The following is a 72,089-nucleotide window of genomic DNA, read 5'->3' as shown; positions in this document are numbered from 1 at the left end:
TGAATAATCGAGAAAGCTTTATCAGCCAATTTTGCCCTTAACATCTGAATAATTTTCCCCTCAGACCAACCTGATCCTTCTACTATACTTTCAAAAGATTCTAACCAGGAGTCAAAACGCACCAGGGGATTTCCAGAAAAAGAAGGAAGTAGCTGTAAACGGGAAAAAGTGTGTTGATTATTTTGTAAATCGTTCAAATCATCGACCGTGGCCGCTCTTGATGGAGAACAAGATTCCGCCATGTTTGGATCAAATCTTAAAAAATTCAACGTTCTTCCCTGTGATTCTGAGGGTGTTCTGAAATGTCGTTCGTAATTGCCTTAAATTCCCCTGCGTTGTATTCGATTGGCTGGGTGGGCGGGCTCGAGGACAGGGTAGAGGGTACGTAGGACAGTGTAGGGTTTGTGACTGATTGAAATGATAGTTTCTTCTGCGCGACCGTTTCCTCTTTGGAATGCTTCCCGACAGCGGCGATGTTTGTTGGATTGGCGTGCTTTGTTGCTGCGTTGGTATCGTTTGTATGAACGTCAGCGATTGTCTCAATTTTTTTTCCGTTTGCGTGATTATTGGCTTGATGTCGCTCGCCTGCTGTGCGAAGAACGGGTTGTTGGCTTCCGGAAAATTGTTCAGTTTGTCCAAAAGGAATACGATTTCCGGCTGTAGTACCTCCAAATTGTTGATGAGTTGTAGTTTCTCTAGGTATGCCGCTAGGTTGGCTACTTCCTTCAGGAACGTTCGTTGGGACGCCAGCAAGATCTCTTCCAGATGAAGGGATGTGTCGCTCACTTTGGTGATGATTTCCACGTATCTCCCGTCCTCGTCTCTGTCGGTGATGTCCCGTCTTGGAACGAAGCCGAATAGTTCTCGCTTTGTTGTTGGTGTGACCACTTGAAGTTCTATTATGTTGTAAATTTGTCCGTCTAGGCAAGTCAGAACCTGTCTCGCGTGTCGTGTGAAAATTTCCTTGAGCTCCGTCACAATTTCCTCCGTCTGCTTCTTCGTCTTCTTCGTGATCGGTACACTGGCTTTCACCTCCAGAATGGATGTCAGATACTTCAGAAGTGTCTTCGGTTGTTTCCAATCCGTCAGTGTTAATTTTTCGGCGTCGTAATTCCTCTGAATGTCGCGCATCAACGCAACAAGATGATCCCAGATTTTCGGGTCGCTCGATTGGAAGTCTTTCTCCCTCTCCTTAAGGCTCTTGATGGCTAGCAGTAGGAACGGTAGCTGGCTGTTCGGTAGTTGGAAGATGCTGTCCCCTTTCTTCTTGATCTCTTGGAACAGGTGCTGGAGGTTGACGTTGAGCTGGTCTTCCAATGGTTGTCTTCTTTTTTGCAAAAAAACCCGAGACTTGTTCAAAAAAAGCGTTTGTTGGGGAAGTGTTTGTGGAAACGGTTTTCTTGGGTGAAAGACGGTTTACTAGTTGGGCTATGAAGGAAGGAGAATTTCTTACGGTCGAGGTATCAGCTTTACTTTGGGCTCGTGTTTTGCGAACGTTTGAAAGGTCTACTGGCTTTACCAACTCATACGCAGAGTTCGATCTTAACTTTCTTAGCTGGGGATTATTTGGAATTGCACTAGGCTTCAAAACAGGAGAGGCAGATTTCCTAATAGTTTCTGTTGCTTTTCTCGAAGTTTTATTACCCGTAAACTTATCAGATCCAGCAAGATTTGAAGTGGAAGTTTTATCAAAATTAAGAGTTCTGGCTACACCTTCATCAATTTGAATAACTGGCTCGATAGGACTTTTAGTAGCGGATACAGGTGTGCGAGAAAGTTTATGCCTACTAGAAAAAATATTATCCGTCATTGTGGGTGAGTTCGATAGATCGCTGCCACCATTATGTAAAGCATTCTTTTAGTAATAAAAAGAATGGCTTTACGTTATTTAAGACAAATTGTAATTTAGAAAATGAACTCGGGAAGGCCTTACCACAATGCCGAATATATTTTATTATAATAGGCCAAAGATAATAAAAGAATTACACAGATATGGGGTATAAATAGGAAACAGAAATACAAAAATGGAGTCATACGAATTTAGTCTTACCGTCACCGTCGTGGCGAAGATGAAATAAAGATGTTATTTGGAACTTAAACGTTGGAAGCGAAAAGATAAGGGAAACCGGGCTTGTCGGTCGCACAAGAAGCGATGAAAAGCACTCACAATAATTATTGAATAAGAACGAATTAAACTCACTATATTTGAAGAATTAAACAACACTGGTAGCACTAAAGATGAAAACTAGAACTGGAACTAGAACTGGAGCAGGAGAGAATTGAAGAACTGTAAAAGTGTAGAACTAACTTTTGGGAACAAAAAGGGCATCCTTTTATACGTTTTACATGTTTGAGGGAAACATAGCATTTCCGACAGATGAGCTCCGGATATAAGTTATTGAATATCTCACGTCGCAACATTTCATATTCATGGAAATGTATGGCGCGATGTTCTACGCATGAGGCTCATCCAATCAGCAATCAGCAGGATGTAAAGTATAATATAAAAATAGAATTCAGCAATAAGCAGGATGTAAAGTATAATATAAATATAGAATTCAGGGAAATGCCAATGACACTTGAATTACTATATTTATAATGTATACTTTAAATATAATGCATAACAGACATAGTATATAATTTTAATATAAAGAAAACAAACAATGAAGATAAAATATAATTAAATGTTGGATTTTTATGACTTCGTTACACTATAAACTAAGTGGGTTGGTGTCAGTTTCAGTTGGTTCGAGGCAAATCTCTGCATAACCTAAATAACCGAGCAGCAGGGTTGGACTATCGCGATATCAAAAAGTATCGCGATACTACCGGTATCAGTACGATACTCTTAACATAAAGCGCCATCTAGGAGCAAAAATATTACTACAATTTCTGCAACAGCTGGCTCTACGATAGCCCTAGAATGTTCTAGTCTTGGTAGGAAACATTTTCCGCGCAACGCGGAATCGTCTTTCCGATACAAATTTTGAAAAAATGTTAAAAGAAAAAAAAAACAATAAAACAAATGCGAAGGTTAACTTTTGCTATATTTATTGTTGGTAAACTGATAAAACAATGTCCCAATAAACTGTAACGTCTAAAATTTAGATTAACGCCATCTATTGAAATTTTTTTAGCAATAAATTTTACTCCTTAATGGCGTTTGTAAATTATAAGTATCGGTATCTGTAACGCGTGCAATACTTGAAAATAGTATCGCGATATATTTTTCGAAAAATGAAGTATCGGTACCGTGATACCGATACTTCTTCAAGTTATCGCTTCTAACCCTGCCGAGCAGTATAACAAGAACACGATACGCAAATTTGTCAAGTTTTAACATAGCATTTAGCATTCGGGAAACACTCTAGGGTAAAAGAGCGAATTGGGACAGCGTTTGGGCTAACAGCCTTTCTTATGGAGAATGTGTGTGTAAAGCCGATCTGCTAATTTCGGACAAAAACCCTAATTCATTGGACATTTCTGCTAATTCTGGACAGTCTTATTTTTCAAAAATAATTTATTCATTCGATTCAGTTTTTAATTCTGAATCGAATAGCTTAAGACACCGAAGGGGGTGCAATAGAAAAATATTGCGAAATTTATGTTTTCAACAACCAAAACAATGAGCTGTCAAAACGAGACTTCATTTTTCAGGCCTGGTAACTTGCGATTGAAACTCACCCCAAAAACATAAAATATAGATTTTTAAAATTGTATTAAACACTTCGCTCTTTAAGTAGCCAATAGGTTATAGGTTCCACTGTAAAAACGAAAAAAAATGTGATTGAAATTTTCGAGAAAAAAGCAAAAGCACTTCCCGTAAACACGCCGTAATGTCCGAAATTTTAAACCGAAAAAAATATTTTTTAACTTGCCCTATCCTACCCAATATCGCCGTAAGAATGCTTCGTCGACTGTTTCGTAACAATGCGTTAAAATTTGTTACTAGCGTAGACATGTAATATTCATTTAATTGCTGACGGATTTTAGCCTATTTTCCTATCTATTTTCCCCCAATTTTTTATCTTATTTTGTGAGATTTTATACAATCGCCGAAGACACTTTAAACAAACGCAATATCAACAAATCTTCGTATTAATAGATTCATTTAAATGTTCTCCACAGGGCTGTTAAATATTTTATGAAAATCATATGGCAATATTCATCTAACCAATGATTTAAATCTCATGTTTTTAACATAAGCCCCCGTGACGCTAATTTGGGACAGCAGACTACATACAAGAAGACATGTTATGCTTTTCAATAATTTTACACTCACCATGGCATAATCGTAAGATGTTGAATAGCCAACCAAAAGTCTAATGGTTCTATACCGTATGGATACTAAATACTTGTAAATCCTTATTTTTGAATTTTTTCGTATTTGATGAAATATTTTAAAATCACTAAGAACTTAAACTAAAGCAATATCATCAATACTGGTATAAATAGATTCGTTTAAGTTTTCTCTACATGACTGTTAAATATTTTAGGAAAATCATATGAAAATATTTATCTAATGGGTGATCGTCATTCTTATATTTTTTACATAAGCTCCCGTGACGCTAATTTGGGACAGCAGACTACATAAAAAAAAGACATGTTATGCTTTTTAATAATTTTCTGTGAACCATGGCATAGTCGTAAGACGTTCTAAGTCGATTGCCATTCTAAAGGTTAGTGTATCTATACTGTCAAGGCACTAAAGGCGTTAAGTTTCGTTTTCCTCATTTTCTTATTTTTCCCTTTCTTATGAGATATTTTAAAAATTACTAAAGATATTTCACACTACTACAATATCAATAATATTAGGATCAATAGATACGTTAAATTTTTCTCTTCAGGGCTGTTGAATATTTTATGAAAATCATGTGAAAATATGCATCTAATCGGTAATTGCAATTTTTATGTGTTTCACATAAGCCCCCATGACGCTAATTTGGGTTGCTGACACAAAGGGTTATGGATCTATACCGCATTGACACAACATTCAATTTTACTTATCCTAATTTTTGAAATTTTCCTATTTGGTGAGATATTTTTGAAATCACTAAGAACACCTTAAACTAAAGCAATATCAACAATATTGGTAACAATAGATTTGTTTAAGTTTTCTCTATATGGCTGATGAATATTTTGTGAAAATCATATCACAATATTTATCTAATCAGTGATCGCAATTCTTATGTTTTTTCCATAAGCTACCATGACACTAATTTGGGACAGCAGACTACGTACTAAGACACATGTTATACTTTTCAACATCTTTTTATTCAGCATGGCATAATCGTACGATGTTGGATTGCCAACTTAAAGGCTGACGGATGTATACTCTATGGAAACTACATAAAAATTTCATCTTTCCTTATTTTTGAATTTTTCGCCATTTGGTCAGATATTTTGAAATCACTAAGAGCACCTAAAGCACTAACCACTAAAGCAATATCATCAATATTGGTATCAATAGATTCGTTTAAGTTTCCTTTAGATTGCTGTTAAATATTTTATGAAAATCATGTGAGAATATTTATCTAATGGCTGATTGTAATTCTTATGTATTTTTTATAAGTTCCCGTGACGCTAATTTGGGACAGCAGACTACCTACAGAAAGACATGTTATGCTTTTGAACTTCTTTGCATGAACCATGGCATAGTCGTAAGACGTTCGATTGCCAAACCAAAAGGTTAATGGTTCAATACTGCCAAGTCACTATTTTTTATTTTTTGGATCCTCCTATCCTCGTTTTCCCCCTTTTTGTGAGATATTTTAAAATCACTTAAGATACTTTACACCACTACAATATCAACAATATTGGGATCGATAGATTCGTTTAAGTTTCCTCTACATGGCTATTGAATGTTATATGAAAATCATGTGAAAATATGCATCTAATCGATGATTGCAATTCTTATGTGTTTTACATAAGCTCCCGTGACGCTAATTTGGGACAGCAGACTACATACTAGATGACATATTGTGCTTTTGAATAATTTTTTGTTCAAGATGGCATAGTCGTAAGATGTTGGATTGCCAACGTACAGGACGGTGGTTCTATACTGTCCAGGCACTATAATTTCATTTTTCAAATTTTTGAATTTCCCCTTTTTTTGTGAGATATTTTTAAATCACTCAAGATACCTTACACTAACCCAATATAAAAAATATTAGGATCAATGGATTCGTCGAAGTTTTCTCTACATGGTTGTCGAATATTTTGTGAAAATCATGTTATAATATTCATCTAATCGGTGATTGCAAGTCTTGAATTTTTTGCATAAGCTCCCATGACGCTAATTTGGGACAGCACACTACATACTGAATGACCTATTATAGTTTTCTGCTGCAATATGTCAAGGGTGGGATAGTCGTAAGACGTTGGATTCCCAACCTGAAAAATCATGGTTCAACTCTAGTTGTAGAAAATATTTTTTGTCAAAATTTTTCACTTTTTATCACATTTTGTGAGATTCTTTTAAATCTTTAATGGCGCTTGAGCTAACGCAGTATCAACAAATACTGGTATCAATAGAATCGATAAACTTTCCTCTACATGGTTGTTGAATTTGTCATGAAAATCTTGTGATAATATTGTAATGCGCGCTTGGACGCAAGCCCACAATACGCCGGGGATCTTTTTCTTTCTTTGTAACGGGATTGAAGCGTGTTTTAGGCCACCGGATAGAATCAATGGTTATTCTTCGGTCTGAAATTAATTTAATACAGATCCGAAGTCTAACACGTCAGGCCACCGGGCCTCTACACTATCGAAAACAAAAGAATCACTACACACTAACACTCAAACTCACAAAAAACCAACACTGTCCAAACAAGCACAAATTGTCACTCCACGAAAAAACTAAAAACTAAAATCGATTCCTACTCTCGCTGTATCTCTCTAACTTCTCTCTCTAAAACCAACACCGCCCGCACAAACACCGACCATCACCAAAACTAGCGTTGCACCGACCGACCAACTCAAACCCGAATCCCCCTTTTAACTTCTCGTCCTACCATTTTATAAGACTCACTTCCATCAACGCGAAACCCACGATCCACTGATGCAAGATCGACGACAATCTTGCATCATTCCCGGAACCCATTTCCATTTCCGGATATTCGTCTATAATCCAACTACTCCAAAGGGCTTAGGGCAACCTTCAAATGACTTTTTATTTCTAGTTTTACTTTTTATTTCCTAGTTAACCAAACTAATACTTTTAATTTCGTTACAATATTAATCTCATAGGTCATTGCAATCCTTATGTTTTTTACATAAGCCCCCGTGACGCTAATTTGGGACAGCAGACTACATACTAAGTGACATATTATGCTTTTCAAAAATTACTTATTAACTATGGCCTAGTGGTATAACGTTGGATTACTAACACCAAATGGTATGGTTCTATACCGACAGTGCACAACATGTAAAGTTGAATTAACTCGATTTGCAATTTTTCACTATTTGTGAGATATTTGGAAATCACTTCAACTAACGCAATATCAACAAATATTGCGATTAATAGATTCGTATAAATTTTCCCTACATGGCTGTTGTTGTTTTACGTTGTTGTTTTACATCATTCTTGATTGTTTCACATTTCGTGCGATATTGTTGAATCGCAGTTTGTAAGAAAAACTGCAGAAAAAAGAAAACTCATTGTGGATTTTTTACTTCGTCACTATTTGTTTACTGCTGTATGGTAGTTTTCTAGCGTTCTGCAAAATAACTTTTCAGTTTTAACTTCTACCTGGGATTGAACTGCAGTCCTTAATATCATGAGGCTAATGCTTTACCTCTGAGCTACCAAATTTTTAATGAACAAATTCTATTTATAAATACTATTTAAATGTTACCCCAAAATGCAAACAAAAATATTACTTTTTGGGGATTTTATTAGACATGATAGGCAGACATCGTCTATCGTACCTAAATACATCTAATGTATTAACTAAACACAAGATTATATTTGAGATGCTGAGAACTGAACCTCAGACCTCCGTCTCACCATCCAGGCATTCATCCACTTTGCCAACTCGTAAGTTATAGGAAAATTACCGCCACCCCATGCGCTTCGAAAACAGTGTCCAGAATTAGCGCTTTCGCTTAAAGCACAGTCAAATGGGGCTATGACGAGTACAACAAAACAGTTTTTTTTTTAATTTTTACTTAAAAACAATGACTTATTAACAAATTTCTTCTACGACAAGTAAAAGGAACATGAAAAGCGTGAAAAACAACTGAAATTTCTGAAAAAAAACTACAAATAAACTTGTGTCCCAATAAGGGACAACAGATTCCGAAAAATTTCTCGTTTAGTAACTGGTAAAATGAAATAGAAAACACGAAATTACCTTTACAAATATAAAAAGTTTATTGGATTTGAAGTTACGAAAAAAAAGTGAAAGGATGTAAATTAATTTTTTTTTTAAAAGCTGCGTGGATGAACCCAGACTAGATTCTAGGTCCCTAAAGTATTTTTGCGTTATTTCTATGAAAATTATGGAAAAAACGTATAAATATCCTACATCAATCGATTTATTTTTGAATTCTGCGTCGATTGATGTAAAAATATTGGAAAAAAAAATTGGTTTTGTTTTTTTCGAAAATATCTGTGTCCTAAATTAGCGTCGGCTGTCCCAAATTAGCAGGAATGGGGGTTTTTCTGGTTTGTAATATTGGAGTAATACTAGCATTTAATGGGACAGACTTGTACTTAATTTGTAGAACTTAACTTGCTCTACTGTTTGATATAATTATTTAATGGGTTTCTTCTATTTTACCTTAGAAATTTCCTGTGCCGTCCAGGTGTCAGCTAACAAATCGTACGCTGTTTAGGTTTTTCGCCCGCAAGCAAAACGTATAGATTTCAATTACCGTTTTCTCGGATATTGTTATGTTTTAAATTTTGTCCTTTTGATAAATTGCGTAACCCCTCTTTTAGTTTATAATACGCCTATAAGATGTTCCAATAGAACCCCTATCAGTATACCATTCGTGAAGCGACGAAATGTATGTTTTTTGTCCCAAATTAGCAGGAACCGGGCCTGTGTCCCAATTCGCTCTTTTACCCTACATAATATACAAACCTGAAGAAAGCAACCAATTAAATGCTCACTTTCGTCTCAAAAACGATGACCAACTTCCACAAGGATCAGAATTCGAATACATCGTTGACCAACCAATCCGAGTACAGAACAGCGATTTATGTATAACAGAAGGAGAAGCAGGCCGACTGATTGTAGCCAAATGTTCGGAATATTCAACAAGATGGATCCTAGATCAACAAAATTATCAATTAATTTCACAAGAATCATAACTCTGTATTACACTAGGATCACCCCAAGCTATCATACTAACAGCGTGCAGAGAGGACAAAAACAGCGTAATACAAGAATGGATCTTCGAAACTGTAAACACCAATCCTGACATCCTAGAAAATTTCCCGGACACAACATTAGCAGAAATGCAGGAAATTCAGCAAGAACAACGAAAGGAAATCACAACAACGATTAATTCGCCATATTCGGAGGAATTTTAAAAACTAATCACGGTAGCGGAAATACAATCTGGGGCACATTCGAGCACACAGGACAGCTCATGGCAACAGATAGAACTGACTTACATTCACCCTAATCAGACAGAAAGTGCCTAACACAGAGAGTGGGAAGAGTGAGCATGGGGCATTGTCACAGCTCCAGCCAGAAACAACATTTTAGCTTCGAATATCGGAACCCACACCAGCCAAAAACGCTTTCAGCGGCAGCCATCATTGCACTACACACTCAACAGCCATTGGACGGGAAAACACTCCCATCCATTCCGCCACTAATGAAAAGGGAAGTCAACAACCAATCAGAAAGAAATGAAACATTGACTCCGCCCCCTACCACGCCCACAACAGAAAAATCCACAACAACGACAAGCGCTACAACAACTACGAAGCCCACAATAAAAACAACATTGGGAACAACGACAACAACAACGGTAAAAACTACGACTACAATTAGGCCAGTTATAAACACAGCAGCAAACAAACCCACAACAACGCATAAAATTACAACTAAGCCCAGTATGACGTCAACTTCAACAAAACCCCCAGCAACTACAAAGCCAATGATCACGTCAACAAGCACTAAACCTACCACTACTACTAGGACTACGACAACTGTTAAAATAACTTCGACTTCAACAACCACTACAACTACTAGGCGTACGTCAACGAAAACAACGCCCACTCCGACGAGCTTCACAACAACAGCTTCAACAACAACGCACCAACCAAGCACAACTACGCAAAGTACGATGACAGTGAAAGAGAGTCCAATGACCCCAAAATCGTCAACACAGACAGCCAGAATGACCCCATTAACTACAACAGAAAAAACGTCTACAGCAGAAGAAAATCAAATTCAGGCCATCGAGGAGAACAATATTCAAAATTTACCGCCAGCAGAGTCCCTGTTAATGGAGTCATTAATTAATGAAAATTTGGAAAGCGATCTACCTAAAAACATCGAAGAATTCAACGACAAGGTTAAATATGAAATAAATAAGATGCACGACCAATATAAAATCAGCATTGAAACGGAACACGAGAACAAACTCGCAAAAGAAATTCGAAATGTTTATTGTCAACTATCGGCAATCAAAAGAACGCAGGCTGTTATATTAGCTCAAACCAACGGAATTTTGGCCGCAGCAGCAGTAGGTTTACCTCTCTGCACGAGACTACAAGGCTTCGGTCAAGCAATGACACTTCAACAATGCGAAGCAAAAAGAATTTTTATATCAGAAAATGAAACAAAATGTGGATTTCAACCGTTCTTTACTTACGAAGGAAAGAACTGTACGATCGGAACAGATGGATGGTCCATTCGTCCATTTTAAGATTGTTTTTGGAAAACACCGTTAGTGAATTTGAATGGAAATCCACACATCTGGGAACACAACTCTACAAGAGGAGATTGGATACGCCAGAAACCTAGCATTCACATGCCTAATCTAGACCTCATTACAGAATTTGAAGAACTCCACCTTAATGATTTCGACTTCTCGCTGAAAAGTCACCCAGCACACGAGACAATGGAGATGGAACAATTAAATATCCTGAATGACCTAGTAGGCAGAATGCAAGAAGGAAATTCCAATTCTGTTGGAGATATTGTGATGTCAGAACAACAAGATAATCAAATAGGCCACATGTTCTCATGGTTGGACAAATTGAAAATAATTGGTCTATCAGCGTTGGATTTGTGCTATTCCTCGTATGGTTACGGATCTTCTTCATTTGCAACCCCGTCTCGAAGATTAAAGAACATATCTACAGAAACCGGAAATTTACAAGAAGATAAGACGATGGCATAGAGGAAGAACACGAACTCGCATCAATGATACCGGGACGAGAAACAAATTACCATTCAGACATAGCCATCGAACAACCGGTCAAATGCGCCCTCCCCGACCAAGTGCACCAAATTCATTAATCTACCCATTTATCAAAGAAACTGACACACGCAAACGATGTACAGGAAAACACACCATGTGTACTTACGTCGTCGGGTATGGCATGGTTTGGGAAGACCTATGTCGTTGCATGTCAGAAACAGACAGCAGTAATTCAGCCAAAAAGTAAAATTCCCAAGGTCATTGAAATTAAAAGTAGCCACTAAACGTAGCCCTTGACAAGTTAGTTAATTTTATACTAAATTAGCAGCCCGCAGTAAATAACGCACTTACCAGCATTTAAAAGCTCAACAATTAAGTTAATTATTTTTTTGAATCCACCAAATCGAAAAAAAAAATAAATTGTTTACAAAACCAGATACTTTTCCCCATTCCAGCAACTAACTCACTTACCATTATCCACTACTTGAAACTTTAAAGTAAAAACAGATAAAGAAACAAACTCAAATAACAATATTGTATTCCGAACTAACACCTTATCTACAAAATAAAAAAAAAAATCAATAATAAAAAAAGTAATAACACAAACACCGGAAAATAAAATCATCCATCCGTGGAATCACATTTGGGAACAAGAACGCCATAAATAAGATAGTTGTAGATTTGCGACGCACTTGTGATAGCCAGGCGATCGTCACTCTCTTCTTGAAGACGCTCTCGCATAAAACGAGAAGATGTTGGGGTGGGATGATAAATATCATTACCCGACTCTAGCCACGAAAGTAAACGGGCGAATTTCAGTGGGTAAACGTCGCGATAGAGCGCATACCCTAAATGATTCCTCCCCGTTTGTACCCGAAATCCCGCGGCGCCAAACCCGACATATTAAAGGTCAGCTGAAACAAACCGAAGAAGAGGCTCCGATCTTGTTCACGGAATCTCCAGAAAAGGATTGTAGGAGTAGAAAAAATCGCGTCACCAAGCCCAGACAATGCCATATCGATCTGATGATCGATAATGAAAAATGTAAACATAGTCGAACACCTCCATGAAAGACGAAATAACAAACAGAACAACGGAACAAGCAGTGTATTCGACAAAGGAACGAAGAAAACTAACTCACGAATAAGAATAAAAAAAACACAAGACCCCCATAAGAAAATAACAATGACTAAAAAGGAATAAAAAAAGTTCGAAAACAAACAGGATATTCGTCAATTCGCCCTGCGGTAAATCCAAATGTCAGCGCAACACAAGACGTGGACAACAATTTCACCCAAAAAAGAGTATAAAACAGAAAATGGAACATAATAAATGCAAGACAAACCTGTTATCAAATTAAGTACAGAGAAACAAGAACATGTGAGAAAAGAAAAAGCAACATGAAGATCTTTGAATAAGCAAGATTTTGCAAAATGCGAAAACTAAACTCTTCCCATTGTCTAAACGGCATAACTCCAACAAAGTTTCGCAAAGCAAAGTGCGCATTACAAACCAACGATTCATCTCAAAATGGCCTATAACAACAACGCTCAGGATAACAAAATGGAAGTAACCATCATCCATCAGGAGACGAAGAGGGTATACGAGCTAATCAATATTAGCGATACCGAAAGTGAGGATAGTCAACAGGACTTCAGAGCAAAAGAAAGTGCGAAAAGTGCGGATGGAAACACGCAATTAGTGCTATACATGGGATGGAACGGAATAGAAACAGAGAAGAACGATTTTTTCGGAAATGAGGAAAAACTGAAAGACAGGAGTGAATCAAGTGATGGTGAAAACGAGGGATTAACGGCGTATAGTGGAATAGCACCCGATATGGAAAGTGACTACAGAGTTGATTTTATATTAGGATATGACAGTGACACCTATCTTCAGTGTGAACCTCCCCAAAAACGGAACAAGCCGGACGACCAACAGAGGGAAACAGAAGCATGTAAAAACTGTCGGATGAAAACGATAACATCCATATCAGCAGCCCGAGCAGAAAAAATCCAACTACGAAGACAAGCCATGATAGACTTAGAAAACGGTAACTTTCATTAACGATGATGGGAGCCCCAATGCAGGTAATAAGAAGGTGCATCCAAAATAAGTTCAAAACGCAACAGGGTTGGCCAAGACAGAAGATGGCCACATTCCTCAATGAAAGATTCGAAGAGGAACAGACGCTACTCCATACAAGCGTACGAATATGTAGATACGACATTACCGCTCTTTTACTATCCTTCGGAGCGGACCCAGAGATACTCTATCACGGAAAAACAATTGGCCATATCGCAGCAGCCGAAAATGATCTACTGTTACAACGAATCCTGAAGCATAACAACTGCGAATTTACAGCTCGCAACTACAACGGAGAAACTCCCTTAATGTTGACAATCTCGCACGAAAACCAAGAATGAGCGAAGTTAATATGGACACCAACTAACATCAACATTACAAGACCAGATGGAACAACCGTTTTGCACTATCTAGCCGAATATGGCCTGGAAGATCTTGCCATCCAAATTTCTGCAAAAAGAATCATCAACATCAACCAACAAGACGACTCAGGTGAAACCGCCTTACACGTAGCAGCCGGATTCAACAGAATCGACATGATCGAAATATTACTGCTACACGGAGCAGACGCAAAGATAAAAGACTCCCATGGACGCACGGCTGATTCAAAAACATGCAGTAATAGAGTGCGAGCAATATTCCAAAAATGGGAACAAAAACATAACAGTAATTCCCTGACCAAGACTGGAAGAAGAGAACAACTTCAATACCGCCGCGAGAAAAACGAAAAAGCCATAATTAACAAAGCTGAAATACCGGGTCGAAAGAAAAGCAAGAATAAAAGACGAAAAGAAAGAAGACAATACACCAGCAACTTTATTCAACAAATGTAGTTGGTGACGGAAAATGCAAATTGGAGGACCAATTCTTCTTATCGAAGAGGGGAAGGAATGTAACGAGCCCAAAGGCTATCCAAAGGAAGCCACACCTTCTTCATCCCTCAAGCGTTTCACAAGTTAAAGTGAACGAATCTCCTCCCACTTTACCTTCAATATTTGTGTTCTGTAGTATTATACATACCGCATGTTTTGTACCTTGTAATTCGGAATTGTTCCGGCAATCCACTGACAATACACGAGGTTCGAAACATTACACAGGTATACTTGGCAGACGTTTCCTGTCCTTTTCAATACCACAGAAGCAAATGCACATCGACAGTTCAACAGACTATTTCCCATTAAAAATGTGGTTGCTAAGGCACCGATGGTGATAAAGTTGTTATTGGTTGAAGGTTCAAAGAAAACCAAGGCGTCTCGTGCTGTTAGGAAAAATGATTTCCTAATATTTGGCATCGATGCTTTCGTCCTAGCGTGCTATTTATGCATTTTAGTAACACAACAGTTTCAAATGCTACGTAAGCCATAACTGGGACTCCGTAATACAGCGATCAGTTAATTTAAGCAGAGTGGCGCAGGGGAAGCGTGCTGAGCCCATAACCCAGAGGTCCGTAGATCGAAACTACGCTGTGCTATATAATGAATATTTATTAAGTTATATGTAACACAATAACGCAAACAAAAATATTGTTTATTCCGTAGGCATATAAATAGGCATTTTAATTTATCTTTAATGTATGCAATTGATAAAAGAAGAATTATATAAACAGCATCGATGGTTCAGTGGTTATGACAAAATTTTATTTTTCTTACTGGAACAACCGTATATGGCACATGTAACGTAAGAAGGGCATAAACTGACATAAAGAATATTGCACATAAAACAGATATCCAAGTAGATCATAAGATTACATACATGAAAACGCTATGAAATGTAAAATATAAAAAGTATAAAGTATACAAAATAGAAAATAGAACACAGAATACAATACACTTCAGAGTATCGTTTTCTTTACTATTTACAGAGCGTGTTAAACGGAGATAGCGTGTTATATTTGTGTGTCGGGATCACTTATTGCAGCCAGGTGTTCTTTTACCATCTCCATGGATCCTTTAATCGCCGCCAATCTGGATTTTCTCCTGAATGACGACCAGCTGCGTTGGTCAATACCTAGAGGAGATCGGATGTCGTCGTTCCGTGGATACCAAGAACCCAGGGAGCCAAGCCCTAGTGGTAGCACTTGTCCAATGGTTGCCTTCCAAGCAGTCGATCCGAGTTCGATTCTCGGCCATCGCAGAAAATTAAACATTTGGTTGGTGAATTTCTTTAGGGCGTTGTCATTATGAAATGGATTTGTGACACTTGTTGACACTGATACACAAAGGTGGAAACAGAAAATCACTTAGTAATTGGAGACTAATCACTCTTTTATGCTGTGACTATAAAATTTTAGCAAAAATTTTTACAAGTAGACTAAAAAATATTTTACCGCAACTAGTAAGTCATGAACAAACCGGTAGAATAAACAATAGAAATATAACCCAGAATCTAACAACATACAGAAATATAATTGAATGGTTTTCAGATGAAAATACCAGTAGAAAAAACACAAAACTGGTTGTAAGTAAACATAAGCCAAGTGCAGCAGCAATAGTAAGTGTGGACTTTGAGAAGGCTTACGATATGGTAGACAGAACATTTTTATATGAAGCTATGAAGAATATGGGTTTTCAAGATTTATTTATTAAATATATACAAATTTTATACGAAAATTCAATAAGCATAGCATTTGTAAATGGGAAATTTGGAGAAAAAATTGAACTAAAAAGAGGAGTAAGGCAGGGATGTCCTTTATCAATGCATTTGTACATAATTTTTATTGAACTTTTTTTAAATTATCTCAAAGCTAACGTAAAACCTGTTTATATTGCAAAATCTAGTCATCAAATAAACGCTTTCGTAGATGATGTATCGATTTTTATTAACCAGTATGATGAACTGAAAGAACTAGAAGAATGTGTTACGGAATTTGAGGACGCAACCAATTCTAAAATAAATAAAAATAAGTCGAATATGTTAGAATTAGGAGCATGGGGGAAGAATGGGGAAAAACCAGTAACATGGATAAAAGCTGCAGAATCGATAAAAATGTTAGGAAGCCCTTGGTACCGAGACATTGAAACAACAATAATACAGAACTGTAAATTTATATTAGGGGAAATAAAACAAAGCTTACATAACACTTTTAATAGGCTTTTAACTATACAACAAAAAAGCAATCTTTTTTTAACACTTTTATTTCTCCAAAATCCTTTCACCTGGCAAATATTTTACCTATACCTAGAGACACACGGAGAAGATCCAGCAAATAGGACTAAATTCTATTTGGCAGCACAAATTTGAAAGATTAGCAAACGACGAGCTTTACCTTGCAACCGATGAAGGATTATTAAACATAAGCAATGTTCAAATGAAATATCCTTCCCTCTTTTTAGAAAACCTGATTGTTCACTTAATGAAAAATCCCAAAAGCGAAAATGGGAAAATGCTTAGTTACTGGTTAGGATTTAAACTGATAAAAATTCTAGACATTACACCTGGACCAAGCTGTCATAACCTCCTTTATTTTTAAAAAATGTTGTGGAAGATATTCACAAAATAGGACAAAAAACAATATTAACCCAGGAAATTAAGACCAAAGAAATATACCTTATACTAATCAATGAAGTTAAAAAAAACCCAAAGATAATTACAAAAAATCCAACTACTAATTTTAGACCAGGTTTTAAAGCACTAACACAAAATTTTTATCACCTTTGCAAAAATAACATCTTTTTATGCAAATCCATAATGTACTCCCAACCAAAGATAGATTAATTAAATGTAACCAAATAACATCATCTACCTGTGACCGATGTGAAGAAATAGAAACAATACATCACTTATTTCAATGTAAAGTAACTAAACCAACAGTTAAATACATTCAAAGATGCATTTCAAGAATATACGAAAACAAATTTTGCCCAAATTTAAAACAACTATATTTATTAGATTTCCCCAAAACTACAAAACAAAAGCAAAATAAAGCAATTTTTTATCAGCAAACATAAGCATTATCTTGTGGGAAAAAAGGAAAAAGGAAAATTTTATGAATGAATTTATTACCTCTTTAAAATTAGAAGAAAAACAAATAGAAAATAATCCAAATTTTAATTTATGGTTTTAAAGATAATTAAGAAATACAAACAAACAAGGTAATATAAAAAAAGGGCCAGATGACATAAGCTTTTTAGCGTTTAGTTAAGCCACAGAACAATTGAAGTAAAGTATAGCCATCTATTGGCTGAAGAAAAAAAGTACGTAGATGGGTGACCGCTTGGGAATACGGGATGCAGTTGGCACCAAAAATTAAAAAAAATTTAACCCGGGCCTTCTGGGTGAGAGCCAGGTATCCTAACCACTAGACAATATGGGACTTGACGTCCTGAGCAGACGTGTTTTTTCTGAGCACCTGGGTTTTACATCTGTTTACATTAGACCCCGATAATATATTTACATTTATCCGACATAATCCGGGTTATTTCATCAAGAATTCCTATTTTATCCTATTTTATTCATTCCTGGATTTTTCCATCTGCATTTACATTTATTTTGGGGTTTTTTCTTAGTAGTATTGGGTTTTTTCTGGATTTTAAAGTATCTCTTTTATGTAACTGGTCACTGGGGTAGTAATCAATGGCAGAGGATGGAGCATCTAGTAGTAGAAATGCTACTAGAGTAAGACTCCATGGAACCAAAATAAAAATTCCTGTTCCTCTGCCAAACATTTTACGATGTGGGGAGCCTACATGCCGAGGTGAGAGGGGAAACGGGCCCTGGTCAGTGGAACGTAGGAAACAATTGGTGGAGAAACACATCAAAGAACGCCATTCCAGAAATGGGGTTCAGTTCGCGACCCAGTATGTCTGCATTGGCTGCAAGAAGGAATTTAATTCCTTTATTTCAGTCGGCAGGCATGCCAGACCATGCACTGAGTCTCTCTCTGCCAGTATTCTCCGCCAATCACTCGAACTCACCGTTTCCTCTGAAATTGGTGGTTCGCAGTTGTCTCCAAACTCCCGTGACACTCATCTCCCCACTTTTCCCCCTTGCAGAATAGAGGGGGATAAAATTATTTTAAAATACCCCGGGAGAACAACTAAATGTCCTGGGGTTGAATGGACTAGCCTGGCAACAAACACCCGCGCCATGGCTAGTATCCATCGACACCTAGAGACAGCCCACACACTCCGACTTGAAAAGTATTGGGAATGCGGGGTGTGTGGATTTGCTGGAGATGGCACCACCCTTAAAGGACATTACCAAAGGCTACATTCTGATACCCAACCATCACCCTCAGTCCGATTTGCAGGGATTTCCAACTTGGATACCTCTAGCCGTGATTCTTCTGATGCAGAGATTTCCCCAGAGGAGGTCGCTGCATTGGAAGAGGAACGTGATGAGCTATCCGTGATCGAGGTCCCAGTAATCGAGGAAGTGGTCCCTGGTAATGTCCTAACTCCGGCAAATTTTAGCACCAGCCCCATTTTAGATATTGAGAGGGAGTTCTCAACATCTTTTAATACACAAAATTTTAGCTGGATTTATGAACTCCCTCCTCAAGAAATTGGCAACCCACTCATTTTATCACCGAAAATTTTACTCCCCCTACCTGACCCTGAATCCTCAACCATCACCTCCAGTCAGCTAAACAATCGAGGACGCAGTCAAAATAGCTCAGAAGTGCAGAGCCAAAGAGTCTGCGATTTTGTTAGTCTCTGGGTTCCTGCCTTCTCGAGCTGTGAGACTCTTCAAGACCTAGAAGAAGTCCTCGGACGTTGCACAGCTGACTGCTTACCTAAAGCACAGATTTTACAAGACCCTAGCCCCGAAAAACCCCGAGGAAACCCTAATAAAAGAAATCGAAATCAAAACCGAAAAATTCCTTTGCCGACCTATGAACCGGCTGATAGCGATATCGCTTTCAACGCCAATGATTATCGTTTGATCTCTAAGGTCGCCTTCGGCATCATAGTGTTCTGATACCTATTCTTTCTCTTGCGATAGAACGCTATGTGACCATGTCTGAGAACAAACGGAAAATATATTAAAAGCGCTTCGAAAGCACACACTACAAGTATATAAAAAAGAGCTAAAACACGACAACATTACCAAAGGGGACTATATACGTATTAAATATCAAATACCAGAAAATCACGTAATACGTTAGATAAAACCAAAACTAGAATTCGGAAATAAGAACGACATATTCACGTTCGTTTGTTGTGTTTAATCTGTAGGGTCAGTAGGGTGTTTCCTTGCCATTTCAGTCTACACGTGGATCACTGCCTATTTTGATTCGCTCCTGAATGTAGACCAACTACAGTGGTCAATGACTAGCAGTTGGTACTCGACAAGTGTTCGCTTTATGCTGCTTGGAGATAATGCGAGGGATTGGTGATAACTCATCACGTCCTCGGTAGTATAGTGGTCAGTATCCCCGCCTGTCACGCGGGAGACCGGGGTTCAATTCCCCGTCGGGGAGAGGATGGGTTGCGGTGCTCAATTGCCAACGATTTTGTTTCAGACACCTTTAAAATTAAGAGAGGGAAACCAAGCACGCTTTTCTCCTACATGCAGTTTTAATGGTCGTGCTCTCGTGGAAACAACTATACACGATTGAGCATTGGTTTCTTAAATTTCGACAATTACACACGTTCTTCTCGCCCACGAAACATAAGATTTTCACTCGTCGAATCTTGTATGACGCGCCACCTGCTGTTTGCTTCTTGAATCCTGCGGTGCAGATGATTGATATAGAGCCTAGCCTACGCCATCTGCTATTTCTTTCGCTGACTATATAGGACATTTGACTTAAAAATTCCTTCGCCGACCTATGAACCGGCTGATAGCGATATCGCTTTCAACGCCAATGATTATCGTTTGATCTCTAAGGTCGCCTTCGGCATCATAGTGTTCTGATACCTATTCTTTCTCTTGCGATAGAACGCTATGTGACCATGTCTGAGAACAAACGGAAAATATATTAAAAGCGCTTCGAAAGCACACACTACAAGTATATAAAAAAGAGCTAAAACACGACAACATTACCAAAGGGGACTATATACGTATAAAATATCAAATACCAGAAAATCACGTAATACGTTAGATAAAACCAAAACTAGAATTCGGAAATAAGAACGACATATTCACGTTCGTTTGTTGTGTTTAATCTGTAGGGTCAGTAGGGTGTTTCCTTGCCATTTCAGTCTACACGTGGATCACTGCCTATTTTGATTCGCTCCTGAATGTAGACCAACTACAGTGGTCAATGACTAGCAGTTGGTACTCGACAAGTGTTCGCTTTATGCTGCTTGGAGATAATGCGAGGGATTGGTGATAACTCATCACGTCCTCGGTAGTATAGTGGTCAGTATCCCCGCCTGTCACGCGGGAGACCGGGGTTCAATTCCCCGCCGGGGAGAGGATGGGTTGCGGTGCTCAATTGCCAACGATTTTGTTTCAGACACCTTTAAAATTAAGAGAGGGAAACCAAGCACGCTTTTCTCCTACATGCAGTTTTAATGGTCGTGCTCTCGTGGAAACAACTATACACGATTGAGCATTGGTTTCTTAAATTTCGACAATTACACACGTTCTTCTCGCCCACGAAACATAAGATTTTCACTCGTCGAATCTTGTATGACGCGCCACCTGCTGTTTGCTTCTTGAATCCTGCGGTGCAGATGATTGATATAGAGCCTAGCCTACGCCATCTGCTATTTCTTTCGCTGACTATATAGGACATTTGACTTAAAAATTCCTTCGCCGACCTATGAACCGGCTGATAGCGATATCGCTTTCAACGCCAATGATTATCGTTTGATCTCTAAGGTCGCCTTCGGCATCATAGTGTTCTGATACCTATTCTTTCTCTTGCGATAGAACGCTATGTGACCATGTCTGAGAACAAACGGAAAATATATTAAAAGCGCTTCGAAAGCACACACTACAAGTATATAAAAAAGAGCTAAAACACGACAACATTACCAAAGGGGACTATATACGTATAAAATATCAAATACCAGAAAATCACGTAATACGTTAGATAAAACCAAAACTAGAATTCGGAAATAAGAACGACATATTCACGTTCGTTTGTTGTGTTTAATCTGTAGGGTCAGTAGGGTGTTTCCTTGCCATTTCAGTCTACACGTGGATCACTGCCTATTTTGATTCGCTCCTGAATGTAGACCAACTACAGTGGTCAATGACTAGCAGTTGGTACTCGACAAGTGTTCGCTTTATGCTGCTTGGAGATAATGCGAGGGATTGGTGATAACTCATCACGTCCTCGGTAGTATAGTGGTCAGTATCCCCGCCTGTCACGCGGGAGACCGGGGTTCAATTCCCCGCCGGGGAGAGGATGGGTTGCGGTGCTCAATTGCCAACGATTTTGTTTCAGACACCTTTAAAATTAAGAGAGGGAAACCAAGCACGCTTTTCTCCTACATGCAGTTTTAATGGTCGTGCTCTCGTGGAAACAACTATACACGATTGAGCATTGGTTTCTTAAATTTCGACAATTACACACGTTCTTCTCGCCCACGAAACATAAGATTTTCACTCGTCGAATCTTGTATGACGCGCCACCTGCTGTTTGCTTCTTGAATCCTGCGGTGCAGATGATTGATATAGAGCCTAGCCTACGCCATCTGCTATTTCTTTCGCTGACTATATAGGACATTTGACTTAAAAATTCCTTCGCCGACCTATGAACCGGCTGATAGCGATATCGCTTTCAACGCCAATGATTATCGTTTGATCTCTAAGGTCGCCTTCGGCATCATAGTGTTCTGATACCTATTCTTTCTCTTGCGATAGAACGCTATGTGACCATGTCTGAGAACAAACGGAAAATATATTAAAAGCGCTTCGAAAGCACACACTACAAGTATATAAAAAAGAGCTAAAACACGACAACATTACCAAAGGGGACTATATACGTATTAAATATCAAATACCAGAAAATCACGTAATACGTTAGATAAAACCAAAACTAGAATTCGGAAATAAGAACGACATATTGACGTTCGTTTGTTGTGTTTAATCTGTAGGGTCAGTAGGGTGTTTCCTTGCCATTTCAGTCTACACGTGGATCACTGCCTATTTTGATTCGCTCCTGAATGTAGACCAACTACAGTGGTCAATGACTAGCAGTTGGTACTATATATAGGAAAATATATTAAAAGCGCTTAAAAACCACACACTACAAGTTTATAAAAAAGAGCTAAAACACGACAACATTACCGGGGGGACCTAAATACGTGTAACGAGCCCACGCCTCTTACATCCCTCAAGCATTTAACAAGTAAAAGTGAATGTAATCCCTCCCATTTTACTTTGATATTTGTGTCTTGTCTTAGTATAAATACCGCATGTATTGTACCTTGCAATTTCGAGTTGTTTTGGCAACTCACTAGAAATACACGGGGTTTGAAACTCTTACAATTCGAGGTCCCAACGAGACTAACACTTGATGTCCAGTAAAAAGTTTCTTACCCCTATCTTATTTCAGTGTTGTGCTCTACATTTCCCCGACGATTCTCCAAGTCTCCAAAACTCTACCTACTAGATCAAAGAACATCATTGAAGTTAAGCGAATGCCGTTTGGTTATCTTGCACTAGAGACTACTCGTAAAGAGAATACTTTGTACCCAAACGTTGTCGGCGAACTATCTCCACCTTTGTAACCCATACTACCCAAATTTCTCAAGGCGCTCCTTTTCTTTTTCTAAGCTTTCGCTTTCCTATTTAAGACTTTCTATCTCTCTCCTAAGGATTTTCTTTTCCCTTGACCTTGTTTCTACTCGTGCTAGTGGCACTACGGGAATAAGGCTTAGAGTGTCAGCATTTTGGTGCGACTTCCCAGGCCGGTATCCAATGGCGATGTCGAATTCTTGTAGTTTGAGTGCCAATCTAGCTAATCTTCCTGCGGGTTCAGTCTTGCTCATCAGCCATTGTAAAGGTCTATGGTCGGCAAATACGGCGAATCTTCCCCCGTATAAATTTGTTTTAAACACGTCGATTGCGTCGATGATTGCGTAAGCCTCTTTCTCTGTGGTTGACCACTTGGCCTCGCGGTCGTTCAAGTGTTTAGAGCTATACGCTATGACGACTTCCGTGCCGTCTGATTCACGGGGTTTCTGTACGTCGGACTACGCTAAATCCGCTGATTGAGGTAGAGTCTGTATCTGAGCCAAGACTGCTCCTATTCCGTATCCTGAAGCATCAATGTAGATGATAAATTCGCGCATGAAATCTGGATAGCCTAGGATAGGTCTAGTTATGAGACAGTTCTTGATACAGTCAAAGGCGTCACTTTGTTCCTCTCCCCATTTTCACTCGGCTGATTTTCTCGTGAGCGCTGTCAATGAGTGGGCTTTATCAGCAAAAGCCTGGACGAATTTCCTGTAATAGCTAGCAAGACCTAAAAATGAGCTCAGTTCTTTCACGTTTTTGGGAGCTGGGTATGTGATGATTGCTTCTAACTTTTTCGTACTCGGTGTTATTCCTTTTTTCGAGACAATTTATCCTAACTCTTCTTTAAAAAATTTACATTTCTTCCTTTTTAACTTGAGCCCTGCGTCTTTAAGAAGCTTGAACACTGTTTCCAGATGTTTCACATGTTCTGTAATGTTATTACTGAACACTATGATGTCATCGAGATAAACCAATGCGAATTTGAACAATGCCGATTTCAAGATTCCTCTGAAGACGCATTTCTCCATCTTTTTTGGAGACTATTACAATTAACGCTGCAAATGGGCTGTGACTTTCTCTAATAATCTTGTTACTCAACATTACTTCTATTTTTGTTTTGACAATAAGTTGTAATGCTTCTGGTGTCCTGCGCAATCGTTGAGTAATTGGGGCGTTGTATCCTATGTTAATGGTATGCTTTACAGCAATTGCTAGACCCAAATCTGATTCCTTTTCTGCGAATGGTGCTTCCTGTTTTCTCAGTAGAATTTCGATTGCAATGCGTATCTGATCAGAGATGTTGGTCGTTTCACTTTCTTGGGTTGGTTTAATTCGTTTAGATTTCTTGTTATTGTCTGATTGGGAAAAAGATTCTAGGCTGCGATAATCTGCTTCTGTAAGGTCATTGTTGTCGTTATATTCTGTTAAACGGTCTAGGAGGAGTGGGATGTGGGTGCCTGCCTTCCCAAACGTTAGGCTGTAGATGGGATGTATGTTCTTTCCAATGTTGTGTTCTATCCCAAAATGGTCGTAGCTGATCTGCCTGTTCCAGGTGTTAATTTTTACATTGTTGCTTGATAAAAAGTCCAATCTCAAGATACAATTTTCGTTCAGATTTTCCATTACATAGACATGATGATTATACATACGAAAGTAACTTACTTTCGACCCTAAGGGTGTAGACGAGATCTATTTAGCTCTTTTAAAGATTTTCTTACCTCGCCCCCTGCAACCGCCCTCTCCGATCAGACGTCTTTTTGCTCTTGTCTAGACATGTCGCAAAATTTCCCTCGTTCGGGGCTAGGCCCACGTGCCCACACAGCACACTACTGTCCTTTAGACGACAATTTTTGGTCCTCATTGGACCACTAGGACGTACATAAGACGCGGCGAAATTCATAAATGACGTGTTTTGGCTGCCTTCTGCACATCTAGATGTCCGGCAGAAACGGAGCCCGTGTGCGTCTTTAACCAGTCGTCCACAATGAGTTTAAGCGGTGAACTGGACCACTCTTGGACCACTTAATAAAATTTAATAGATATTAATAATAATAATAAATATTAATAATAAAATTTCAATAGATGTGGCTGTGGCTGGTATCGAACTCGGGTCATCCACACCACAGTCGGATGCTCTTTCCAGTTGACCATACTATACTTACGTAATTCACAATTTTCAAGCAATACAATAGAAACATAGAAAAATACTTCAGTTTTTTTTTGGCAACAGGTCACAAAAAAATGTTTTAAACATAAAGTTAAAGTCGAAATTAAGTTAGACCCTCGATCCTTTAAATGTAATTATACAAATCAGGTTAAATTTTTTTAGATTTTGAAACTTAATCATGGTTTGTAAATATTTTAAGAAAATGAATTATTTGAGGTAATAGTCCTATCATAACTAATGCTTGCTTTGAGCATTTTTTGTGCTAAATAAAATATATTTTTCTAACTCCCTAATTTCATGCAATTTACATATCAATTTACTTACTATTTTAGTTGCAAAGAATAAAATTTGAACATTCTACGTTTGAATTTCATGTATGTAAAAACTGGCAACACAGGATTTGGCAAAATGTGGGACTAAAGAAGTCAGGAAAAGATGTTGTGATTTTCCTTGACAACAACGGTCGCTGCAGCACATCTGTTACCGCGCCTATATCGGTCCCATCCTGGTTGTCCTAGTGGGACGGATTTAGGATGTCTTCTAGCTTACAATTGTTGTCTGGGTGGTGATTCGAGAAATTTTCGCAGCTATTATAACGACCAAGTTCCTATCAGTTACGAAGGTGATCGCCAGCGTGATCAGTTTTTTCAGGGATCGTGAGTTTAGAGAACGCTTGTGGCACGAGCGTCAGTTACAGCGTAATCAAAGCGACTTTCGTAGCAGATCGACTAGAAGAAGACTGGACTATAGCTTGGCTGATGAATCATCTCAGTACTACGGTAGAAGTGATGTATACGGTCAACGGTACGACGCGTAGTTTGAGCCCCATCGGTACACCCCCGAATTTCACGACGATCCATATGCCTATACGATCGAGTACGATGCTATCTACGATGATGATAGGCAAGAAGTAACGGATGAGTGGTATGAAGAGGAGGAGACGGTGGAGCGAGGACGTTCATGGCGCCCAGGTGCGCTGAAGAGAAGCTTCCCCCACAACCGCTAGAAGAGGCATCTCGAGATCCGACATCGTTTTCCGCGGCCGTTATTCCTAAAGAAATCTGCCGTGAGATTGCATCGCTCTTAGCGGTTGGGGTTTCGACGGATCAGTCAAAGTTTGTGTCAAGAGAATTTCCGTTGCTCTTTGAGGAGGAAGGTTTTTCTCTTAAACCCCCGAAGTTAGATGGGTGGATGAGCAGGCGCGCGAAAGAGAAGAACGTCCTTAAAACAGTCAACTCAATGGAGAAGACCATAGTGAAAACTCAGCTGAAAATTATGGACATCGGCCCACCATTGATCGACTTATACGCGCGGGTGTCAGCTACACCAGACGATACACCAGCAGGTGTTCGCGTACGCCGTTCATTGCAAGCAGCCTTACAGCAGTAGGGTAGAGCTTTTACGCACATTTCAAGAAAGCGCCGAGAATCAGTAGTCAGCGCCACAGACCCTAGGGTTGGCTATTTGCTGAAAGACGAATCCATTTTCACTGCCGGGAAGGAGGCCCGCGAGCAACTTTTCACCGGTGAGTTTCTGAGCCTCATTCTTAAGGAAGCAAGCCAAGATGAGACTCTAGCAAAGCGGGATCAAGCGGCAGCTGCCGCTTCCCGGGGAAGAACAAGCCCGGTTAGGATGGTTCGCTACAGCCAATTCGTCGATAATCTGGCCCACGTGATTATGGAGACGATTCGCATCCAGCGGTTCGAAACACGGGCAGAGGGAGAAACGATCCGAGAGGTGGCCACGGGCGCGGTAGCTCCAGAGGAAGGTGTGAATTATTAAGACCTCAGGTTTCTTTTTCCCTAGCTATTCCCGTCCTTAAAGCAGTAGAAATCGGCGCTAGATTGCGTTATTTTTCGGAAAAATCGGCATCGATTACTAACGACCCTTGGGTGCTCGATACAGTAGCTACCGGCGTAAAACTGAATTTTATTTCGCCTCCGTTGCAACACTTTCCTCCACATCCCGTAGTTATGTCAGAAGAGATGCAGGCGGTTTGCGACGCCGAAGTAGTTAACCTGCTAAGCAAACAAGCTATTTCCGAAGTTGCGGATAATTCAGAGGGTTTTGTGTGTTCGTTCCTTTGCGCGCCAAAGAAGGCTGGGGGATTTCGACCGATCGTGAAATTAAAGCCCGTTAACAGGTTCATAGAATACCAATAACATAATAACACATACATAATAACATTTTAAGATGGAAAGCTTGGAAACCGTCCGGTTTCTCGTCAGGGAAGGGGACTTGTTCATTAAGTTAGACCTCAAGGACGCATACTTGACAGTAACGGTGCATATTTCTCACTAAACGTACCTGCGCTTTGCATGGAAGGGGCGTATTTATCAGTTTTGTTGCATGGCTTTCGGCCTTTCCCCTGCCCCTCGGATATTTACGAAACTACTGAGGGTGGTGGTAGCCTTTCTGAGACAACAAGGTCTCGGATTGGTTAGTTTTCTAGACGATATTCTACTTTTGAACATTTCGGAGGGGGGGGGGGTCGCACTGATCTTACGAAAACCTTGAGTCTATTGCAAGCCTTAGGTTTTTTGATTAATTGGGAAAAATCAGTAGTCGTCCCCACCCAAATAATTGAGTACTTAGGTATGATTGTTGATTCTGTCAAAATGTCATTCGCGCTGCCCGGTACCAAGGTTCGGGAGGTGAAAAGACTATGTGAGGACGCATTGGGCGCCAAACAGGTATCGTTACGCAAGGTGGCTTCCGTTTTAGGAAATTTCACGTGGGCTATTCCAACCATTCCTTTTGCCCAGTATCACTATAGAAGCATGCAGCGCTTTTATCTATTAGAATCCAGGAAGGCGAACGATGATCTCAGTAGCAAATGCAAGTTGTCGTCTGAGGCGGAAGCCGACTTAAAATGGTGGATGGCGAATTTGGAACTAACAAATGGGAAGGTATTCTTTCCACGAAAACCCGATATTGAAATATGTTCGGACGCTTCACTATCCGGGTGGAGGGCTGTATGTAATGGAGTTACAACTCAGGGCCCTTGGACGGTTGATCAACTGAACTTACACATCAATTGTCTGGAACTTTTAGGCGCCTTCTACGCGCTACAATCGTTCGTTGGAGCATCATATGATCTCTCGGTTAGAATGTTTCTTGATAATTCTACCGCGGTATGCTACATTAATAAAGGGGGAGGAACCAGGTCAGTCGAGATCACTGCCATGGCTAAGTTACTTACAAATTTTTGTGAGCAACGAAAACGCTCGGTTGAAGCGGTTTATTTAGCAGGCATTCTAAGCGTAGATGCGGATAGAGAATCCTGATCCACCCCCGACACGAGCGATTGGATGCTAAGTCGACAGGTTTTCAACGATCTAAGTAAGATTTGGCCGATGGATGTCGATCTATTCGGGTCGTCCTGGAATACGCAGTCGACTCGCTTCGTCTCTTGGCGGCCTCAATCTGGTTGCATGGCGGTTAACGCTTTTTCGGTAAACTGGAACGATTTCGTGGGTTACGTTTTCCCCCCTTTCTCCATGATTCCGAAATGTCTTGAGAAAATCAGGAGAGAGGAAGCTAATGTTGTAATGATTTGTCCAGTGTAGCCGGCACAGCCCTGGTATCCAGTTCTTTTGGAGCGGGTGTGCGAAACACCGCGTTTTCTGCGTCAGACCAGCAGCCTATTGCTGTCAGCGAAAGGCGATACCCACCTTCTACTAGTATCAGGCGCACTCCAATTAGCCGCATGGAAATTGTCCGGAGTTCCGAAATAAAAGAGGGTAAGGCTTTTCGGACTCATTGGTCGACCTCCTCGTGGCCGGCAATCGTGCATCAACCCTTTCAACCTACGAGTCTGCGTGACGGACTTGGGAAGATTGGTGTTTTCAACGGGATGAAAATCCCTTGTCAACTACTTTAATCTTCATACTCGAATTCCTGACGGAGCTTTATTCAACCGGAAAATCGTACAGCAAGATAAACGCGCATCAGTCGATGCTGTCTAGAACACACCCGCTTATCGATGGCCATTCGATCGGCTCACATCCGCTTGTTAGGAATTTACTGAATGGTTGCTACAATTTAAATCCACCGAAACCTAAATACAATTCGTCGTCGGACCCCGATGTGGTCATAGTCTATGTGGCATCCCTGGGAGAAAACCAGTCGCTATCCTTACCCATGTTATCCCGTAAGACAGCGGTTTTACTGGCCTTGGCGTCGCTTCTTCGGGTTTCTGAACTAGCTTCTATTAATTTGTCGTCCGTCACGTTCTCAAATAACAGTATGAGTTTCTCGTTGTTAAAGCCATGGAAGGCCCAGCACAGCGGACCCTTGTAATCGATTCTTATTCCGTCTTTGCTAGACCCCGGATGTTGCCCAGTAGAAGCCGCCAGGTCGTACATCGAAGCTACCTCTTCATTTCGAAATCATTCCAACAGTAACTCCTTTCTTGTCTCATTCTACAAGCCGCATCGTGGTGTTACTGCAAACACTATTAGCGGATGGATACGTTCGACCCTCACGGCCGCCGGGATAGACACATCGATATTTTCTGTGCATTCTACCAGAGGGGCTGCAGCCTCAAAGGCCTTTAGGGCCGGTGCTTCAGTAGATTCAATTCTTAAGGCTGGGCATTGGACTAGGGAGTCCACGTTCAGCAAGTTCTACAAAAAAAATTCAGTTCCGTCAGTCGCCGCAACCGTTTTCAGCTCGGCAGTTTAAAATTAGCGCACAACCTGCTTTGAAATCACCCTTAGGGTCGAAAGTAAGTTACTTTCGTATGTATAATTGAGAATTACCAGGGGGATCGCTCTGCGATCCCGAAAGGTAATTATAATTATACGAGAAATAACGAGAGAGACCCTAAGGGTCTCTCAAATCAAAGAAATAAAAAAATCAAAATCAAAGAAAACAAAACAAGGAGTGTTGACTCGAGTTTGTTTTTTATACCACAAGAGGCGCCTGCAACACTCCTTGTTTTGTCCTCTTTGATTTTGCAGGAAAAAATTTAGCCAGTACAAAACAACAAATATAACGGGATGTATTTAGACAATAAAAATCTTTTTGTATCTTTATAAAGAAAAACCTTTGATAAATTCGGGAAAGAAACTAGAAGCTCTTGCGGCTTCTAGTTAAAAAGATACACGCAAAATAAAAAGAGGCCTAATTTGGGGAAAGCCCTATGCGAGGCAATGGCGGCGCGAAACGGAAAAACGGGGAAATTTTATACACATGAACGCACATATAACGTTCAGGGTTTTTTGTGTACAACTATGCGCTGCATATCGCTGGATAGAAAATTCATCTACGAGTACGCAGATTTTTTTTCTTAAACATAACTATAAGGGGTAATCCACAAATAAATAAAAACTAGGGGGACGTAGCGCCATAAGACGCCATGTTAAAAGGGCCAAAAAATGACCGAGTGTATAATATTTTTGGTGGGTACTGTATGATTGCTTATTAACCTGCAGGTCTCAGTCTCGTCCATCCAGATGCAGAGCAAGATATTAGCCGAATCCCTAATGGATAAGCAAGGCCAACTCCGAATTTGTTCACCCCGAGTTGTCTTTTGTGTTAGTATTTTCTTGGCATTTTTTTTCTGGTGCCACCAGTTTTTTTGCCACATGAGAAGCTGTCAGTTTTTTCGTTGTTTTGTTACACGATTTTGTGTTTTTTCCTGTTTGTTAGAAAATTCTGCTATTTTTGGTATGTTATTTGTTATTATCATTTGTTCTCCTCGCCACCTTTTACCTGCTACTTGGTTATTGGGCCCTTCTCAGTTCTTCGTCTCATTCGCTAAAAAATGTCTGATCGTAGAAGGCGGTTGCAGGGGGCGAGGTAAGAAAATCTTTAAAAGAGCTAAATAGATCTCGTCTACACCCTTAGGGTCTCTCTCGTTATTTCTCGTATAATTATAATTACCTTTCGGGATCGCAGAACAATCCCTCTGGTAATTCTCAATTAATGACATGCTTGTCGTCATTAATGTAACAATATATGGTGTTTACTACATTTGACGGCGGTTCGGATTGTTGATACGCGCTATATCAGCATTCTCGTGCAATGTGTGGCAAATAATAACCGTATTCCCAAGGATGCCGGGGGTGTTTGGTTGGTTTTGTCGTGGCTGTGGATATTGATGAGAATAGGCTGGGTTTTGATGATACACCTGTTAATTGCTGTGTGGTTGATAGTTTGGTCGATGGTAGTGTATCGGTCTGTTACTGTACGGAGGTCTCTGGGGTGTTTGTTGGTAAGTTGGGTAATTGGATTGTCTATACCCCTTGAAGGTACCTTCTCTTCGTGGTGAATTATAGTTGTTGCGGTATGGGCTGTTTCTTCTGCTACGATTGAAGTTTCTGTCAGGACTGGAACCTCTTCTATTCGATCTTTAGTGAAATCGAACTCGCGAATTTTGTGGTCTGGAGTATCGTTCGCTTGATCGCGAAGATCCTTGTTCTTATCGATCTGCTGCTCCTACGGTTATATCGGCATCCTACGATAATTCACGATTCTTATTAGTATTTTCCAATTCCCGTATTTTTTGTTTTAGGAATTCGATTTCTGTCTTTTGTTGTGGAAGTTCGTTATCTTGTTGTTTCTCGTGATGCGTTTTACCTGCGATTACTGCGTTTATTTCTTTGTCTTCTGCAGTATCTTTGCAATTTTGATTTTGGTAGAATCTCTCATTTTCCTGATTGTGTTTATGCGTCGGGCCTTCGACGATGGTTTGGTTTTGGTCCGACGTTTCTTCGTTGCCTTCAATGGAGTCGTATAGGCTGTTGATTCTTGATATAAAGGCTTTGCATTTTTCTTCAGGTTTCTGTTTCAGCGTCAAAAATTTTTTTCTTAGTGCTGCTAAGTCATATGCATCCTGTAACCTTGCAATGATGGCGGTTTTCCCCTCGTCGTACTTTAACTCGTCACCCTGCTCTTCTACGTAGTTTCCGTACCCTTCTAGGGCATCGCCTTTTAGTCTGTCGGAGAAGAATCGTATTCTTTGGTTGTTATCACAGTCGTTGTTACGTGCTACATGTTTTGCGTCCTTCAGCCACTCTGTTATTAGTTTATCAGTACATTTTCCTTTGAAAATTGGAATTGACTTTTTGTCTTCTCTCGAGAATAATTCTCCTAGCGCTTTTACGATTGTGTGGGTTGTGACCGAACCGATGTCATCGGCATCTGTTGTGTCGCGGTCAATTCTCAAAGTTTCCTTTTGCGGAAGACCCATTTTGATTCTTTGTTTGAGAGTCTGATACTTCTGTTCTAGTTGAAGGAGGTTATCGTTTTGGATCTCGATTTGGTTTTTGAGGTCGTCGTTGAGTTGCTGGAGTTCGGCGATTTCTTCTGATTCTAACTCGAAGTGGAGGGATTTGTCTCATCCTTCCGTTAGCGAGGTTAGGTCGTTTATCTCACTCACTAGCTTCGTTATCTCTCCTGGTTCGTTGGAGACGTCTAGATCTTCAGTTTCGGCTAATGTTACGTGTTGTTTCCTATATTCTTTTATTCTGTTCTCCAAATACTTAATTTTTTCCTCTCGGTCTCCCGCCTGTATGTTGATCTTCTGTAATTCCTCTTCAAGACTTTTATTCTTTGTATTAATATCTATCAGGCTTCTCCTTAACCCGGCTTTTTCGGTTAAGGTTTTTTCAAGGATTTCTTTTGTTTCCTTTGTTTCTTTCTGAAGTTGAACGAACCTTAACCCAGAGTTGTTACATGGTGGAGATGCTCCTGCGTTCTTACCTGGTCAACTGCACGTTTAACTCAGGTACGCGTTTGTTGTGAGGGGTCTCTGGGAGTCGAACCCAATAATTTATTGTTGGGCACGAGGCCACAACAACGGTCTGAGAAAACGTGTGATTGGCAGTGAGTCGCAGTGGGTCCTCGTTTGGATGTCACACGGGATAGGTGTGATTTCAGACGCTGGGGAAGGGGTCGTCGAAGAGCAGCTGAAGAGGCGGCGAAGGAGATTCAAACCTATTACACGGGTTTGAGGCCGGCGACACCTCTAAGTGCAGCGGCACGAGCTTCAACAAGATTTCAGGAGGCACGTGCAACATCAGTGCGATCTAAGGGGCGGTCGAGAGGTCCCCCTGGCGTGGTGAGTGAGCTCACTTTCGGGCGCAAAGGTACGTGGGTGACCAGAGAGGCGTCCCAACAAGGAGATATCCCAGACCTGACGCAGTTTGAGTTGGATTCCGAACCACAGGGTAAGGAATTCGTGGATACTCAGAGTCACCAGGTGTCAGAGAGACAAGAAACCAGGTGTGCTGCGGGAAGAGGGGGATTCGAGCCGACGGCTGCACATGAGCATCGTGAGCGTTCCCGTAGGGTTGGGAGCGAGGTTGACACACGATCCGAAGTGGGAGAAGAGGAACGACAGGAAGAGCGGCGGGTCAACCGAGACCAGAAATTGCATACGCGACGACTGGAGGTAGACGACGCTGCGTCGTTCATCAATCAAGTAGCAGGGCCCGTAAGTCAGGAAACCATCAAAATACAAGCCATTCCGGCGGAGAGTAGGCGGCGGAAGGCGGAGGCCGTTAGCAGCGATCAAGGGTCGCGGGCTCGGCAGACTATCGAAACGAACTCGTTCGAGACACAAGAGACGGTGACCGAAAACCAGGAAGAGGCGCGTCCAGTGTCAGTGCAGGCGGAAGGCGCTGCCGACAGGAGAAGCGCGGTTGGCGTGGAAGCCGACACCACTGGCATCAGCGAGAGATCGTCGGGTGCCGACAGCAGGCAGCTGTCGACGGAAGAACACGACGCGGTGGAAGAACGAGAAGTAGGCTTGGAAAGAAGAAGCCCGCGCGAAGGTCTTCGACCTAGGGCGTCTAGCACGTCGAACGCAGCGGTCTTCGTCAGGCCAGAAAGAAGTGGATTCAGTGTTGGGGATTCACCAAGGCGGCAATCCATAGCCCAAGAAGAGGAACTAGCTTGGGACCATTTTCTGGCTGAGGAGGAAGACATGGTGGAAAGGCCGATCTTTCAGTTTAAGGAGCCGGAGAAATTCCGTGGCACGGCCAAGGAAAATGCTGTGGAGTGGATTGACCGATTCGAAAGGATAGGTCGCCACAACAGATGGACCAATAATGACTTGGCGAGAGCGATAGACGTGTCTTGGCGTGTCGCTCGAAGAGGCGGCCTACAAGTGGATTGTAAACCTAGAGGCGCGAACGCGCGCCCAGAACACTGGGAAGACCGGAGAGAGAGATTTGTGGGGGAGCAAGGGCCAGCGCGCTAGAGGGAAGTGCCTGGACTCAAAACGTTGTTTCTGAAGCTGAAAGTTTGTTGCAGTGAACTTAAAAGCGACAAATGGAGAGGAAACCGCGGATGAGAGTCCAGGGGAAGGACGAGGACCTAACAAAATACTACCACGACGTTATGGACTTGTGCCGCATCGTGCAACCAGATATGGCGGAAGAAGTTTGTATTGACCACCTGTTCAGGAGGTTAAGCCCAGACCTTTACGAAAGGCTGTATGTGCTTGGAATCACGACCTGCGCGGAGTTCCTCGAAAAGGCAAGACTCCATGCAGATGCTGTGAAAACGGCCTACGAATGGGGCTATGAAGATGCACGCCGGGAGGGTGAGAAAGCTCCTATCGGGGCAGTAGGCCTTAATAAGATGCAAGAGCTCCAGCGGCAAATACAGGAGCTGCGGGATGAGCTGGCGAAGGCGAGAGGGCAGTCGAGAAAGAAGAGCATCGACGACTGAAAAGGCGAAAGGAATCGGAAGCCAAAGAAAAATTATCCGTTCCGATGCTACAATTGCAAGGAAGAAGGCCATATGGCAAGAAATTGTCCTAAAGAAAAGAGTCGAGAAAGCACGCCAAGGCCTACAAAGCCTACGAAGCCGGAGAGGGAGGAGCCAAAAGCAGCCTGTGCTGTGATTGGCGGAGAACCAAGTAAAGCAATTGGACAGCAACAGCCTACAGAGGTAATCTGGATTGGTGGTTGTCCAGTGGAAGCTTTAGTGGACACGGGAGCGGTCATTTCCGTCATCACGCCGTCATTAGCAAGCAAGTTGAACCTGAAAATCACCCCATGGGATGGGCCCATGGTGGTAACGGCGGATGGTCAGCCTATGCAACCGAGAGGAAAAGTTGCGCTGACAGTGATCAATAAAAACGCGTCGGTGGAAGGGGAAGTCGTTGTGCTGAAGACTTTCGGACCCGACTTCATTATGGGAAGAAATTTGTTAAAGTTCTTTAAAGAGCTAAAAATCTGCTTCAGTAGCCCCCCGACGGTGGAGCTCGGAGCGATTGACATCGGAGCTTCCGGAGGCAGAGATGCCATAAGGAAGGTGACCGCAACAGTGCGGGTCACGGTGCCAAAGAGAAGTGCGGTACCGGTGAAAGTGTCTATCCCAGACGGAGGAAACAAGGACGCAATTATGCTCCTCCGCCCGTCGAAAAAGCTGCTTGAAAAAAGTGGCTTATCGGCGGGGCACGCGTTAATCGACTCTACCAAGTCGAACTCGGTTGTTCACGTTATGAACGTGGATCACACGGATCATGTGATTGTGGAAGGAACATCCCTCAGAAAATTGGTGGCTGTCGACCAGAGCAGCAGTCTTCCCCTGGAGATGGAAGATGGACGTACGTCCGGAAGGGGCAGCGCTCGGCAGGGAAAGCTGAAATACCCGGCTATGTTCGAGAAATGTGTGGCGAAGACACTGGCAGGGGAGGATCGTGAGGACTTCATTTCGCTTCTGATGAGTTTCCAAGATGTGTTCGCTGAATGCAGCGATTGTCTTGGGCAGTGTACTGTCTTGGAGCATGCTATACCTACGGGTAATGCAGCGCCGATCAAACAGTTACCAATGCGACGCGCCTGGCAGGAACGAGAGCTCATTAAGGCAGAGGTAGACAAGATGCTGCGGCAGGGGATTACTGAACCTGTGCAAAGCCCCTGGTCATCGCCAATCGTCCTTGTAAAAAAGAAGGATGGGAAGTGGCGATTTTGCATCGATTACAGACGTCTAAATGACGTAACGACGAAGGACTTCTATCCACTTCCGCGCATCGACGATGCGTTATCGAAGCTGGAGGGAGCGACGCTTTTCAGTATTGTAGACTTTCAGAGCGGGTACTGGCTGGTTCCAGTTGCCGAAGGAGACAAGCCAAAGACAGCGTTTGTGACGCCTGACGGCCTTTATCAGTTCCGTGTGATGCCATTTGGATTGTGTTCAGCACCGAGCACATTCCAGCGGCTCATGGATATTGTATTGGCAGGGCTCAAGTGGACCGATTGCCTTGTGTACATGGATGACGTAGTCATCTTTGTGAGGATGCAAAGGAACATCTGGAGAGGCTCGGAAAGGTCTTGTCATGCTTCCGGAGGGCGAATTTAAAGCTGAAGATCGAAAAGTGTGCCTTCGGGAATGAGCGTGTGCGAATGTTGGGCCACGTCGTGAGCCGAGCCGGAATTGAACCAGATCCTGACCACTGCAAAGGCATCGAAAAGTTCCCTGGCCCAAACCTCAATGCTAGTGAAAAAGTAAAGAGGAAGTGGGTGAAGAGCCTTGTAGGCCTTTGCTCTTTCTATCGCAAGTTTGTGCCGAACTTCGCCAAGCCGGCGTATCCACTCACGGCAATCGAGGGAAAAGGAATGTTCCGGTGGGGAGAGCCAGAGCAGAGTAGCTTTGCAGAGTTGAAGGCGGCGCTGGTAAAGGCAGTTCGGCTGGCGCATCCAGATTATGCAAAGACTTTTGAGGTACACCCAGACGCTTGCGACTACGGAATAGACGCAGCGTTGATGCAAGACAGGGATGGACATGCCATGCCCATTTGTTTTGCGAGCCGAGTGTTAAACAAGTCCGAGAGGAACAACTCCATCACTGAAAAGGAGTGCCTGGCTATGGTATGGGCCATGAAAAAGTTTCGCCCATATATCTGGGGAACGAAGGTGGTGGTGAAGACAGATCATCATGCCCTGTGCTGGCTGATGACAAAACAGGAGTGGCAGACTAGAACGATGGAGTTTGTCGTTGCAAGAGTACGACATAAGCATCTGCTACAACAAGGGAAGTCTCCATGAGGATGCAGATGCCCTGTCGCGTTACCCAATACAAGAAGGGGTGGAGAAAGAACACGCGACACCTATCCCAGTTGCGGCCATGGCGATGGACGTTCATTCCTGGACCGCTAATATTGGTCAAAAGATTTGTATCACAAATCCATTTCATAATGACATCGCCCTAAAGAAATTCACCAACCAAATGTTTAATTTTCTGCGATGACCGAGAATCGAACCATCGAACCAATCGAACCATGTTCTGTATTGCTAATCTGGCCTTGAATCGAAGTGGACCACACCCATCATCCGTCGACGTTGGTATCGAGCAGTTGTTTTCGTTACTGCGTTGTATTCCAAAAAGGGGGCTAAGTGTGGCTAATTACTGTTAAACGGGTTAATGTTAAGTTATGCAGATTGTTGCAACAATAAATTATTTAATTCCATTTCGTCAAGTGGTAAGTTTTTAAAGGGGTTTTCCAGTGGAAAGTAAACTTGTCTCGGGCTTGTGCATTTAAAATAAGTAAAAATAAGCGAAAGGCATTACAATGCAATAAAAGAGAAATAGATGTTACGGCGCAAATGTAGCGCTGCAGCGTATAATATCTGGCAACGCGTGTTTATTAATCGTATAGTTTTGGCGCCTTTCTGTTTTCCTATATTTCTCTTCCTCTTGCAACTTTTCGTCCGCTGTACCATTTGTCATTGAAGTAGTCACCGTGTTTATCGTTAGTGAATCTGTTCCTTCCGACCGCCTTGAACTAAATTGCAGGAAACTTGTGTAGTGTGGTCCAATAGTTTGAGTGACAAACACTGTCTCTCGTGCTATCTCAGACTCCACACGCTGATTAACACTTGCAAATACTGATCATTAATACAAGGTAATTCTACTCGCTGCATACAACAGCGAAGTCGCAACTCTACGAACTTCTGAGTTCCCCTGATTTCGAGCTACGAAACATTTTGGTCCTTCGAGCCGGAGCTCATCAGCAGAAGTTTGTCGTATTACTACCAGCAACCTAGAGCTGGTTGGCTCACGGACTAGGAGGCGGTGAAGCCGCCTATATGGAAGCATTGCGTCGCTTAAAGCAATCTTGCGGTTGTTGAGATCTGATGAGAGCCGCGCACCTCCAGGCGATTGACCGGTTGGAATTGAAGAACGACCCAATCGGATTCAAACGTTTCGCTGAGAAGATGAGGTCGCATTTGTTCGAACTCAGCAGGATTGGAGAGACCTATGCACCGGACCTGATTGAAAAGGTTTGTCTGCGCCTCCAATTTCCAGATAGACTAGCCTGGAATGACGGACGGCTGGGAGGATTGGAAACAAGGAGCCTGGACATCTTCGGCACATGGTTGAGTCATAGAGCAGCGGCTTATCAGAACGCCTACAGCATCGCAGCAGAGCAGCTTCATAGCTCTGTACCCAAGTTCGGTAGTCGTCATCAAGCCCACAGTCATCAAACCTCCTCCAACCGGAAAACGGATTACCCTTCTTCTCCCTTTAAAGGCGCTTCCAGTCTTTTCTGCTTTAAATGTGAAGGCGACCACAAGCTGGAGAACTGTGGAGACTTCAAGTCGTTGGCAGTGGGAGAGAGAGTGACTTTTTGTGCCAAACATAGATTGTGCTTCGGTTGCTTTGGTACCAAGCACTCCGCCAGGTTCTGTGCCCAGAAGAGACCCTGCAAGTTTTCCGAATGCCGTCTCTATCACCACGGGCTCCTCCACGACTCCTCCAGAGGATTTAGTAACCCGCAAGCAGAGTCATCCAGAACGACCATGGTGCAAACAGGAAGGCAAAGGCCTTGCAGAGTAGCCATGGGTATGATGCGGCTTAAGATCTTGGACCGCGACGGAAACGCAGTGATGGCCAATGTGTTCATCGACGAAGGCAGCGACTCTACCTTGATCCGACGAGGATTCGCGAAGATTCTCAAGATCGTTGGGGTCCGTCAAATCGTAACCGTGGATGGCGTCGGGAGTGTAGTGAATCGCTATGCATCTAAACGCTTGAATTTCCAGATCAGCACCGCTTCCGGCAAGATACTGAATCTCTCTTGCTCCACTCTTCCCACCGTCGCCAGTGCTACCCCTGTGACAGATTGGGCGACCCTTCAGTTGCGCTGGGCGCATCTTGCAGATCTTCCAGTCACGAAGTCCGGCGGGAGAGTAGACATTCTAATTGGCACCGATTACTCTCACCTTTTGGTTCCTCTCGAATCTAGGGTCGGCCGAGACTATGAGTCTACCGCCACCAGGAGTCGTTTGGGTTGGCTTATTCGAGGCGTCGTTCAAAATGACGCCATCATTGCTGCTGTGCGCACGCACAAGATCACTAGCTCTACACATCTCGAAGAGTTAACAGTGGCATTTCGCCAGTTTTGTGATACCGAAAATTTCGGGATGGAATGCAAATTGGTAGGCATGTCCGCAGACGAACGACAAGCCCTTGCCATTTTGGAAGCTGGGACCCGAAAATTGGAGCTAGGATATGAGGTTCCTATCACTTGGCGGACAGGCGAACCAACCTCGTCTGCAATCGTCTGAAGGCCCAACAGCGTCTTCGGGGTCTTTTAAAGTGGTTCGACAGAGATCCGGCATTCGAAACCGATTATCGAGTCGCTATGAAGAAGACGATCGACAAGGGCTATGCCTCCATACTTTCCGAAAAGGAAACTGTTTCAGCAAGATATTTCCTAGCTCACCACGGCGTCTACAAGGGTCCTAAGCTTCGTGTCGTGTTCGATGCCGCCGTCCGTTCCATGGGAAGTCTTTGAACGACGAAATTCTCAGCGGTCCAGCTCTTCAACCTTCTCTTCCAGCCGTCTTAACCCAATTCAGAGAAGGAGCCGTAGCGTGGGCGTCAGACGTAGAAGCAATGTTTAGTCGCTACCGACTTAATCCCTCCGACGCTGAATATTTCTGCTTTCTGTAGCAGGATCTTGCGGCTTCCAAAGCTCTAGTGTGCCGGATGAATCGCTTACCCTTCGGTGCTACGTGTTCTCCATTTATCGCCATCCACACCATTCGACGGGCCGCTATGGATGCAGAGGTAGGAGAAGAAGTCGTCAACGCTGTCAAGACGAAGATGTACGTCCACGATTATTTGGGATCAGCCACAACGGTCGACGAAGCCGTAAAGGAGGCTGCAACCGTAAGAAAAGCATTGGCTGCAGCTGATTTACATTTCCAGAAGTGGATCTCAAACTCTGTCGATTTCGTTCGGGAGATGCACGGGAAAGATGGGCCATCAGTATGTCCGGCGTCAGATTTGCAGCTGACGGATAGTGGGAGTGAAAAAGTGCTTGGAGTGGTTTGGAGCTTTCGGGACGATGACGGACAAGATCGTGTAAAGCAGTGGAAGCGGATCAAGCAGGGGATGATCAGCAACACTTCCAGGCGATACGGGAACTTTGTGCTGAAGGAAGGCTTGTTGTACCTGAGAATGATCAGGTTCGGACAAGAATTTGACCGGCTCTCGATGAGCCTACGGCGGGGCACCTAGGGCAAGCAAGAACTCTGGAGAGGGCTCGGCAGAGGTCTTACTGGCCGAAGATGGATAGAGCAGTGACCCGGTATGTCAAGGCATGTAAAAGTTGCCAGACACGGAAGCCGGATCATGGGAAGAAGAAAGGACGCATGGAGATCACGCAAGTGGGAGGACCATTCGAGAGGATCGGGATAAACGTCCTCGTTCCATTCCCGCGATCACGAAGCGGGAATAAAAACTTGATCGTTGCCATTGACTACCTTACTAAGTGGGTAGAAGCGAGGGCCATACCGGATTCCACGGCTCTGCAAATAGCAAAATTCTTCGTCGAGGAAATTGTGTTGCGGCATGGATTTCCGCGAGAGCTGACGTCCGACCAAGGGAAGTGTTTCACAGCAGAAGTAGCCCGTGAGGTGTTCGCCCTTCTTTGACTTTCCCATCGGATGTCCGTACCTTACCACCAACAGGCCAACGGTCTTGTGGAGCGACAAAACAAGACGCTGGCGACCATGCTGGCGATGTATGTGGACGAAAATCACGAGGACTGGGATGAATTCCTCGGGTTTGTCACCTTTGCCTACAACTCGGCGCGCCAAGATAGCACCAATCACACACCATTCATGCCGGTGTATTAGTAATTCCGAGGGACCTGCTAGTGGCGACGGGGCCGAATCAAACAAAGCTTGCCGACCCAAAGGAGCTGATGAAGGCGTTGTCTAATTTGAGGGAAGAGGTCAGAGATAGACTGGCCCTGGTGAAGCAGCGGTGCAGCAGCCAGTAGTCTCAGTATGACACCAGAGTCAGTGAGGCACCGGTATACGAACCCGGTGACCTGGTGTTAATCTTCTGGCCGCAGAGGAAGAAAGGTCTCGCTGAAAAGTTACTGCACCAGTACGTAGGCCCTTTCAAGGTGATCAGGCAGATCACTGAACTGAACTACAAACTTCGAAAGCCTACTGGGAAGAGAACCATTGTGGTCCATGTTTCTCAAATGATGAGGTTTGTTATAGAGTCGGATGACGAATCCGATGGCGTGGTGGAAGCTGAGACCGTGACGCGTGCCGACACCAGCGAGGGACCACCAGAAGGCGATACCACGGCAGTGGCCGAGGAACCGGAGGCAACGATGGAACCGGAGGCGGCGGTGCGTACTGGCACGAGTCCTGAGAGATCGCTGGAAAGCGACACCGCGGCAGTGGTTGGACAACCCGAGACGAAAGGCGCAAGGAGAAAGGCGAAGCGCCGACCACTGGAATTGATAGAGGAGGAAGATTTTGGCGAAGGCCTACAAGTGGAAGAGGAGCCAAGGCCTGGGGTTCAAGAGGAGGTGGAACCGCCACCGGGGCGTCCGATCCGACAAAGACGGGCACAAGGATGAATGAAGAACATGCTGGTTTTATCAGTGATCTGTACCATTGGACAGATGGTCCAAGCGCATGAAATGAAAGGCAAGTTCGTGGTGACAGAAGGAGCTGTTTTTCATCCAGAGGGAACCCTAGCGTTAGGCGATTCCGAATGGATCGTCATTTACGACGTACCGACGAAACGCACAGAGCAGGTGATTAAGCGAATAACCAACTGGGTGGATGAGATGTTACGAGCTTTCGACAAAGTTGTGATGGGGAATTTTCCAATGGAAGTAAAGCCATTTTTAGAAGAACCTGCGTTCGACTTAGTCGAGATCAAAACAAGAGCAGAGCGCCGACGACAGGAGTTCAGAGAGCTAGAGAGAGCCCTGAAGGGCGATGGTACTCGGCAGAAGCGCGGGCTGTTCGACGCTGGAGGCAAAGTACTTAGCTGGTTATTTGGGACAACTACCACCCAGGAACTAGAATCGGTGCATTCAAGGCTCGATTCGTACCACAAGAAGGGCCTGGAAGTAGAACATCTTCTTCAGGAGCAAGCAACCCTCCTGAATGTCATGTTGTGACACCTGGCGGAACATGAAGCGGAAACAGACAGCTTGATGGCGGCGTGGGGACAGATGCGCCGCGAACAAGCTCAGATGAGAAAGGTCTTCAACGAGAGCTGGACACACCTGTCGAGAGAATTGCTTTATCTCAAAGAGTGGCGCGATCAATCGAGAAAGCTAATCGCGCATTGGACTGGACGGCGGAGGTCCTGCACGGCTGGCAGCCTGGGCTGGCGGACGCAGCAATAGGGAAGTTGTCACCTCTGATGTGTCCCCCGAATGTACTGACCCAAGCATTAGAGTCCGTTCGACAGGCGTTATCACAAGGATGGGGACTGGCACATTCAGGCATTTTAATTTATCTTTAACGAATGCAATTGATAAAAGAAGAATTATATATTCAGCATCGATGGTTCAGTGGTAGAATGCTCGCCTGCCACGCGGGCGGCCCGGGTTCGATTCCCGGTCGATGCATGTTGTGTCTAAAATTGACCCTTAGCACCCGTAGCAGATACAAGTTGTGCATGATCTGTTATCATAGTTCATCAATTAAGTAACCGTTACGTCATCACATTCGGGAACCGCGGGTAATTCCTGACATGGTATTGGCAAGATTCTCGTCTCTGAATAGAATCAAACGTTTTGCTAGCTCTCTAACAGCTTGCGCATTTTAATATACATTTTACAATAAAAGCATTGATAAATGTATTTAGTCACGTATTTTTACACGCCCTTAAAATATGAGTAGTATTTACCTAGACTTGTCTGCCTCGTTTGTCGTTGCAGCATACATTCACAAACAAAAACTTCAATAAGCCGTTTGTTCTCGACATGATTTGAACACGCAACCTCCTGATCTGGAGTCAGGCGCGCTACCATTGCGCTATGAAATCCTACAACAGTGATGGTGTTATAGTATGCACTAATTCAATAAGTTGAATGCATATATCACGTATTCCATCCAATTAAATTGATCAAGAACGGCAATTTAACATTGAAATTGATTGGTAAGATGATTTAATTTCATTTTTAAGAGTAATTAGATTTTGAAGATTATTTAGGTTTTAAGTGAATAATTCGTTAAGTTTGTGAGGTTCTTTTAAGTAATGATCAACATGTGTGGTAAATATTGAAGAAACGTCACAGTGACGTTAAGCGGCAACCTTGGTTAACACACGTAATTATGATTAACTTATTCCAGGTATACTTGGCAGACGTTTTCTGTGCTTTCCAATACCGCAGAAGCAAATGCACATCGACAGTTCAACAGACTCTTTCCCATTAAAAGTGTGGTTGCTAAAGCACCTGTGGTGATAAAGTTGTTATTGGTTGAAGGTTCAAAGAAAACCAAGGCGTCTCGTGCTGTTAGGAAAAATCATTTCCTAATATTTGGCATCGATGCTTTTGTCCCAGTGTGCTATTGATGCATTTTAGTAACACAACAGTTACAAATGCTACGTAAGCCATAACTGGGACTCCGTAATACAGCGATCAGTTTCGTATAGCAGAGTGGCGCAGCGCAAGCGTGGGCAGCCCATTACCCAGAGGTCCGTAGATCGAATCTACGCTCTGCTATGTACGGATAGCTATTAAGTTATATGTAATACAATAACGTAAACAAAAATATTGTTTATTCCGTAGCCATTGAAATAGGCATTTTAATTTATCTTTAATGTATGCAATTGATAAAAGAAGAATTATATAAACAGCATCGATGGTTCAGTGGTTATGACATAATTTTATTTTCCTTACTGGAACAACCGTATATGGCACATGTAACGTAAGAAGGGCATAGACTGACATAAAGAATATTGCACATAAAACAGATATACAAGTAGATCATAGGATTACATACATGAAAACGCTATGAAATGTAAAATATAAAAAGTATAAAGTATACAAAATAGAAAATAGAACACAGAATACAATACACTTCAGAGTACAGTTTTCAATACTATTTACAGAGCGTTAAACGGAGATAGCGTGTTATATTTCTGTGTCGGGATCACTTATTGCAGCCAGGTCTTCTTTTACCATCTCTATAGATCCTTTAATCGCCACCAATCTGGATTTTTTCCTGAATGGCGACCAGCTGCGTTGGTCAACACCTAGAGGAGATCGGATGTCGTCGTTCCGTGGATACCAAGAACCCAGGAAACCAAGCACTAGTGGTAGCACTTGTCCAATGGTTGCCTTCCAAGCAATTGATCCGAGTACGATTCTCGGTCATCGCAGAAAATTAAAAATTTGTTTGGTGAATTTCTTTAGGGCGTTGTCATTATGAAATGGATTTGTGATACAAGTCTTTTGATCAATATTAGGCGATGGTGGTATAGTGGTTAGCATGGCTGCCTTCCGCAGCCATGCTGCAGTCGACCCGAGTTCGATTCTCGGCCATCGCACACTATTAAATATCTAATTAGAGAAATCAGTAACAACTGTCAACTGTTGTCCAAAGTTACACAAAGGCAGAGAAAAGAAATGAAAAATCTAAGAGGAAAATAGAGTATTATGTTGTGCGAATTACGAATTTGCAATAATGTCGAATATTCATAGAAATACGTCTATGAGTTATATAGTATTAATTAAGAAATCTTATAGTCATTCCCATACCGGGAATTGAACTCGGGCCTCCTGGGTGAGAGCCAGGTATCCTAACCACTAGACAATATGGGATTAGTCTATGTTATTGTTGCACTAATCTGCATAATTTAACAATAACGCGCTTTTCCCCCTAGAGGGTAATCATGGGATCTACGGAAACGGTATGTGTCCAATTCCACTACGGTGCACCAAACCCCGAAGACGAGGAAAACCCTCTCTCCACGTATTTACCTCTTACCCAGTAGATTAGTGGTATTACTACAAAACGTCGTCCTGAGCAGACGTGTTTTTCCTGAATAAAATAGGATAAAATAGGAATTCTTGATGAAATAACCCCGATTATGTCGGATAAAATGTAAATATATTATCGGGGTCTAATGTAAGCAGATCTAAAATCCAGGTGCTCAGAAAAAACACGTCTGCTCAGGACGTCAAGTCCCATATTGTCTAGTGGTTAGGATACCTGGCTCTCACCCAGAAGGCCCGGGTTAATTTTTTTTAAATTTTTGGTGCCAACAGCATCCCGTATTCCCAAGCGGTCACCCATCTACGTACTTTTTTTCTTCAGGCAATAGATGGCTCTACTTTACTTCAACTGTTCTGCGGCTTAACTAAACACTAAAAAGCTAATGTCATCTGGCCCTTTTTTTATATTACCTTGTTTGTTTGTATTTCTTAATTATCTTTAAAACCATAAATTAAAATTTGGATTATTTTCTATTTGTTTTTCTTCTAATTTTAAAGAGGTAATAAATTCATTCATAAAATTTTCCTTTTTCCTTTTTTCCCACAAGATAATGCTTAGGTTTGCTGCTAAAGAAATTGCTTTATTTTGCTTTTGTTTTGTAGTTTTGGGGAAATCTAATAAATATAGTTGTTTTAAATTTGGGCAAAATTTGTTTTCGTATATTCTTGAAATGCATCTTTGAATGAACTTAACTGCTGGTTTAGTTACTTTACATTGAAATAAGTGTTATATTGTTTCTATTTCTTCACATCGGTCACAGGTAGATGATGTTATTTGGTTACATTTCATTAATCTATCTTTGGTTTGGAGTACATTATGGATTTGCATAAAAAGATGTTCTTTTTGCAAAGGTGATCAAAATTTTTGTGCTAGTGCTTTAAAACCTGGTCTAAAATTAGTATTTGGAATTTTTGTAATTATCTTTGGGTTTTTTTTAACTTCATTGATTAGTATAAGGTATATTTCTTTGGTTTTAATTTCCTGGGGTAATATTTTTTTTTGTTCTATTTTGTGAATATCTTCCACAACATTTTTTAAAAATAAAGGAGGTTATCACAGCTTGGTCCAGGTGTAATGTCTATAATTTTTCTCAGTTTAAATCCTAACCAGTAACTACGCATTTTCCCATTTTTGCTTTTGGGATTTTTTCATTAAGTGAACAATCAGGTTTTCTAAAAAGAGGGAACGATATTTCATTTGAACATTGCTTATGTTTAATCCTCCTTCATCGGTTGTAAGGTAAAGCTCGTCTTTTGCTAATCTTTCAAATTTGTGCTGCCAAATAGAATTTTGTCCTATTTGCTGGATCTTCTCCGTGTGCTCCCTAGGTATAGGTAAAATATTTGCCAGGTGAAAGGATTTTGGAGAAATAAAAGTGTTAAAAAAGATTGCTTTTTGTTGTATAGTTAAAAGCCTATTGAAAGTGTTATGTAAGCTTTGTTTTATTTTCCCTAATATAAATTTAGAGTTCTGTACTATTGTTGTTTCAATGTCTCGGTACCAAGTGATTCCTAACATTTTTATCGATTCTGCAGCTTTTATCCATGTTACTGGTTTTTCCCCATGCTTCCCTCATGCTCCTAATTCTAACATATTCGACTTATTTTTATTTATTTTAGAATTGGTTGCCTCCTCAAATTCCGTAACACATTCTTCTAGTTCTTTCAGTTCATCATAGTTGTTAATAAAAATTGTTACATCTACGAAAGCGGTTATTTGATGACTAGATTTTGCAATATACACGGGTTTTACGTTAGCTTTGAGATGTTTTAAAAAAAGTTCAATAAAAATTATGTACAAATGCATTGCTAAAGGACATCCCTGCCTTACTCCTCTTTTTAGTTCAATTTTTTCTCCAAATTTCCCATTTACAAATGCTATGCTTATTGAATTTTCGTTTAAAATTTGTATATATTTAATAAATAAATCTTGAAAACCCATATTATTCATAGCTTCATATAAAAAAATTCTGTCTACCATATCGTAAGTCTTCTCAAAGTCCAGACTTACTATTGCTGCTGCACTTGGCTTATGTTTACTTACAACCAGTTTTGTGTTTTTTCTACTGGTATTTTCATCTGAAAACCATTCAGTTATATTTCTGTATGTTGTTAGATTCTGGGTCATATTTCTATTGTTTATTCTACCGGTTTGTTCATGACTTATTAGTTGCGGTAAAATATTTTTTAGTCTTCTTGTCAAATTTTTGCTAAAATTTTATAGTCACAGCATAAGAGAGTGATTGGTCTCCAATTACTAAGTGATTTTCTGTTTCCACCTTTGTGTATCAGTGTCAACAAGTGTCACAAATCCATTTCATAATGACAACGCCCTAAAGAAATTCACCAATCAAATGTTTAATTTTCTGCGATGGCCGAGAATCGAACTCGGATCGACTGCTTGGAAGGCAACCATTGGACAAGTGCTACCACTAGGGCTTGGCTCCCTGGGTTCTTGGTATCCACGGAACGACGACATCCGATCTCCTCTAGGTATTGACCAACGCAGCTGGTCGCCATTCAGGAGAAAATCCAGATTGGCGGCGGTTAAAGGATCCATGGAGATGGTAAAAGAACACCTGGCTGCAATAAGTGATCCCGACACACAAATATAACACGCTATCTCCGTTTAACACGCTCTGTAAATAGTAAAGAAAACGATACTCTGAAGTGTATTGTATTCTGTGTTCTATTTTCTATTTTGTATACTTTATACTTTTTATATTTTACATTTCATAGCGTTTTCATGTATGTAATCTTATGATCTACTTGGATATCTGTTTTATGTGCAATATTCTTATGTCAGTCTATGCCCTTCTTACGTTACATGTGCCATATACGGTTGTTCCAATAAGGAAAACAAAATTATGTCATAACCACTGAACCATCGATGCTGTTTATATAATTCTTCTTTTATCAATTGCATACATTAAAGATAAATTAAAATGCCTATTTATATGGCTACGGAATAAACAATATTTTTTTTTACGTTATTGTGTTACGTATAACTTAATAGCTATCCATTGTTAGCAGAGCATAGTTTCGATCTACGGACCTCTGCGTTATGGGCCCAGCACACTTCCGCTGCGCCCCTCTGCTATACGAAACTGATCGCTGTATTACGGAGTCCCAGTTATGGCTTACGTAGCATTTGTAACTGTTGTGTTACTAAAATGCATAAATAGCAGGCTGGGACAAAAGCATCGATGCCAAATATTAGGAAATCATTTTTCCTAACAGCACGAGCCGCCTTGGTTTTCTTTGAACCTTCAACCAATAACAACTTTATCACCACCGGTGCTTTAGCAACCACACTTTTAATGGGAAATAGTCTGTTGAACGGAATAATAAAACTTGTTCCTTCCCCTAAAAAGTTAAGAAAAAGAATTGAAGGTGATTTGAATAAAGTTGCTGGTGTATTGTCTTCTTTCTTTTCGTCTTTTATTCTTGCTTTTCTTTCGACCCGGTATTTCAGCTTTGTTAATTATGGCTTTTTCGTTTTTCTCGCGGCGGTATTGAAGTTGTTCTTTTCTTCCAGTCTTGGTCAGGGAATTACTGTTATGTTTTTGTTCCCATTTTTGGAATATTGCTCGCGCTCTATTACTGCATGTTTTTGAATCAGCCGTGGGTCCATGGGAGTCTTTTATCTTTGCGTCTGCTCCGTGTAGCAGTAATATTTCGATCATGTCGATTCTGTTGAATCCGGCTGCTACGTGTAAGGCGGTTTCACCTGAGTCGTCTTGTTGGTTGATGTTGATGATTCTTATTGCGCAAATATGGATGGCAAGATCTTCCAGGCCATATTCGTCTAGATGGTGCAAAACGGTTGTTCCATCTGGTCTTGTAATGTTGATGTTAGTTGGTGTCCATATTAACCTCGCACATTCTTGGTTTTCGTGTGAGATTGCCAACATTAATGGAGTTTCTCCGTTGTAGTTGCGAGCTGTAAATTCGCAGTTGTTATGCTTTAGGATTCGTTGTAACAGTAGATCATTTTCGGCTGCTGCGATATGGCCAATTGTTTTTCCGTGATAGAGTATCTCTGGGTCCAATCTGAAGGATAGTAAGAGAGCGGTAATGTCGTACCTACATCTTCGTACGCTTGTGTGGAGTAGCGTCTGTTCCTCTTCGAATCTTTCATTGAGGAATGTGGCCATCTTCTGTCTTGGCCAACCCTGTTACGTTTTGAACTTATTTTGGATGCACCTTCTTATTACCTGCATTGGGGCTCCCATCATCGTTAATGAAAGTTTACCGTTTTCTAAGTCTATCATGGCTTGTCTTCGCAGTTGGATTTATTCTGCTCGGGCTGCTGATATGGATGTTATCGTTTTCATCCGACAGTTTTTACATGCTTCTGTTTCCCTCTGTTGGTCGTCCGGCTTGTTCCGTTTTTGGGGAGGTTCACACTGAAGATAGGTGTCACTGTCATATCCTAATATAAAATTAACACTGTAGTCACTTTCCATATCGGGTGCTATTCCACTATACGCCGTTAATCCCTCGTTCTCATCATCACTTGATTCACTCCTGTCTTTCAGTTTTTCCATATTTCCGTAAAAATCGTTCTTCTCTGTTTCTATTGCGTTCCATCCCATGTATTGCACTAATTGCGTGTTTCCATCCGCACTTTTCGCACTTTCTTTTGCTCTGCAGTCCTGTTGACTATCCTCACTTTCGGTATCGCTAATAGTGATTAGCTCGTATACCCTCTTCGTCTCCTGATGGATGATGGTTACTTCCATTTTGTTATCCTGAGCGTTGTTGTTATAGGCCGTTTTGAGATGAATTGTTGGTTTGTAATGTGCACTTTGGTTTGCGAAACTTTGTTGGAGTTATGCCGTTGAGACACTGGGAAGAGTTAAGTTTTCGCATTTTGCAAAATCTTGCTTATTCAAATATCTTTATGTTGCTTTTTTTTCCTCATATGTTCTTGTTTCTCTGTTCTTAATTTGATAACAGGTTTGTCTTGCATTTAATATGTCCCATTTTCTGTTTTATACTCTTTTTGGGTGAAATTGTTGTCCACGTCTTGTGTTGCGCTGACATTTGGATTTACCGCAGGGTGAATCGACGAATATCCTGTTTGTTTTCGAACTTTCTTTATTACTTTTTAGTCATTGTTATTTTCTTATGGGGGTCTTGTGTTTTTTTTATTCTTCTTCGTGAGCTAGTTTTTTTCGTTCCTTTATAGAATACACTGCTTGTTTCATTGTTCTGTTTGTTATTTCGTCTTTCATGGAGGTATTCGACTATGTGTACATTTTTCATTATCGATCACAGATCGATATGGCATTGTCTGGGCTTGGTGACGCGATTTTTTCTACTCCTTCAAGCCTTTCCTTGAGACTTCGCGTACAAGATCGGAGCCTCTTCTTCGGTTTGTTTTGGCTGGCCTTTAAAATGTCGGGTTTGGCGCCGCGGGATTTTGGGTACAAACGTCCGGGGCTGAACGATTACTATTATTTGTAAGTGTGGTTTTACTTTATTTATTTATAAACATTTTTTTTTTAAAGGAATCATTTAGGGTATGCGCTCTATCGCGACGTTTACCCACTTAAATTCGCCGTTTTCTTTGGTGGCTAGAGTCGAGTAATGATATTTATCATCCCACCCCAACATCTTCTCGTTTTATGCGAGAGTGTCTTCAGGAAGAGAGTGACGATCGCCTGGCCATCACAAGTGCGTCGCAAATCTACAACTATCTTATTTATGGCGTTCCTGTTCCCAAATGTGATTCCACGGATGGATGATTTTATTTTCCGGTGTTTGTGTTATTACTTTTTTTATTATTGATTTTTTTTTTGATTTTGTAGATAAGGTGTTAGTTCGGAATACAATATTGTTATTTGAGTTTGTTTCTTTATCTGTTTTTACTATAAAGTTTCAAGTAGTGGATAATGGTAAGTGAGTTAGTTGCTGGAATGGGGAAAAGTATCTGGTTTTGTAAACAATTTATTTTTTTTTTCGATTTGGTGGATTCAAAAAAATAATCAACTTAATTGTTGAGCTTTTAAATGCTGGTAAGTACGTTATTTACTGCGGGCTGCTAATTTAGTATAAAATTAACTAACTTGTCAAGGGCTACGTTTAGTGGCTACTTTTAATTTCAATGACCTTGGGAATTTTACTTTTTGGCTGAATTACTGCTGTCTGTTTCTGACATGCAACGACATAGGTCTTCCCAAACCATGCCATACCCGACGACGTAAGTACACATGGTGTGTTTTCCTGTACATCGTTTGCGTGTGTCAGTTTCTTTGATAAATGGGTAGATTAATGAATTTGGTGCACTTGGTCGGGGAGGGCGCATTTGACCTTGTGTTTCTGTTGTCAGTTGTGCGGGGGCGGACGTGCTTATGAACGGTTGTTCGATGGCTATGTCTGAATGGTAATTTGTTTCTCGTCCCGGTATCATTGATGCGAGTTCGTGTCCTTCCTCTATGCCATCGTCTTATCTTCTTGTAAATTTCCGGTTTCTGCAGATATGTTCTTTAATCTTCGAGACGGGGTTGCAAATGAAGAAGATCCGTAAGCATACGAGGAATAGCACAAATCCAATCGCTGATAGACCAATTATTTTCAATTTGTCCAACCATGAGAACATGTGGCCTATTTGATTATCTTGTTGTTCTGACATCACAATATCTCCAACAGAATTGGAATTTCCTTCTTGCATTCTGCCTACTAGGTCATTCAGGATATTTAATTGTTCCATCTCCATTGTCTCGTGTGCTGGATGACTTTTCAGCGAGAAGTCGAAATCATTAAGGTGGAGTTCTTCAAATTCTGTAATGAGGTCTAGATTAGGCATGTGAATGCTAGGTTTCTGGCGTATCCAATCTCCTGTTGTAGAGTTGTGTTCCCAGATGTGTGGATTTCCATTCAAATTCACTAACGGTGTTTTCCAAAAACAATCGGAAAATGGATGAATTGACCATCCATCTGTTCCGATCGTACAGTTCTTTCCTTCGTAAGTAAAGAACGGTTGAAATCCACATTTTGTTTCATTTGCTGATATAAAAATTCTGTTGGCTTCGGATTGCTGAAGTGTCATTGCTTGACCGAAGCCTTGTAGTCTCGTGCAGAGAGGTAAACCTACTGCTGCTGCGGCCAAAATTCCGTTGGTTTGAGCTAATATAACAGCCTGCGTTCTTTTGATTGCCGATAGTTGACAATAAACATTTCGAATTTCTTTTGCGAGTTTGTTCTCGTGTTCCGTTTCAATGCTGATTTTATATCGGTCGTGCATCTTATTTATTTCATATTTAACCTTGTCGTTGAATTCTTCGATGTTTTTAGGTAGACCGCTTTCCAAATTTTCATTAATTAATGACTCTTCAGTTTTCTGATCCATTAACAGGGACTCTGCTGGCGGTAAATTTTGAATATTGTTCTCCTCGATGGCCTGAATTTGATTTTCTTCTGCTGTAGACGTTTTTTCTGTTGTAGTTAATGGGGTCATTCTGGCTGTCTGTGTTGACGATTGTGGGGTCATTGGACTCTCTTTCACTGTCGTCGTACTTTGCGTAGTTGTGCTTGGTTGGTGCGTTGTTGTTGAAGCTGTTGTTGTGGAGCTCGTCGTAGTGGGCGTTGTTTTCGTTGACGTACGCCTAGTAGTTGTAGTGGTTGTTGAAGTCGAAGTTATTTAACAGTTGTCGTAGTCCTAGTAGTAGTGGTAGGTTTAGTGCTTGTTGACGTGATCATTGGCTTTGTAGTTGCTGGGGGTTTTGTTGAAGTTGACGTCATACTGGGCTTAGTTGTAATTTTATGCGTTGTTGTGGGTTTGTTTGTTGCTGTGTTTGTAACTGGCCTAATTGTAGTCGTAGTTTTTACCGTTGTTTTTGTCGTTGTTCCCAATGTTGTATTTATTGTGGGCTTCGTAGTTGTTGTAGCGCTTGTCGTTGTTGTGGATTTTTCTGTTGTGGGCGTGGTAGAGGGCGGAGTGAATGTTCCATTCCTTTCTGATTGGTTGTTGACTTCCCTTTTCATTAGTGGCGGAATGGATGGGAGTGTTTTCCCGTCCAATGGCTGTTGAGTGTGTAGTGCAATGATGGCTGCCACTGAAAGCGTTTTTGGCTGTTGTGGGTTCCGATATTCGAAGCTAAAATGTTGTTTCTGGCTGGAGCTGTGACAATGCCCCATGCTCACTCTTCCCACTCTCTGTGTTAGGCACTTTCTGGCTGATGAGGGTGAATGTAACCCAGTTCTATCTGTTGCCATAAGCTGTCCTGTGTGCTCGAATGTGCCCCAGATTGAGCTGGTGTTAGCGCATTCCTGGAGGACTAACATTGTCGTATTGGCTTTGATACAGGTGTTTGTATTAAAGGTCTGATGGTGAAGTCAGATGTATATTCAAAAGGTTGTCCACTTTCTGTTGCTTTGCTACAGTTGGCTACCGTAGTTTGTGATTGCACCAATGGGTCGTTGCTGCTTACCAGTTTTCTTAGTTCTTCTTGACATCGCGGCCACTCTTTGTCACATTCTTCCAACGTCATTTGTTTGTTTACTTCGTGGTGTGTTAGACATTTTTCATTTGGTGTTTTTCCATTTTTCAATAGTCCCCAGGCAATCATGTCCCAGATTATATTTCCACTACCGTGATTAGTTTCTAAAATTCCTCCGAATATGGCGAATTAATCGTTGTTGTGATTGCCTTTCGTTGTTCTTGCTTCTTGCACACTATTGTGTTTTTATTTTGAATGAAGGGTCCTTCCTGCTGGGTTGTGATTAACGGTCCAAAAGGGCTTTCAATTGGGTCATCCGGTTTTTCCTGCCGTAGCGTGATTTGTTCCGCTACAGAGTTGAGGGTGTGGTATTGTTTTATTGCATAGCCCTTCGCCTCTATAGCATAGCCCTTCGCCTGTCGGGGTGGCTGTAAAACTCAGTCCCGCTGGTCCGGTCTGCATATTGTTATCACCACACTTCTTGTCGTTCACCATTTACCAGCATTCCAGTGGGGTTATTAGTTTAGTTTCTTGTGAATATATTGTGTCGAAGGATCCAATCCAAAATGATATTGTTATTTTCTTCGTTCTTATCCATTGTTTGCACGTCCAGCCTTTTCAAGAAGCTGCTGGTTTCTGCGTCGTTTTTAAAGTGTACAGCGTGGGTATTCTGGGTAAGTGTGCTGTATCTGTTTCCTTGTTGTTGTAGTAATATGGTGCTTCTATATCTAAAATTCTGCTGGTCTTTATATTGTTACAGTCGCATACGGTTGAATAGATGGGATACGTTCATGGAATGATGGTGAGCAAGTGGATGAATAATAGTATCAGTTCCACCTGTGAAGAGAAAATTTGAAGGTTTCTTAGAATCTCGATACTCCTTGACGTTGCCGTAAGTTGTATCGTGGATTCGTCATTCTAGTTTATGCAGGTTTGCTTGGTGTGGGAAAAGGAATGTTGGTGCGATGATCATATAAGATGCCTCTTCGGTTGCACGAACTGGACGCGTTTCAGGATTAAGTTGTTTTTTGTCGTTACTGAATTGTTTTCTTGGTCTTCCTGGCCCCCTTCGTACTGTTTCTTTTTTCAGTTGGTTTGTCGCGTCTGATGTTCCTTCTGCTCCTAGGTTTCCTGGGACGTAAAGTTGCATGCGGTTGACGTGTACTATCGATTTCAGTTTTTCATTGTTGGCGTGTTGAATCTCGTAAGTGAGATCTGAGAAACTTCTGGTGATTTTGAATGGAAAATTCCAAGACCTTTTACTTTCACTTCCAATTTCTCTCTCGAAACTTAAGCTCTTTTCCTGAAGACTTTCCCTCTCGAAACTTTCGCTTTCTTTTTGAATAATTTCATTTGCTCTCTCAAGTTGTTCTTGTTTCCTTCATCGCTCGATCTTTGATTTGCTCTTTAGTCTTTCACTTTCCTTTCGAATATTTTCAAGCTCTCTTATAACAATTTCTTTCTCCGTTGCCCTTGTTTCTACTCGTGCTAGTGTTACTATGGGAATACGGCTTAGGGTGTCGCCGTTTTGGTGCGACTTCCCAGGCCGGTACCCAATGACGATGTCAAATTCTTGTAGTTTGAGTGCCCATCTAGCTAATCTTCCAGCGGGTTCTGCCTTGCTCATGAACCATTCCAAAGATCTATGGTCTGTAAATACGGTGAATCTGCGTCCGTATAGATATGTCCTAAACACATCGATTGCGTGGATGATTGCGTAAGCTTCTTTCTCTGTGGTTGACCACTTGGCCTCGCGGTCGTTCAGATGTTTAAAGCTTTACGCTATGACGACTTCCGCGCCGTCTGATACACGGGGTTCCTGTACGTCGGACTCCGCTGAATCCGCTGATTGAGGTAGAGTCTGCATCTGAGCCAAGACTGCTCCTAATCCGTATCCTGAAGCATCTGTGTAGATGATAAATTCGCGCGTGAAATCTGGATACCCTAGGATAGGTCTAGTTATGAGACAGTTCTTGATACAATCAAAGGCGTCCCTTTGTTCCTCTCCCCATTTCCACTCGGCTGATTTTCTCGTTAGCGCTGTCAATGGGTGGGCTTTATCAGCAAAAGCCCGGATGAATTTTCTGTAATAGCTAGCCAAACCTAAAAATGAGCTCAATTCTTTCACGTTTTTTGGAGCTGGGTATTTGATGATTGCTTCTAGCTCTTTCGTACTCGGTGTTATTCTTTTTTTCGAAACAATGTATCCTAAATAATCTAACTCTTCTTTGAAAAATTCGCATTTCTTTCTTTTTAACTTGATTCCTGCATCTTTAAGAAGCTTAAACACTGTTTCTAGATGTGTCACATGCTCCGTAATATTATTACTGAACACTATGATGTCATCTAGATAAACCAATGCAAATTTGAACAATACTGATTTCAAGATGTTATTCATTGCTCGTTGGAAATTGCTTGGTGCATTTGTTAATCCAAATGGCATTCTATTAAATTCGTATTGTCCAAATTCACAGATGAATATGGTTTTGTGATTATCGCTTTCTTCTAACTCGATTTGCCAGTAGCCGCTCAGTAAGTCCAATGTTGAGAAGTAAACTGATCCACTCAATGCATCAATGGTGTCATCAATTCTTGGTAATGGGTATTTATCTTTTACAGTTATTTTGTTTAATGCCCTATAGTCAATACACATACGCATTTCTCCATCTTTTTTGTGTACCATTACTATGGCTGCTGCGAATGGACTGTGACTTTTCCTAATAATCTTGTTACTTATCATTACTTCAATTTTTGTTTTGACGATAAGTTTCAATGCTTCATGTGTTCTGCGCAATCGTTGAGTAATTGGGGCGTTGTATCCTATGTTAATGGATGTTTTACGTCAGTTGCTAAACCCAAATCTGATTCTTTTTCTGCAAATAGAGTTTCGTGTTTTTTCAATAGGATTTCGATTTTAATGCGTATCTCGTCTGAGATGGTGTTTGCTTCACAATCTTGGGTCTGTCTAATTCGCTTGGATTTCTTGTTATTGTCTGATTGGGAGAAAGATTCAAGGCTGCGATAATCTGTTTCGGTATGGCCATTTGTTATAGTTATTTTCTGTTGAACGGTGTGGAATGAGTCGAATGTGGATGCCTGCTTTGCCAAACGTTAGGCTGTATATTGGGTGTATGTTCCACTTGGTTACTTTCCAAAGCTGTGTTCTATCCCAAAATGGTCGTAGTTAATCCGCCTATTTCTAGTATTAATTTTTACATTGTTACTCGATAAAAAGTCTAATCCTAAAATGCAACTTTCGTTTAAGTTTTCCATGATATAAAAAGGATGGTTATAACGTGGTTGTCGTTAATGATAATTGAAAATTCATATTTCCCAATTGATTTTAACGTTTCTTCTGACACCGTTCTGAATCTTGGTGAAGGGGTGTTTTAATTCTTTTAAGCGTTTCTGTGGTCTTTAGGTTGAATAATATGCTGTTTGAAACTAAACTGGCTGCAGCACCTGTGTCTACTAAAGCATGAATTTCTTTTTCAAAAATTCTAATGGGTATACGTATTAGTTTGGGTATCGCTGATTCTAAATTATATGTTGAGGGGTTGTCTGGTAGGGATATTGTGTTTACTACATTGGACGGCGGTTCGGATTGTTGATACGTGCCATATCTGTCCAACATTCTCGTGCAATGTGTCCTTTTTTATTGCACTTGTAGCAGATAATGATTCTATTTCCAAGGGTGTCGGTGGAGTTTGGTTGGGTTTGTCGTGGCTGTGGGTATTGATGAGAATAGGATGGGTTTTGACCATACAACTGTTGATTGTTGTGCTGTTGAAAGTTCGGTTGATTGTAGTGTATTGGTCTGCTGCTGTATGGTGGTCTCTGTGGTGTTTGTTGGTACGTTGGGAAATTGGATTGTCTATACCCCCGTGGAACTACCTTCTCTTCGTGGTGAAGTATAGTTGCTGTGGTATGGGCTGTTTTCTCTGTTACGATTAAAGTTTCGGTCAATACTGGAACTCGACTATTCGGCCTTCGTGAAATCGAACTCGCGGATTTTGTGGTCTGGAGTATCGACCACTTGATTGTGGAGATCTTGTTCGTATCGATCTAAACTCCCTCATCACAGATATAGTGATTTCCTAGGCAACAAACGTGGCTAACGTACATCTATTTTCGCGCCTATATCAGGCACGTCCTGGTTGTCCTAGTGGGACGGATTAAGGATGACTTGTGGCTTTCAATTGTTGTGTGGGATGCATCCTGGAACCTTGCAATGATGGCGGTTTTCCACTCGTCATAACTTAACTTGTCACCTTGCTCTTCTACGTAGTTTCCATGCCATTCTAGGGCATCACCTTTTAGTCTGTCGGTGAAGAAAAGTATTTTTTGGTTGTCGTCCCAGTCGTTGTTGCGTGCTAAATGTTCTGCGTCCTTCAGCCATTCTGTTATTAATTTATCAGTGCTTTTCCCTTTGAAAAATGGAATTGACTTTTTGTCTTCTCTCGAAAATAATTCTCCTAATGCTTTTACAATTGGTTGGGTTGTGGATGTATCGATATTATCGGTATCTGTTGTGTCGCCGTCAATTCTCGAAAGTCCCATTTTGGTTTTTTGTTTGAGAGTCTGATACTTTTGTTCTAGTTGAAGGAGGTTGTTGTTTTGGATCTTGATTTGGTTTTTTAGGTCGTCGTTGAGTTGCTGTAGCTCGGCAATTTGTTCTGATTCTAACTCTTAGTGAAGGGATTTGTCTCCTTCTGTTAGTGTGGTTAGATCGTTTATCTCACTCACTAGTGATCTCTCCTGGTTCGTTGGAGGCGTCTAAATCTTCGGTTTCCGCGAATGTTATCTGTTGCCTTCTATATTCTTTTATTCTGTTTTCCAGATATTTGATTTTTTCTTCTCTGTCTCCTGCCTGTACGTTGGTTTTTTTTGTAATTCCGTTTCAAGATTTTTATTCTTTGTAGTACTATCTTTCAGCCTTCTTCGTAAACTGGCTTTTTCTGTTAAGGTTTTTTCAAGGATCTCTCTTGTTTCTTTTGTTTCTGTCAGAAGTTGCTCCGCGGTTTCTAACCTCGTAACCAGTTGTTTTCTTTCACGTTCAAGTTTGCTAATTATTTCTTGCCCTTCTCTTTCAACAGCTATGTTGTTTTCCTCTCTTTTCCGTAAAAGGTTTTGCAGTTGATTTTCTGTTGCAGTGGCAGTTTCAAGGCTTGTTTCTAATTCGCTGATTCGCATTTTTGAGTGTTTCTTTACTTTCTTGGAGTTGCTCAAGGGAACTACTTAAGGCATATTTGAAACTCTTTGCCTTTTTCTTGTTGCTATCTAGCTGTTTTCGCAAGCTCTGTAACTCGAAATTGAGGTTAGACGAATATTTTTTCTCTGCAATCTGCGCAAGTACTATTTCTTTTTGCAAAAAACTGATGGTGCCGAACAGGAATTCTTTCTCTTTACCATGCACAATACTAATCTGTTGTAATAAACTGTCAAGGTTTCCGGTGTTGCCACCGAGGGATTCTACGTAATCGCTAAGTGTCTTTGCGGTGTTTGTAATAGTTTCTGCTGTTATACCACGTGGTACTTGCAACATTTGTTCTAACAATGAATATGAAAACAATTGTAATACGTTGTGGGTCTCTTTACTAACTTCTTGTTTCTTGGATTCTATTTGTTTGATATTCGCTTTTGTCGTGGTGGTCTGATAGGTTTTGTTTCGTTCTGACTCTTGTTCAAATTCTAAGTCCACAAGCGTTTTCCAATGGTCTAAAAATTTTTCTCGAAGACAGTTGGGATTTTGGTTGGTTGTGTCTGATTCGAGTAGGATGGGGTACAAAGGTGGAGATAGTTCGTCGACAATGTTTGGATACAAAGTATTCTCTTTACGAGTAGTCTCTGGTACAATATGATCAAGCGGCATTCGCTTACCTTTGATGGTGTTTCCTTGGTCTGGTAGAGTTGTTGGACTCGTCGGGGAAATGTAGAGCACAATCACTGAAATAAGGTACGGGTAAGAAACTTTTTACTGGACAACAAGTTTAAGTCTCGTTGGGACCTCTAATTGTAATGTTTCGAACCTCGTGTATTGTCAGTGGATTGCCGGAACAATTCCCAATTACAAGGTAAAAAAATTGCGGTATTTATACTACTACAGAACACAAATATTGAAGGTAAAGTGGGAGGAGATACGTTCACTTTCACTTGTGAAACGCTTGAGGGATGAAGAAGGTGTGGCTTCCTTTGGATAGCCTTTGGGCTCGTTACACCTGGAATAAGTTAATCATAATTACGTGTGTTAACCAAGGTTGCCATTGAACGTCACTGTGACGTTGCTGCAATATTTACAACACATGTTGATCATTACTTAAAAGAACCTCACAAACATAACGAATTATTCACTTAAAACCTAAATGATCTTCAAAATCTAATTACTCTTAAAAAATGAAATAAAATAATCTTACCAATCAATTTCAATGTTGAATTGCCGATCTTGATCAACATAATGGGATGGAATACGTGATATATGCATTCAACTTATTGAATTGGTGCATACTATAACACCATCACTGTTGTAGGATTTCGTAGCGCAATGGTAGCGCGCCTGACTCCAGATCAGGAGGTTGCGTGTTCAAATCACGTCGAGATCACACGGCTTATTCAAGTTTTTGTTTGTGAATGTATGCTGCAACGACAAACGAGGCAGACAAGTCTAGGTAAATACTACTCATAGAGGTAATATACTCATAGTGAGCTAGCAAAAAGTTTGATGCTATTCAGAGACGAGAATCTTGCCAATACCATGTCAGGATTTACCCGCGGTTCCCGAATGTGATGACGTAACGGTTACTTAATCGATGAACTATGATAACAGATCATGCACAACTTGAATCTGCTACGGGTGCTAAGGGTCAATTTTAGACGTAAAATGCATCGACCGGGAATCGAACCCGGGCCGCCCGCGTGGCAGGCGAGCATTCTACCACTGAACCATCGATGCTAAATATAAATGCTTTGTTTATCAATTGCATTCGTTGAAGATAAATTAAAATGCCTATTTATATGCCTACGGAATAAACAAAGTTTTTGTTTACGTTATTGTGTTACATATAACTTAATATTTATCCTTTGTTAGCAGAGCGTAGTTTCGATCTACGGACCTCCTTTTCCGACAAAACAAACCTTGTTTTGTTTTGTTTTGTTTTGTTTTGTTTTGTTTTGTTTTGTTTTGTTTTGTTTTGTTTTGTTTTGTTTTGTTTTGTTTTGTTTTGTTTTGTTTTGTTTTGTTTTGTTTTGTTTTGTTTTGTTTTGTTTTGTTTTGTTTTGTTTTGTTTTGTTTTGTTTTGTTTTGTTTTGTTTTGTTTTGTTTTGTTTTGTTTTGTTTTGTTTTGTTTTGTTTTGTTTTGTTTTGTTTTGTTTTGTTTTGTTTTCTTTTTATTGTTTTGTTTTTTGTTTTGTTTCTTTTTGTTTTGTTTTGTTTTGTTTTGTTTTGTTTTGTTTTGTGTTGTCACAGTGGTCAGTGACTAGCAGTTGGTACTTGAGACGTTTTCGGTTTAAGCTGCTTAGAGACTCTTATAGGGATTCGTGACTACAAGTCACGTCCTCGGTAGTATAGTGGTTAGGGTCTTGAGGGAAGAAACTTATAGGTGCACGTGCATTTAAAATAAGACTATATATAAAAACATATTTCAAATAGTACTACTAATCTACTGGGTAAGGGGATTCAACCGAGGGAGGAGGGAATTCATCGGCTCCGGGATTCATTGCACCGTAATGAAAGTGGGCACAAACCATATCCATTGATCCTTGGATAGCTGCTAATCGGGCCTTGAACCTGAACGCACCCCAGGAACGTCCGTCGATACCAAGAATGGAGCGGATGTCGTCTTTCCTGGGGTACCATGATCCAAGGGACCCGACAACCAGGGGAAGAATCCTTCCAAGCAGAGAATATTTTTCATACTTCCGCTGGTAGGCAATCTCCATACTTCCTGGTTGGTCATAGCAGACCACGACGTTCACCATCACCCGGGAGCCAGATAGTTGGAATTCAACATCTGGTCTTAAGCGTTCCCCGGGGATGGCTTTGTTGACAGTGACGTCATGTCCCTGCTTGACTAGCAGCGATTCCAAGAGATCTTGGATGGTGTTGTGCCTCTGGGTGGCGAACTGGAGACCTTCTACACAGTTGTTAAGAACGTGAAACCCGGTCTCGATTTCCATTCCGCATCGGCGGCAACAACTCGTGTCTTGTTCTCGAGAACAAAATACGAGTTTTCCGAAGAGGAAAAATGTCAAGCCGGGCCCTGTGTAGGTATCTCCAGTCGCGGAAGGAGAGGGGCGTAAGGCAGGATACTAGGCGAGCCATATCCTTTGATGTTTCTTCCAGGGAGAGGCCAATAGCTACTACTCCCTGGTGGCTCTTGTCGGTTAGAAGGTTCTTAGTATAGCGCTGCCGAGCTACTTTCCGAAGTCCGCGGACTGCCTTGGCTGAGATTACGGAGAAGTCATCGGCGACAATTCTTAGGTTTTCGTCACCGGATACATCAATCCGTACTCCCAGTCGTTTGGCAGCTTGACGGGCAAGAGTCCAGAGATTTGATCCTGCCGCCGCGTACCTCAGCCTGTAGAGCCCCCCATCCACGGATCCCGAAAGGTATTCCCCAACTGGTAACACTCCTGGATGCTCCGTTCTGAACCCTCGCCGGATGGTGTCATGGAGCTGCTCTCTGCATATATTCCTCACTGTAGGATCTCTACAAGTGAGAAGCTGAGCAGCTCGGGCGATGGTCCAGATATCGGCATCATCAGTGAGGCATCAAGGTTAGAGATAAGGTCTGTGGGAGGGCGGAACCGCAATTTTCCGCCGATCGGTGTACCAAGATACGTCTCTTGGTCGTCTGGTCCCAGGCACCGGATTGGTTCAGTACCAATCCGGCACTGAGCATCAGACGGCTTAGCTTTGTCAATGAACAAGCAAGCACACTTCTCGGCGTTGAATTGCAGCCCCAAGGTGTCAGCGGTAAGGGATAAAATGTCTAAAATATTTTGGAGCTCGCCAGAAGAGTTTGTAACTACGGCAATGTCGTCAGCATATGCCGTGATCTTGACGAGCGAACCATATAATAAAAATCCGGGGTTGGTATTGGAATTTCTGGCCCTGATGAGGGGCTCAGAAGCCAGGATAAAAATAGGGGCACTAAGAGCGTCACCAGGTTTAAAAAGGGCGTCACCCTGGCGTACACCTGCAGTCGGGGAATTGCGGATGAATTCTTTCCCTACGGCAAAATCCAACCGATTTCCCGAGTAAATGTCCGCCAGGATGCGTCGTAGGTCGTCTGGTATCGGAAGAGAAGCAAACAGCTCTCCCAAAATGGCGTGAGGCACAGAACCGAACGCATTGCACATGTCCAGCCACGCTATAGACATATGCCTACGTTTGGTCCTTGATTCCTCAACTGTCGCTTGCAAGAGGTGCGTGTGCTCTTGGATACCATGGACCCCCGGGAGGAAACCCTTTTGCTCGGGAGATAAGCAGCCAAGGTCTGAAGCGACCTGCGTCAGTCTCTGGCTAAGCACTCCCGAGAAGAGTTTGTAAATGGCAGGAAGGAGTGAGATTGGCCTAAAGTTGGAGTAATCGCTAGTGTCCCCTTTCTTAAAGATGGGGACAGTTCGCGATGCTTCCAACAACTAGGAATCCCAATCTTCCACACCATTTGACAAACTGTTTCCAGCAGAATGCAGTTGGGGTCGAGGGCTCTAAGATGTCGGTATTCTAGGCCATCGAACCCTGGAGATGTATTTGTAGCCCGGTGAAGCTTAGCTTCAAGCTCTTGTTGACTTGGCGCATGGTTTAGGAAGTTCAGCTGGTCCCTTGATGACTGGGACCAGTCGCAGGTGTCGTAGAGCTCCCTCGCACTCTTGCACTGCTGCAGAGGTGGGCTCGATCGGTGGTAAGTCTTTTCGAGATATTCCTCTGCAGCAGCTACAGTACCACTGTAGGAGGGAGAACGCTCTTCGAGCACCTCTCGAACGGCTCTTCTTGGGTAAATTTTGAAGAGCCGTTGAATCTTCCTTGCTTCATACGCCTTCAACTCGATCTGTCGCCGGGCTTTCTGCATCTGCCGGTTTTGATTTCTTTTTCTGTTTTAGGGTTTCCTCGGGGTTTTTCAGGGCTAGGGTCTTGTAAAATCTTTGCTTTGAGGAGTCAGTCAGCTGTGCAACGTTCAAGGACACAATCAAGGTCGAGAGGAGTCTCGCAGCTCAGGAAGGCAGGTACCCAGAGATGGACGAAATCGCCGCCTCTTTGCTCTGCTCTTCCGAGTGTAAAGCATTCTTTTAGTAATTGAAAGAATGACTTTACCTTATTTAAGACAAATTGTAATAAGAAAATTAAACTCGGAAGGCGTCACCACAATGTCGCATATATTTTATTCTAATAGACCAAAAGGATAATAAAAGAATACACAATTATACGATATAATGGGAAACGGGAATATAAAATGGAGTTATGCAAATTTAGTCTTACCGTCACCGCCGTGGCGAAGATAGAATAGAGATGATAAATGTTATACAGGAAAAATAAAGATAATAAGGCTGTCGGTCGCTCAAGAAGCGAGGAGGAGCACTCACAATAAAAAATCTGAATAAGATACAAATTGAACTCACTAGATTTTAGGAATTAAGCAGCACTTGTAGCACTAAGAATGAAAACTAAAACTGGAACTGGAACTAAAACAAGAGAGAACTGAAGAGAATTGAAGAGAACTGAAGAACTGACTTTTGGGAACAAAAGGGCATCCTTTTATATATTTTACATGTTTGAGGGAAACATAGCATTTCCGACAGATGAGCTCCGGATATAAGTTATTGAATATCTCACGCAGCAACATTTCATATTCATGGAAATGTATGGCGCGATGTTCTACGCATGAAGCTCATCCAATCAGCAATAAGCAGGATGTAAAGTATAATATAAAAATAGTTTTCAAGGAAATGTCAATGACACTTGAATTACTATATTTATAATGTATACTTTAAATATAAAACATAGTATATAATTTTAATATAAAGAAAACAAACAATGAAGATAAAATACAATTAAAAGTTGTATTTTGATGACTTCGTTACATCACTCGCGGCGGTGCGAGATTACGTCCCGTAATCAGACTTGGTAAGCGAAATCCGGTTCCGGTTCTTGAACTGGACGAAAGCATAGCTTGCAAATAAGTCCAAAAAATCCACAGCCGTAACAGATGCGTAGAAAAAGAAGACCCAGGAGGCAGAGTACACCGATGAAGAAATAATTTTTAATAGTTTCCCACCAGCTAGTATAAGTGTTCACTCCAGAGGCTGATAATAAAACGTTGGTCACACTTGGTCGATTATTTGTTGAAAACTCACTCGGCGAAAGTTCATTCATCGCTGCGGCAATATCAGCCATTATACTCATATGATCCATAATAGTTTCACTATACGCAGGGTTAATTTTATGTTCATAGTCGAAAAATTTCACGTCTTCATACCGAAAAGAATGACTTGCGTTCACGGGCTTCCAAGTGTTATTGCGAAACGCATAAGGTATGTCATTAAAGTTCACAAATCCATTGGTCCAATAACACGGCGAATATTTAACGAGTTCCCAACCGTCTAGGTTGATTGTATAATTTTTAAATTTTGGTTGCAGTCCGCAAAATGTTACGACGGTTTCAAAAGTCACATTTAAAGGTTTGCACGAGATGACAATGGCGGTTTTTCCGAAGGCTTGTAATTTTGTGCACTTGGGTAGATCTAGATGCGAAGCAGCTAACCAACCATTATATTGTGCCGCAATAATTGCTCTTACGTGTTTGGCATTTCTTAAATCACACTGTAAGATTTGAATTAATCGTGATGATTCATTTTCATGGTCCGTAAGTTGATCACGAACATATTGTAAAGTAGCAAGATGGTCCAAATTTTGGCCACCAGGTGGCGCGGGGTCCGTCAATGTTATTGTCGACAAATTTTCCATGATGGCCGCCGTCGTAACGAAGAGTTTTAATTGGCCGAGAATATTAAAGACATCAGATTTCTTTGAACAAGAGTTTTGTATGGGAATACAACGCGGTTGAAAAGTTAAATGAAAATCCAATTGTTTTTTGTCATCTTGAAGGCGAAAAATTGTATCATTTCCCGTTTTTCGTATTAATTTCCCAATTCAAGATTCGATGAGATGAGCTTTTGGTTCAGATCGTTGCGTATATGTTTTGTCCCAATCTAATGTCAGGTGATTATGCGACAAATGACCTGTTGAGGCAGAAGCAATTCCTTTTGGCGTAGAAAAATTACTATCTTCAACATCTTGATATAGGCGAATTTTTTCGAGCACACAATTAATAATTTCCACATCGATCGTTTGTAACCAATGACCGAAAATTTCAGGTTCACGGTCAAATACAAATTTATTTTCCGTAGCAGTCAATTTTTGATCTTCGCACCGAAGGTGGTGTAGTGTCAAGTGGAATTTTATCAGGCACAATCACCAATTGTCCAAAAAAGTTCATAGTGACATGTCGAATTTGTTTCCACTTCGCACAAATATATCCTGGAAATTGAACTGCGGCGCGAACTTCACTATACACTGAATATTGTATGTCAATTGAGTGTTTATCGTTTATTTCCGGATGAATCCGATCGTATGTCATCCGAAAATTGAATTATTCCCTTTTTCGACTATTCAGTACAATCCCATACGGTCGTTCCAAAGGCTCGAACGTGAAGCCCATAAAGACATAGCAGTAAGACAATTGGAAAAGGCGACATTTCTACATATGCCAGAAATATATTAAAAAAAAAAAAAAAAAAAAACATTAGAAAAATTTAAACAGAGCAGTGGCCAAAAGTATTCTACAACGACATTGAGTTTTTTTTAATATTTTTGATTATATATATATAGTGGAAATAAAATAAAAGGCAAAGAAAGAAGAGAAAAGAAAGTAAAAGTGAAAATTTCCCGACGGCTTTGAAAGGTCAACGGTCTCCCGTCGGCTTTTCAGTAGCTGCGCTACGGCAAAAGATAGAAAAATAAAGGGCATCGCATTATAACTGTGTTTTCGGGCAGAAGAAAAATTTATTTTTAATCGAAAGTGGTATCATTGGAAAGAGGAAAAGATGCTCGTATTAATCAGAAAGAAATAATTGAAAAAGATTGTTTCGTTTAATTCTGCGGAGAAGAAAAGAAACTTATTAAATTTTACGGCGAAAAAAGTCCGTGCGCCAAAGGTCAAACTCAGATTTTCGATTTTTTCTAAGTCCAACGCAAGGGAAAAAGGGACTTGGCTAGGAACGGAGGAAAAGAAAGTGAAATATGAACAGGTGGGCGGGGCTAACTCGCCTTGAGGGGAAGAAGGAGTTTTCAGCGTACCAATGTAAGTGGAAGGGAAGGCTCGTTAGTTGCCCTCCGGCAAAAAGAGGGAGCGAGAATATTTTCTCTACTTGTTTCCAAGAGTTGAAACAGCTTCAATATTCGAGAGAAAGAAAAGTGAAAAGAAGTGTGAAAGAGAGTTGATAAAATTTAACGAAAGAAGAATACATTTCTCCACTTGCAGCGAAGTGTTGGAACAGCTTCAGTGTTCAATAAGAAGGAAAAGTGGAAAGTAGTGTAAAAAGAAGTGGATAAAAATCAGAGCGTTGGTGATACCACTAGTGGAGAAAATATCGAAAGGGTGGAACTTAGCGTGGGAGGAAAAAGAAGTTCTTTCGTGTGAAAACAATTTTGTGAATCTAGAAGAAAAGTTTTTGTTTCGACAACATTGATAGTTTTTTTTATTTTATTTTGTGTTATTGTTGTTAATATGATTGTATGGAAAATGTATAATAAAATGTTCTAAGCTACGATAAGTATTATGATTGTTAATAATGTTATACTTAAGTAAAAATGGAACGTAGAATTTAAAAGTTTATCGTTTCGAACGTAAACATCTTGCAAGAAACTCATAATTTTTTACATCGTATATAAGATAGAAAACAAAAGTGAGAGATAGAAATATGAAAATAATTAAGACACAGAAAAGCAATGATGGATTTTGTCATTGTCTTATCCTTTCTCTTTTTTTTTTTTTTTTTTAATGAGAAAAAGAATTAAGACAAATGCAAGATCGAAAATTTGTATGTAATGGTTAATAAACTACAAAAGAAACACAAGGTATATGTATAAAAAAAATCAAGTGTGGAGAAAATAAAAAACAAGAAACAATAATTTTAATCATCTGGATTCAGAAATCTCGCTCCATTTGGGCGCCTTCCGGGTCGTCCGCAGGTAGGGCACACGTCCTGCACCCACCATTGGGATAGCGCCCAATTTTGTGGTGGAGGCATTCGGTTCCGTGGATCGAGCTCCAGAATTTCTTGAATATTCTCCACAGACCGTTGCCAATTCTCTTCGTTTAGAGCTTTGTGTAGCTCTAACTTCAAAACCCCTGTTCGCAGATGGAGTTCGTGCAGGTGTATGTCGTGTCGGGTAGGCCAGGTGGGGCGCGGGCAAGAACGAAGGGGTTCCGGCATTAGTGTAGCGATTGGTCGTACCCGCACCGGGTTGGATGGCGCCTGAGGTGGAGCCGGGTTGGGCTGGACCCGGGGTGGAACACGGATCCGGAGTGGAAGATTCACCTGGGATGGAAAAGGGACCTGGGGTGAAACAGGTGAGGTGCGGAGAGCGACAGATGGCCCCGCTTCCGGCTCACTCGAATTTTCTTGTCGAAGTCGCCAAGATATGTCGGAACTATGCCGACGAGTTGTGTAGGGTGACAGTCTATAATTTCCGTTGTTGTCTTTAGGCATTTTTTCTTCTCTTTTTTTTTTTTTTTCACGGTAGAATGATTTTACCCAAGTTGTGAGGAAAGATTTGATTCTTCTCCACGCGCCCACGTTTGTTATATAGGCAAGTATTGTCGTCGTCAGCTATCTTGAAATAGCTTCTTGGAATCGATAATTTTTTCCATTTCTACTCCAAAATCGACACGTTTAACATCCGATTGGATTGTTTTTTTTTTCTTGATGTTGTAAGCAACTCTTCGTTTGTTGATGCGAAGTAAGTGAAAATGTAACCGTATAGGACAACATTGAGAAGAGAACATCTTACAATTTCCGAGAAGTACAAAGCATATACAAAAAATTAATATATAATAAACATATATATATAACAGAAATAACAACTGATACAACTTAAAAATAACTATAAGAAACAGAAGAAATTATCGTCAAATTCTATATATATATATTTGAAAATATATATATATATATGTCATCCTGTATTCGCAACCTTGCCGTTCGCTTATCCAATTTCTATTACAGTAGTGTAATACTACTCTTCCCTCTGCTATATTTGAATTTCAGCTTTTATTTATTATTATTTTATAATTTTTCATTGGCTTCACCAACTGTGGCTCGTTAAAGAAAAGAAAAATTCTTTTTTTTCCTTTTTATTATTATCCGTAAGAGACAAAATTAAAATTGTATACCCAAAATTTGTATCTAAATGACAAGTATATGGTTTGTCGGATAAGCGAATTCAAGAGATGCTAAAAGTTGACAAAGGGACACAAGAATAGAATCATAAGAAAAATAACACATAACAAAAAGGAATAATATGATAGGCCACAAGAAAAGCACTACAACAAAGAAATAAATTTTTATAAAGACGAAAAATTCTTCACCTGTCTTTCTTCTTTAATTGTTCTTGCAGAATCTGCAACGGTATTGAGGATTCCAATCCTCAGGAAACCATCCGTAGAGAGGTGGGCTCCTGTTCTCAGGGTCCAAATCCAAAATTCTTTTCAATTTCACAACTGCTTTTCTCCAATTTTCCTGACGGATATGGAGCTGAAGTTCGTCAGCCAAATCCCTAGTCCGCTTCCGCATTTCCCTGTTGAAACGCCTCTTTTCCTTACGCCAGTTGTGTTCGTCCTCTGAATCCTCTGAATGGTGTTCTGGGCTTCGGTATGATTCCAACAAGTCGTCACAATACTTGTCAGCTTCATCTCTTTTCTTTCTTTGTTCTTCAGTCACTGCTGGATACAGAAACTCCTCGACAGTCTTCTCCCTCTGGATTTCTTCTTTTTCGTCGGTGCTTTCGACTTCACTATCTTCGAGCTTGCACCTTTTTTCCGCAGGCTCTTCCTCCCCCATAGACAATTGCGAAGTCATCGCCACTTCGATGGTTTGGGCGACGTCCCACTCGTTCAATTCAACAGTGTCTTAAGAGTCCATGTTGTAAAAATACGAACTGTTGAATATCTGCTACTGTGTGTCGCGAGCTTATATAGTCCTTTTTTCCATCATTAAATCAGAGATGAAAAGTTTCAAATTAAAATCCAGCGGTGTATCGAATAGGCTTCCTGCGATTTCTTTGTGGACGTCCGGTGTTCGAGACTGTTTGAGGATCATCTTTTTTCAAATTTTCTTGAGAAGTTCCAGAATCTTGTGAATTCAGATGAATGAAATCCGTCTTCATTGGTAATTCCATAGAATTTGGATTATTTTCCGTTGTTTGAGATTGCTGGTTTTCAAATCCATTTCCGGTGTGTATTTTCATATCTTCGTCCAGAAGTGTGTTGTTTACGACAGAAGGGTTTACAGTTTCTTGGACATCACACAAATCATTAAATTCATCTATAAGCCTATCCTCGTTTTTCGATAAGTCAATTGTTTGAGTTGAAATCGTTTTACGAAATCGACTCTCAAACTCAAAAGGGGTCTCAAATGTTGGATAATGCTCGGTCTTCCAAAGCATTGTTTCGTACAAAGGTTTTAATCTGTTAACGTGAGTACGTTGACAGATATAAGAGTTATCCGCTATATCTACAGTATTATTACAATATACTTTCACTATCCTATATGGTCCTTTATATTTAGAAGTGAATTTCCTGCTATCCCCATCTTTAACTACGCGAATATCCAATAACACTCTATCGCCTACCGCATATCGTCTTTCTTTGGCGCGTTTGTTATATTGTTTCCTCTGACGCTCCCTATCTTTTCCGCTTTCTTCTCTAACCCTTTGGAAACTATAACGCAAACGTTCCGCTAAATTACCTACATAATCCGAAGACGATTTAAATGTTTTTGGAGACGCATCAAGAAATTCATTTATTGGAATATTCGGATCCCTACCGTGGAGTAAATAGTAAGGGGTGTCAAGTGTTGAGGCGTGCACTGAGCTGCGATAAGCAAATAATACGTCGTCTAGCATATCTTCTCAATTGGAATGCTCTCCATCCTTTAATTCTTTCCTTAACATTGTTGTTAATGTCCTATTGAATCTCTCTGTTTCCCATTACTGGCTGGAATATAAGCAGTTGTTAACCTTTGATCAATCTTTAATTTCTTACAAAAATATCGAAATAATTTTGAAGTGAAATTGGTCCCGCGATCAGAAAGAATGGCTTTTGGCATCCCATGACGTACAATAATAGTCTTATATATACACTCAGCTGTTGTTAACGCAGTTTGATCTTTTAAAGCGACTGCTTCTACCCATCGACTAAAATAATCAGTAATAACTAAAATATAACTATTTCCGTTAGGCGAAATTGGAGTAATAGGCCCTAAAAAGTGCATTCCAATTACTTGAAAAGGCGCTTTGGCAACTTCATGAGGGTGCAAAAGTGCCCTATATGTGGAGGAAGTGTTAGCTATACATATTTCGCAGGCTTGGCAATATTCTTTAATATCGCTCCTCATGTTAGGCCAATAATAATGATTTTTAACTTTTAAATAAGTTTTATAAAATGCTAAATGTCCTCCCAACGGTGCATCATGTAATTCTTTGAGCACTAGATGGCGAAGCGATACAGGTAACACCAATTGATAATTTACTTCGCGGCGCTTGCTATTTGAAAAAGGCAACTCATGCCGATAAAGAGTACCTTCAATAATTTCAAAATATTCAATTTCTTTTACCCAATCTGGCCTAGATTGTTGAAAAACTTCATCCAACTCTCCTTTCTCTAAATAATTCCTAATAGCTACACAAAGTTCATCTTCTAATTGTTTTTCACAAATAAATTTAATATTTTTCCCAGTTTGGATACTAGCTACCTTTAGACGTGACAAACAGTCAGCATTTTGGTGAATACGACCAGGCCTATAATTTAATTCATAATTGGTCGCAGCTAATAATATAGCCCATCGTCCT

The 72,089-nt window shown here is 41.1% G+C and overlaps 8 non-coding genes across 8 annotated transcripts; 6 read left to right on the top strand and 2 right to left on the bottom strand.

Moving 5' to 3' along the window:
- The first annotated feature begins 19,825 nt into the window (after positions 1–19,825).
- On the top strand, positions 19,826–19,897 carry Trnad-guc (transfer RNA aspartic acid (anticodon GUC)). The gene has a single exon. It is a non-coding gene; the product is annotated as a tRNA-Asp (tRNA).
- Positions 19,898–20,764: 867 nt separating this feature from the next.
- Positions 20,765–20,836, top strand: Trnad-guc (transfer RNA aspartic acid (anticodon GUC)). Its single transcript has one exon. It is a non-coding gene; the product is annotated as a tRNA-Asp (tRNA).
- Positions 20,837–21,703: 867 nt separating this feature from the next.
- Trnad-guc (transfer RNA aspartic acid (anticodon GUC)) lies at positions 21,704–21,775 on the top strand. Its single transcript has one exon. It is a non-coding gene; the product is annotated as a tRNA-Asp (tRNA).
- A 21,296-nt stretch (positions 21,776–43,071) lies between these two features.
- Trnag-gcc (transfer RNA glycine (anticodon GCC)) lies at positions 43,072–43,142 on the top strand. Its single transcript has one exon. It is a non-coding gene; the product is annotated as a tRNA-Gly (tRNA).
- A 1,847-nt stretch (positions 43,143–44,989) lies between these two features.
- On the top strand, positions 44,990–45,070 carry Trnag-ucc (transfer RNA glycine (anticodon UCC)). Its single transcript is given in 2 exon segments — positions 44,990–45,026; positions 45,036–45,070. It is a non-coding gene; the product is annotated as a tRNA-Gly (tRNA).
- Positions 45,071–45,272: 202 nt separating this feature from the next.
- Positions 45,273–45,344, bottom strand: Trnae-cuc (transfer RNA glutamic acid (anticodon CUC)). The gene has a single exon. It is a non-coding gene; the product is annotated as a tRNA-Glu (tRNA).
- A 15,148-nt stretch (positions 45,345–60,492) lies between these two features.
- Trnaw-cca (transfer RNA tryptophan (anticodon CCA)) lies at positions 60,493–60,564 on the top strand. The gene has a single exon. It is a non-coding gene; the product is annotated as a tRNA-Trp (tRNA).
- A 279-nt stretch (positions 60,565–60,843) lies between these two features.
- On the bottom strand, positions 60,844–60,914 carry Trnag-gcc (transfer RNA glycine (anticodon GCC)). Its single transcript has one exon. It is a non-coding gene; the product is annotated as a tRNA-Gly (tRNA).
- Between the last annotated feature and the right edge of the window lie 11,175 nt (positions 60,915–72,089).

Source organism: Daphnia carinata, chromosome 7 (genome assembly GCF_022539665.2).
Source record: "Daphnia carinata strain CSIRO-1 chromosome 7, CSIRO_AGI_Dcar_HiC_V3, whole genome shotgun sequence".
NCBI classification, from domain to species: Eukaryota; Metazoa; Arthropoda; class Branchiopoda; order Diplostraca; family Daphniidae; genus Daphnia; species Daphnia carinata.
Note: the sequence above shows the minus strand (reverse complement) of the source record. Positions and strands in the feature narration are given on the sequence as shown.